The sequence below is a fragment of the Pholcus phalangioides genome, unplaced genomic scaffold (genome assembly GCF_987345545.1).
Source record: "Pholcus phalangioides strain wild (caught in Gottingen) unplaced genomic scaffold, Ppha-v1.0 ptg000032l_1, whole genome shotgun sequence".
Taxonomy (NCBI): Eukaryota; Metazoa; Arthropoda; class Arachnida; order Araneae; family Pholcidae; genus Pholcus; species Pholcus phalangioides.
This window is the reverse complement of record NW_028301622.1, coordinates 3,451,367-3,523,455: the sequence shown is the minus strand read 5'-3', so window position 1 is coordinate 3,523,455 and position 72,089 is coordinate 3,451,367. Positions and strand designations below refer to the sequence as shown.

Genomic DNA, 72,089 nt, shown 5'->3' with positions numbered 1-72,089 from the left:
CTATCGTTTTATCACTTCACAGTAAACATTTTAAATATTAAAATGTACTAGAACTACACTGCTGGCCACCGTAAATGCAACACCCTGAAGGAAGCATGCAAATAATATGAAATTTACAACATGCATTAGCGGAGGTGAGATATGCAAATGATTAGAATTTCAGCGCAGACGCACATCACGCGCGCATGTGGCGCCACTTCAAAGTGCTATTTAAGGCTTGGAGATTTCGACGATTTGAAGTACGGCAATTGTGTTTTTCTTGTGGTTTTTTCAAAAAAGCGATCATCTTTTGATCAAGTATCCGAGTTCGACAGAGGAAGGATAGTGGCCTACCGAGATTGTGGATTATCTTTCAGGGAAATCGGTAGTCGTGTTGGACGAAACCAAACAACTGTAATGCGGATATGTGATCGTTGGATGCAGGAGGGTACGACGGACCGACGTGTTCGATCGCATCCACCTAAGTGCACCACTTCACGTGATGACAGGCGTATTGTGCGTATGGCAGTGACGGATCGCTCAGCCACATCACGAACCATAGCACAGCACATTCAGTCTATACCGCATCATCCAGTGTCTGCGCGTACCATTCGACGCCGTTTACAGCAGAGTGGACTGTCCGCAAGACGTCCATTGCTTCGTCTACCCTTGACGCAGAACCACAGACGTCTCCGCCGCCAATGGTGCGATGAAAGAAGGATGTGGACGGCACAATGGAATGAAATTGTCTTTACTGACGAGTCACGATTCTGTCTGCAACACCACGATGGTCGGATTCGAGTCTGGAGACACCGTGGAGAGAGGATGCTGAACAGCTGCGTTATGCACCGCCACACTGGTCCTGCACCGGGTATTATGGTATGGGGCGGTATTGGATATCACTCTCGCACTCCTCTAGTACGCATTGCCGGTACTTTAAAAAGCCAGCCCTACATCTCCGAGGTGTTGCAGCCAGTTGTCCTTCCTTTCCTTCAGGGCTTGCCCACAGCCATATTTCAACAGGATAATGCGCGACCACACGTGGCACGCATTGTCCAAAGGTTCTTCGTCAATCGCCAGATTGAATTGCTTCCCTGGCCAGCTCGCTCTCCGGATCTTCCGCCGATAGAAAACATGTGGTTCATGATTGCTCAACGATTGACCCAGATTACATCCCCAGCTGCCACACCAGATCAACTTTGGCAACGCGTGGAAGCTGCTTGGTCTGCTGTACCCCAAGAACACATCCAAAGTCTCTTTGAATCAATGCCGAGGCGTGTGGCAGCGGTGATCTCCAACAATGGCGGCTACTCTGGCTACTGATTTTGGCAGGAACCACACTTCACAGAAGTCTATAAATTTAATCATTTGATGCTTGGTCAACATGTTATCTACAAAATAAATATTGTTGCGATATCTCTTGTCTTTCTTGGTGGTGCAATTTGGGTGGCCAGCAGTGTAATTGTGATTGAAACCAAGTATAAATTTGAAAGATCTTTGAAAGATATATGAAACGAGGTTCCATGGGTACCCATTAGCGGAAAATCCCCGTTAGCGCACAAAATTTTTGGTCCCATGAGTGTCCGTTATCGATAGGTTCTACTATATATTTGGAAGGATGACTCATTTTTCAGATCGTTTTCATAAACTTAATAAAATTATTATTGTTATACCACTACCAAACCCCCCCCCCCCCATAAACTAGGGGGTTTTCAACAAGTGGCCCGCTGCGACACTGATTAGTGAAAAATAAAATCAGCATTCCACTATCTGAACTCCAATTCGAGATAAATTATATCACAAATATTCGAGAAATACATCTAATAATTCTCATTCATTTTGGACATTCTAATCGTGCGAACAGTTGGTATATCTACAGAAAAATCAAATCTTGAGCGGAATTATTCTTAATCTGGACAGTTCAATTTCAATTTTTTTATTAATATGTTAGATGAATGATTACAATACATTAGATTAGTGAAAACTACCAAGGAGACACCAAGGTCCCATACTGGTTGTTACCATGAAGTTAATTCAATAACATTTCAATTATCATTATGTAAAATAGTCACTATGTACTGATTTTTGAGATTGAAAACAAAAAATCATGAAAAAAGCATCAAAATAGGAAGGGGGGGGGGGTTGAGGGAAATGTGATTACACAAACACATTTAATACATAAAATACAAATATATATAAATAATGAATAATGCAACGGTCACAGGGGGGTGCTTTAGTGATCATAAAAAAAACAACTATAAATCAACATATGATTATGTATGAATTGGACTGGCAGAGCAGAGTTGACAGCAAGGGTATTTTAATGAATAATTCGACAGCTGGAGGTGAAAAGACAGTAAATACACACACAACAGGGAGTGATTGAGATTCCGTGGATGAAATCAGAAATCATTTTCAATATTGAAAATTTGTAGCATGTGTTTTTTGAGGTTTTTTCTGAAAATTGAAAATGAGGGGGACTGGTTTCTGCTTTAAATCTCAATCGGAGAATAATTTATTGAAAATTTTGAATTTCATCAAAAAATATTTTCGCAAAAGTGGTCGAGAGGCAAAACCTTGGAATAAATTTGTTGAGAAATTCATTATTTAAGGTGAAAGTTTTTTTTTTTTCAGTCATTGTTTGTCATTTACTGGTCTTTGAGAGAACGTTGATATAAAAAAAATGTAACTGATCCAACTCGTCATCATGACCATTAATAGACATCACATACTAAGATTACATTACAATCTCTTACAGAAAAAATACACATAAAAAACATATTTTTTCATAAAAACTTCCCAATTTAAAAAAAAAAAAAATCATAATCGGTGAATTATTCAAAAAAGTTTTCCTTTCCTCTGGAATTAATTTCCCAGAAAATCTAGATTCGTTACATTACACGGGATTTGTTTATGTGAAGTTCCACGACACGAAACACGAGTTCCTTGCATTAAGAAAAATAATAATAATAACGTATATTATATTTATATCCATCGTTATCTTTGAAAAGCATCTCTTTTAAAAAACTGATGTTTTTAGTTTTAAAAAATTTAAACTAAAATAAACAAGTTTTGTATCCTTTTTTCTCGCTCACGGTAAATGTCGTTCTTTTTAGTTGAATAATTAACGAGCCATCAATTTATTACTGCGGTGGCACGAAGAGTGATCCTTGTGGTACAGCTGCAGCGGTGTACTGACGTCATGGGATGAGTTTCTTTTGAGGATCCGAAAAGTTAGTATTCTAAAATAGCAACGCGCGTGATTCTTCGCCCTTCAAGCTCCATGGCTCAGTCTGTCTTTCTCTTGAGTGATGGCTTTCAACTTCCTAGAAGTCTATTGATGTAAAAAAAAAAAAAAACCCGTATTTTTACCGTGTTTTGTGATGTTTATTCGAATCGCCACGTGTTTTCTTTTCCGAGGTAAAAAGAGTCTTAAAATGAGAGTGAGAACAATTTTTTGAAGGCATCTCGTGTTAGAAAAGGTCTTTGTCCAAGAATACGGATATGCAGTATGAATCAAGTTACGCGAGAAGGGATTTGTGCTAGTGAAATTAATTTAAAAATTAAGATTTTTTAAAAATAAATATTTAAATTTACCATTTGAGTAAATGAATCCGACAAAATTAGTTTCATCTGTTTTTTAATTCGATAGATAATTGTAAAATCTTAGACATATACAAAAACATATTTAGAAAACTTGGATTTTTATTTTTTTTTCAATGACAAAAAAAAACTTAGTTTCCAATGATTTTTGCAAAATTTTCAAAAAGGAAAAAAATGATCGGAAAATTTAGAAAAATCGGAGTAATTACACGAAATTTAGGAAAATCGGAGTAATTACACGAAATTTAGGAAAATCGGAGTAATTTCACGAAATTTAAGAAAATCGGAGTAATTTCACGAAATTTAGGAAAATCAGAGTAATTTCACGAAATTTAAGGAAACTGGAGTTGTATTGACAAATTTTGGAGAACTAGAGTTGTATTGACAAAATTTGGAAAACTGGAGTTGTATTGGCAAAATTTAGAAAACTGGAGTTGTATTGACAAAATTTGCAGAACTAGAGTTGTATTTACAAAATTTGGAAAACTAGAGTTGGATTGACAAAATTGAGAAAACTGGAGGTGTATTGACAAAATTTAGAAAACTGGAGTTGTATTGATAAAATTGAGAAAACTGGAGGTGTATTGAGAAAATTTGAAAAACTAGAGTTGTATTGACAAAATTTGGAAAACTGGAGTTGTATTGGCAAAATTTAGAAAACTGGAGTTGTATTGATAAAATTGAGAAAACTAGAGTTGGATTGACAAAATTTAGAAAACTGGAGTTGTATTGATAAAATTGAGAAAACTAGAGTTGGATTGACAAAATTTAGAAAACTGGAGGTGTATTGACAAAATTTGGGGTAAACGAGTATTTTCACAAAATTTGGGGGAAACGAGTATTTTCACAAAATTTGGGGGAAACGAGTATTTTCACAAAATTTAGGAAAAAACTGCCGCCTGGTAGTCGAGTGGTTAAAGAGCTAACCTCTGACTGTGCAGGTCTGGATTCGGATCCCGAATCGGGCATGGATGTATACTAACAAATTTCCTGAACAGATCATATGGATCTCTTGGGAATATTTGAGGATCACGATATTTAAAAGAAAAACGAGCATTCTACAGAATTTGATGTACACGTTCCATGGCTCGGTCTGTCTGTCTCTTTAGTGATGGTTTTCAACTTCCCAGAAATCTACTGATGCAAAACAAAAACTTATTTTTACCGTGTTTTGTGATGCTTATTAGAATTGCCACGTGTTTTCGTTACCGGGAAAAAAGCGTGATGAAATGAGTGGGAATAATTTTGTGAAGACATCTCGTGTTAGAAAAGGTTCAAGAATACAGATGTGTAGTATGAATCAAGTGACGAGAAGTGATTTCCGCTGGTTAATGAATAAAAAAATTAATTTCAAATCAAATGTTTGAATTCCATATTTGAGTAAATAAATTCGATTGAATAAATTGCTTTTAATTCGACGGATAATTGGAAAACCTTAGAAATAAATAAAAAAAATTTTTTCGAAACCTGAGTTTTAGAAACTTTTGTTTTCAAAGACAAAAACTTTTAATCTTATCTGTAAAGTTTTCAAAGAACAGAAATTCCTCGAAACATTTAGAAAAATGTCGAAGTAATTTATCAAAATTTGAAAAACCGGAGTATTTTCGAAAAAAAATTGGAAAAACAAGTGTTTTTTCACATAATTTATTTAAAAAGTATTTTTTTTTATAAAATTTCAAAACTAGTATTTTCACAAAATTTCAGAGAAACTGGAATAATTTCACGAAACTTGAAAGAAACACGTATTTTCACAACATTTGAATGAAACTAGAATATTTTATCAAAAAATTGAAAGGAACTGGAATATTTCACAGAATTTGATGCACAAGCTTCAGGACTCAGTCTGTCGTCCTGTGTTGTGAGTGTGAAAACATGTCGTGTTGAAAAAAAAGTCCAAGAATACGGATGATGTGCAGTATGAATCAGGTTACGAGAAGCGGTTTCTACTGTATATGGATAAAAAAATTAATTTGAAGAAAGATAAAGTATTCGGATAAATTATTTGAATTTATTAAATTAAATTAAATAAGAAATAAAATTATTGAGCTCGATGGAAAAATAAGAAATTTTAAAATCGCAAACGTTAGAGAAAATACAGAAGACAAAAAAATTTTAGTTTTTGATGTTCTTTGCAAAATTTCAAAAGAACGGGAACCTACCACGAAATTTAGAGAATTTTGCAAAATTCGATACTCTCGAATATTTTTACGAAATTTTTGGGAAACTAGAGTGTTTTTATAAAATTTGGGAAACAAGAATATTTTTTTTACGAAATTTGGGAAATCGAGTAATCTCACAAATTCTAGAAAGGGGTCATTCAAGTATTACGTCAGCATCGGGGGGGGGGGTTTCGGATTTGCTGACTTTTGATGACAAGAGGGGAGAGGGGTTTGAAGGTTGCTTACGTCATCAACCACCCTTTGTGAAGATATGAAATATTCTAAGCTGCTGACGAAATTTTGCTGACAAGGGGGAGGGGGTCAAAAATGGCTAAAAATCTCCTTACGTAATACTTGAATGGCCCCAAAACGAGTATTTTCTTAAAATTTGAAAGGAACCGGAATATTTTCCCAAAATTTGGAAATCCAGGGCATTTTCACTTCGAAAAAACTGGAATATATAGTCACAACATTTGAAAAAATACGAGTGTTTTCAGAAAATTTTGAAAACGATATTTTGACGGATATGCTCCATGGCTCAGTCTGTCTGTTTCGAGTAATGGCTTTAAACTTCCTAGAAGTCAATTGATGCAAAAAAAGGAAAAACTTTTTTTACGTATTTTTACCGTATTTTCTGATGTTTACTCAAACACGTGTTTTTTTTCCCCCTTTTTCCTGAGAAAAAAGTATCTTAAAATGTCCATGAATACGGATGTACAGCATGAATAAAGCTGAGAAAATTATTACCAGCATTTATGGTAATAATGGTTAATAAATAAAACAAATTGATTTGAAGAAAAAAACCTGAAAAACACAGTGAAGAATATATAGTAAAACATTAAACATTACTCGAAAATAAATTGAAAACGTTTTTCAAGGTTAAAAATTACTTGCGAAAGTGTTGAAAAAAAATTATTTGAAAGAAAAAATATTATGAAAAATTAATTTAAAGATTTAGTGCAAAATTGAAAAAAATTAGGAAGGGATTTGTCAAAAAAACTACTTGAACAACTAAAAAGGAATATTCTACTAACCCTTTCAGACCCAAGCATCCGTTTTTTTGGACATTTCAAAATGTTTTTGCATTTTTGATAGTCACAAAATGCATTAAAATTTTTTTTTTGTGAAGAAATAATTAACTTTGTTCAAATTTTTTCAGCCAAGATGATGCAGGGTATAATCTTTCACATAAATTTTTTTTCCAGAGTTTTATGTAATAAATCACACTTTTCCCGGAGGCACTTTCTCCTGGAAACCATCTCAACTCCCCTCCCTCCCACCACTGAAAGTTCAAATTTAAGTGCTATCCTTTGATGAAAGCCCCCCCCCCCCCCAAAGTTCATTTTCACCATGTTCCTAGCTCAAAACTTACACTATCATTCAAGTCACGGCTCACTGTAGAGAAAATTCTACAGGAGTAGAATATATGGAATGTGTGGAATTATAAAGTACGTGAACAACAAAATAATTACTAAATTTCAGTGATGGGGGGAAAAAAAACAACTGTTACGCGAGAATTTATTCAAAAAATTAATTGAAATTCCCAAAAATTTCATTATTTGAAAAAAAAATTACTTGTGAAAAGTAACTGGGAAAAAAACAATTTTACTCAAAATCAATAAAATTTACAAAACTTACAAAATTTACAAAATGTAACGAAATTTTTCAGAATTGTATCTTTGGAGAATATAAATTGTGAAAGTTCGTCTCAAGAACACAGAAACAAAATCAATAAAAAGACTAGATATTCATTTGAAAAATGTCTGGAAATAAATTATTCACTTCGCGCCAAACATGAAATTAATTCTGAGAAAAGGTAAATTTTTCTTTCTCAATTTGAAATAAACATTAAAACAGTGAGAAATGGTCGAGCATTTGATCATTTGGTTACACCACAGTCATTTTCTGCACACGAGGGCTAATTAGACCGGGACCTATAATATATTGCCAAAGGGCAGCTTTTTTAGTACTCACCGAGAAATTCGTGCGCTAACCCATCAGCGTTGCACAGAAAGCAACAGGCCTACAACGATTAAATTATTCAATCATTACACTTCAGTCATAGTGAGAAAAGTTTATAACAGATGACAGCACTACACATAACAAGCATTACACAGAAATAAACTTCACGGAAGGTTCACAACACTTACACACACATTGCAACATGTACCAATTCGTAAGAATTTTCGCAGAGGAATATGGATAAGGTGCATGTGGGGTTTAGTAGTAACCCATCGGTGACGGAATCCCTGCAGCAGCAAACTTTGTCTGTGACCATGTCGCTGTTTCTGTTGTACCAGGAAAGTTTTCTGACAAGGACGAACCGGTAAAAGTTTTTCGAGAGCAGACAATGATTGACGAGATTTCAGAAATTCTTATCTTATTCCCAACGTCACCCCTCCCCCCAAGGGTGGGACTGGGAGGGCACCAGCAGAGGGACTCGGGAAAATCTTATTATTCTTTTTGATACTATAAATTATCTATGGAGGTACATGCCTAAGATATAAGACTAGGAGAGCCGTCTCCAGCATGTGAAGGATATGATCAACGTTGCCATGGACATGATAAATTTGGGAAAGTATACATATGTTTAACGACTTCGACAAATTTATACTTGAGGCTTTATTCTACTATACAGGGTTGATCCTAAAGGCATACTTCGAATTAGAAAATCTATCCAAATAACGTGTAGAACTCATACAAGTTATTCATAATTGCAAAGGGATTGTATAGTTATTAAAATAAAATAATAACTATCTATACAAACACGCTGTGATCGGGAACCCAATTAGAAAGTTGTTGCCGCCTCTGGAGATGCAAAACAAACCTCAAAGGACCCTTTTGAGGACCTTGGGGGTCCTCAAAACAAACTCCACGTTTAATAGTGCAGTATTCATTCAAATATTTGAATTGAAAAATTTTGAAGGAACAGCAAAAACTAACGGACAACGCTTCTTTCCCTCATTTACACTGATCTTTCCTAACTTTCCTCCCATTTTTGAAATCATATATCTCAGGGAATATATCACATTTTTTTTAAAGCTCGGAAGTTTTGTTTTTGTCTCAGGAGAGAAGGAGCAACAACTTTCTAATTGGGTTCCTGAGCACAGGATATCCCTGTAAAAAGTTAACATTTTTATTTTGATAACTGGACAGAGCCCTTTGCAACATCAATGACGTATCTGCGTTCTACACGATTTCTGGATACTTTCTCTGATCGGAAGTATGCCTCTACGATCAACGGTTCACCAGTAAAATGCGGCAAGGGGAAGCAAGTGATCACCCTTTCTATACTACTAGCTCTAATACTCGGCGCTGCTCGGGTTTTCTCCAATTACTGAGAGGATTGTAAAAGTGACAAACTATTACAAAGACGTGAACTATCGTGCATAATACTGGCAGCATTAAAGAAATGGCAAACATTTATAAAGACATGCATGTCTGGAACGCATTGCTAGGGAACCACGGTAACCAAAGTAAACGTTCCGAAAGTGACTGTTGAGGCCCAAAAACCATTGTTGCCCGACAGCTTTTTGCCCATTTCGGGCATTTGCCCTGCTCTGACGAAATTTTAGAGGAAGCCTATCATTCAAGTCGGGCCCCATTTGGTATGTATGCAAAATTTGGCGACGATCGATTTAAAATAGTAGATTTGTATAGAGAATATTTGTACACAGACAGAAAATAAATTTTATATGTATAGATGTAATCAACGCTAGCAACAGGTTTTCTATTCAATGTGTATAAAAACTGGAGAGTAAATATTTGGTGCCAAACACTAACATCGAATATGGCTGTCGATAATGTAATAACCATGATAGAGGTCATTCCGTTCCAAGATTCGAAAGTGGGATGTGCATGGGTGGGCATTTTCTTGCCTTGGATGGGCCGCCTGGTTACCCCACGCAGACACCAACACAAGATTCAAAAATAACTGAATGTATCACTACCTACACTGCCCAAACACCCAAGCTGAACTTCTGGAATGGTAGACACATAGCCATTGATCTCATGGTCCTTATATTTCTAGTCGGGCAGTAAAAATTTATTTTGATCAAAGAGGCAGTCGGATTAATGAAGTTTCAAGGCTATTATGGTCAATAAAATATTTAATGACTTGGCGAATTCGATCTTAGAAGAGCCGACGATGACGACTTTCTTGATCTATTCTTATAAGACAGAGCACTTCAACCTTTTTATAGTCGCGAGCACTGCCTGTACCCATCATGATAAGAAAAGCACCTATACCGCAAAACTGACATTATGAATGCATAAAATCAGGATTATTTCAATAATTGAAAGGAGAATCCGTACAATGTGTTTGATTGAGTGTTCGCGAGAACGAAACCGGACACAAGCATCGAGCACTCTGGGTGCTTCGGAGAGCACCGTAGCGCTCGCGAGCAACGGGTTGAAGACGCCTGTTATAAGACGTAGTCGTTTCAATCGTGGAGTCATGCAGTCATTTTTCCCGCTTTTCATGCCAGACTGTGTGCAACCACGATGCACTGCACAGGGGTGATTATAATGAATGATTATCGAAAGTTGGTGCGTAGGTGATTGCTAAAGACATAGCCGCCCTTTAGCAATCACCTAATTTTGTCACCGGTGCGGTCACCCTTCAAATAGCATTGGAATAAACAGAAATTGATTATAATAACATATAAAGGTATTTTCTTTCAAAATTTTAATTTTTATTAATGTTTTTAGATCAGAAAAATATTTTTTTTCATCGGGGGGGAGGGGGGAGGTGCATGAGTCCCCTATGCCCCCCTACCACGTACGTTTCTGATACCACCAATATGCATTAGGAGGTAGTGGGCAGTGCTCACGAAATTTTGCTGACAAGGGAGGGGGGGTCAAAAATGGCTAAACATTTGCTGACGTAATACTTGAACGGCCCCTTATTTACATTTTAATTGTACGTTCAAAATGTTTCGTGTGGATATTTCTCAGCATTCCTGTATGATCTGAAATAATGGATGCCGGTTCCCTCCAGAGGTTCCGTCATAAAGAAAGCATTACTGGGGGGGGGGGGGGAGGACTTGAAGTTGCCTGCCGTCCCGTAATAACAGGATTCGTTTACATATGCAGGAGGTAGAAGGGATATGCTGCAGTGTTTATCCACGAGCAATGGCTGGGGGAAGGGGGCGGTAGCTCAGCCTCCTCACAAAATTTATTGGAAATTGATAGCACGACCCCCACCTAGGCAACGGTGGTTGCGTCCCTATGCACCTGAGGCTCCTGGGCGGTTACGCGTTTAGACTGACCTCGATTAAGTCTGATAAGTGTTCTAAAATCTACAGCTGGTGCTTTCGAGAGTAGTATGTTGGTCGAGGATGATTTTCTGTGGTGTCCTAAACATGATAACACTAACATATATCACATATTCGTAACAATAGCAAGTGAGATATCCGACCACAATGCGTCAGAAAGTTCATTTCAAATTTTTCAATTACTAGTGATATTCACAAGCCGTGTAACAGAGTCGTATGCCGCGAGGTTCAAATGGAACTCGTGACCCCCCCCCCCGACCCCATCCCAGAAGATGATAAAAAAAACTGAAAAAAGTTAAAATGGCATTCGTTTTATCCCATATGCGGGCCGTCTACTGGAAGCTATCACCAGCGATAACAAAGTCGCGTGTATGCGCAAGATTACTACAGCAGCCTCATGGGTGGAGATATGGGGGGGGGCCGTTGGGGGGCATTGCCCCTCCCCCCAGCGTCAAAAGTGGAGTCGACTGATCTAATGTATATATGTATATATGAATTGACATCATCATTATCGTGCCCCCCCCCCACCAATAATAACCATGCTTCCCCCAGACTTCTAAGTCTATCTCCACCTATGAGCAGCCTTCGCATAACATAACGCTTGTTATTGCTCCAAGTAGCTTCCAGTGGACGACCGGCTTTAAAGAAGCGATGTTCAACGTGCATGCCACTGCTAGGGCCTAACTCTTACGAGTGGGGATCGCTGAGCAAAACAGAAATTAGAGTCCCGCCCCCACCCAAGCGATTAAGGTGAAACGTGTTTGGTTAATCAAAAAATATATGTTGCTTAAAATTTGAGGCCTCCGGCCACTGCACTTTAGGGCTATCCGGAATCAGTCAGGTTCATCACGAGATTATTTAGCGATAAGATTATATTTAAAATGGAACGAAGAACATTACTTCCAAACGGCGTACGCGGTACTTCAAAAACAAACACTATGATAAGATCAGGGATGCCGGGAAGATGCTTGAGATTCTTATCTCATTCTCAAAGGGTGCCAAACTCAGAAAGGTTACAAATTCCTGCCACAATGAGTATTTACTCAAACATCGTATCTCTAACTATGTTATGCCCCTGCAAGGGTTGGACTGGCAACGCTCCAGCCTGGGGGTCCAGGATGAATTCTGTTATTTTATTGGTATTCATGCTCTCTTTAAATTTACTGCAGAGGTGCCTGTAAATAATTTGGCCTTTGGGTTAGGGGCGGGAGGGGGGGGTGCGACCTGGCTGCGAGATGGATTTACGGAAAATTCACCGTTAGGAATGTTCATCGACGGGAAAAATCACCGTTGTTCGCCACCAGTGACAGTGACTGAGTGATTGAGCAAGGGAATGAATGGGTGATCGAAGGAACTAACTAATAAGCTAGTGAGTGAGTGACAGATTTACTCAAAGACTGTATGAGTGACCAAGTGAGTGGGTGAGTTACTGAGTAATCATATGACTAATCGAGTGAGTAAACGGTTGAGCCGTTTGAGTTGTTGAGTCGAACGTTGACCGAGTGAGTGGGTGAATTACCCAAGTGAGTGACTGTATGGAGGTGATTTTCCCACCTATACATTCTTTCGTTCATTTGCTCACCTACGTATTTACTCGCTCATTTGCTCACTCACTCATTTACACCACTCAGTCATTTGCTCACCTACTCACTCACTCGTTTTACACCACTCAGTCATTTGCTCACCTGATCTGTCCGACCTGTTCCTGACGTACTTGATCAGTCACTCACACACCTGCTCATCCATTTACTCATTATGTCACTTTGTCAATGAATTTTCCTAGCGGTTAATTGTCAAATCGGTAAATTGCGTGAAGGTGAACTGTTGTCGGTGAATTTTTCCGGCAGTGAACTGTTGGCAATGAATTTTTCGCACTCGGCGAGACGTGGGAGCTATGAACTATTTATTGCAGTACAAGTCTTAACGGTAAATTGCGGGGCTGTGAGTTTTATTTTCGTGATTTGCGTGACCGTAAATTTGCTGTCCACGGCCGATTTTAAGGGCATCCTGGACCCCGGGCATAGTGCTTTTTCTCAGGTTCATTGGTGATACATCTCCAAAATTAAAAAAAAAACAAACAAAATGAACCAGATATAATTTTTGTAAGTACCCCCCCCCCCGCCCTTCTGCACATGAGGTTTCCGGGCCGTGCCTGGGTGAGCCCATGCGTTAAGACAGCGCCGTAGTTGTCACTGAATTTTCCGGCGGTGAACGTTAGCAATGAATTTTCCACACATAGCAAGAGGTGGAGGTTGTGTACTATGCTGTTGTGTAAGACAAATCAGCATAGCTAGACAAAGTAAATAGCAGGACAGTCCATTACAAGAAAGTTCAGAATAACACTGATCCATGACCCTTACTTAGTCAGTCGATTAGGAGAGGCTACTATGCTAACAATCAATTAATCAACCGAAAAATACGATCGACTTTTTCTTTATCTTTTTTTGTTGTCGACTTCCAATCATCGCCCGAAAGCTTCAAACCGAAGGAGATAACTCGTAGAAAACGACAACGGTGCTCCGGTCATGCAACTTCCTTGACCTACATGTACGACCATAACTAAGTATGCACGAATGCTTGTAATCTGGGTAAGGCCAGGTAGGCAACAACACAGATGTCGACAAGATGAAAAACAACAGAAATAGTTCTCTCGTGCTTCCCATCACAAGAGAAGGAAAAACAGACAAAAATATAATTTGCACATACATACCCGGAGGCTTTTAATGGCCATTTCAAGCAAAGGGGGGGGGGGAGAAACCATAAAACGCTTCAGGATCGTCTCCACAATAGCCATGGATAATGAAATTATTATTGTTTCTTGATAATTTCCCATCACATCTCTCTCTCTTTTCTTCCTGGGCAAATGAATATCTCATGCTAATGCGATTCTTAAGAAACAACTGCGGTTACATGAGAGAGGATTCATTTCTTTTCCCTTGATATAGTATTTAGGGGGAAAGGAAGTTGAAGCAAACGAACCAAATATGGACAATATTTTATGATGATCGGAGGGGGGAAAAACAGTTATCAATGGAAATTTAATTGAATAATGCTGAATACTGAAATTTCCTGTTAAAAGATGCAGACACCCTTTTGTTTACTTTAAAAGTCAGGGCCATGGAATCCTGGGAATTTACCATAGAATCCTGGGTGAAATGACACTGGGTAGATCTATAACCATTCAGTGGCTGGATGGAAGAATCCAGGCCGGCGCATCATCCACCATTAGTGAGCACTGTGACGATAGTGTTATCGGTATAACCAATAGCTATCCCCTTCTGCTTCTTTTTAACGATTAGACGCCACTTTGAACAGAAAACTGATTTTTTTCACTCTTGATGAGCCCACTAGGATTTTTCCAGGTGTTTTCCTTTGATAGAGCGAGCTCCTTTTAAGCCAGGGCCACACTTGTGTCAAAGTTGGCCCAATACGTTTCAAGGCTGGTCATAGGTGAGCCTTGGGTGGTGATACGGGAGGGGGGGGGCGTGGAGGTGCATAGCCCTTCCTCAGCTTCAAAGGTGGAGTCGACTAATGTAAATCATAAGCAGCAATTATGACTGTGCCGCCCAGCCCCAGACTTCCATATCTATCTCCGCTTATGTATTGGAAGATTGGTCGAGTACCTTCCAGTTTCCAAGGTAAGGGTTCCGCCTTCCTTCCAAATCTTCCAATCCGTCTGGCCACACATTGGTCGAAGAACGCCAACAACCACAACATAGGGAGTGAATTTCTAGAAGCAAATATTCGCCAAGGAACATTGGGCCAATCTGAGCCAGTGTGTAGCCAGCAGAAAGGCTTGACACGAGTGTAGCCCTAGCTTTAGCCATTCGCAAATATTTGCTTCCAATATTTGCGTTCTCCTAATACAAAGAAGCAGCAGCGGCATAGTGTTGCTACATTGTCATTGATGGACCAGCAACACCCCACTTTACATCCCCAAGAGGAGATTTCGAAGCCTTTCCCGGAGGATGGGGTGCATCCGGAACTCCAACAAAGATTTATTAAATTCTGAACAGGTGCAAAAGAAAAAGAGCGAGCTGACAAATTTGCTCATTAACATTAAAAAAATGCAATAACAATCGTCTGTGTGTATAAGTATAGTCTGGCTATACAGCTTGGTCCAATGTTCCTTGGCGAATATTTGCTTTCAGAACAATTTAATACGCGTGTTGTGATTGTTGACGTTCTTGGACCAATGTGTGACCAGGTGAATTGGAAGATCGGGAAGGAACACAACACCTTTCATCCTTCAACATTAGACGATTATAGCCAATGGTGGAGCGGCCACACTACTTGCCCATAACCAACCTCGGAACGTATTGTTCCAGCCTTGACACGAGTGTGGCCCTGGCTTTAACGGGGGGAAAAATGTCTTTGAAATTTTTACGTACAGTGCCGCTGCTTAACGTAATCGCACCAGAAGCCCAGGTTTTAGATCAGGGGTTCTTAACCTAGGGGGTCACCGGGACTTCTGACATGGGTCGTACGAATCTACCAACGCTTCTGTTATAAATCATTTTGTCCCGCTTCTGGTTTCAGAAACATCTCAATGATTTTGATGACCTAGGCTGGAATTAAGCTGTGGGGAATCGGTTAAAGCCGTCCGGATATTATATATATATTTTTCCTTGTGGTTGGAAGAGAAGTCAAAGCCGTCTAGAGATGACACTCGGTGTTTTGGTTGAGGTGTCACATGTTGTCGCATATGTGTATGTCCGTTCCATGCGTATGTAGTGATTTTTGTGATTTGTTTTAGTTTAATAAATAAATTGAATAGATTTTATCATCGTTAATCACTACAACTGGTGACCTATATTGTGAAGAGGACAGGCAACCAAAGGATTTAAGCAAAACAAAATGGCAGATGAAAACGCAACTGGTTCGGCAGAGATCGCCCATGTTTCCGTAAAAGCTCCACCGTTTTGGCGAGCAAATCCGGAGATCTGGTTTAGGCAGATGGAAAGTCAGTTTCTTCTGGCAGGAGTGACAGCCGAGGTGACCAAGTATCATCACATCGTATCTGCCTTGCAACCAGAGGAGCTGTCTGTTGTCGGGGACATTATCACCAGCCCACCCACCGCAACATCTTACGCTACGCTAAAACACCGTTTGTGCACGCAGTATGCGGACTCGGAGGAACAGCGGTTGCGCGACCTAATTTCTGGATTGCAACTGGGTGATCGGAAACCATCACGCCTTCTCCTGGAAATGCGAAGTAAAGCTGGGCAACGGGTGAGTGATGATATTTTGAAGTATTTTTTCCTCCAGCGGCTGCCTACAAATGTTCAGCAAATACTAGCGATATCCAATGATAGCCTGAATAAATTGGCAGAAATGGCTGATGCCATACTTGCCGCCGCGGAAAGCTCCACTGCAATTCATGCGGTTTCAGCTGAAGCTTCGCAAATGCAGACCATTCTAATGGACATTTCTTCCCGTTTGCAGCGTCTCGAAACGCGTGCTCGATCCCAATCAAGAAATCGCCGAGGATCTCGTCAGCGTTCCAGCAGTCGTGACAGAAATTACCAGCACTGCTGGTACCACTGGCGTTTCAAAGAAAAAGCAACAAAATGTGTCCAGCCTTGCAGTTTCAACCAGCAGGGAAACTAGTTGGGCCGTCACTCGATACTCAGAGTGACGGCAAACTCGAGTGCTTCCGGCTATATCTGTCTGACCAGTCATCTTCCGTGCAGTTCCTCATAGACACTGGCGCTGATGTATCTGTACTGCCACTACGCAAAGAAGATTCCCGACGTCAGCCAGACAAGCTTCAGTTGTTTGCTGCAAACGGAACTGCCATACACACCTTCGGTCAACGACTGTTAAAACTAGACCTAGGACTTCGTCGTGCATTTCATTGGTCATTCATCGTTGCTGCCGTTTCACGTCCAATCATCGGATCTGACTTTCTGCGGCATTTTGGACTGCTTATAGATGTTCGGCGCGGTCAATTAATCGATCCACTCACTCAGCTTCGTTCACATTGCAAGATTGCTGGTGCGGACGTACCATCCCCAGCAGTGAAATGCATCCGGGACAATAGTGAATTTCATCGAATTCTAACCGAGTTCCCTGAACTGACAGAGACTGTAGCAACGTTTAATGCTGTTAAACATGACGTCCAACACTGCATTGAGACCAGTTGCCCGCCAGTTGCATCAAAACCTCGCAGGCTACCACCGGACAAGCTGCGTGCAGCCAAGTGGGAATTCGATCATCTAGTTGCCCAAGGAGTTTGCCGACCATCTCAAAGTTGCTGGGCAAGCCACATGGTACCCAAGTGCAACGGCGATTGGAGACTACAGGAGACTAAATGCTGCAACTATCCCTGACAGATATCCCGTTCCGCACATCCAGGACTGTCTCCAGGTGCTAGAGGGGAAACAAATATTCTCCACCCTAGATCTCGCAAAAGCTTTTCATCAAATCCCTGTGAGACAAGAGGATATTCCGAAAACAGCCGTAACAACACCATTCGGGCTATTCGAATTTCTCTTCATGCCTTTCGGACTGTCGAATGCAGCTGCAACATTCCAGAGGTTCATACATATGGTGTTGCAGGGTCTCACCTTTTGTGTACCGTATTTCGACGATGTTCTCGTGGCATCTACAAACGCTGAAGAGCACAAGGAACATTTGCGCCAAGTATTCAAACGTTTTTCCGAATTCGGAGTTCGCCTCAATGCTGCTAAATGTGTTCTGGGGCCACCATCAGTTCGATTTTTGGGTCATTTGATCTCTGCAACTGGCGTTGCACCTCTTCCTGAGAAAGTGTCGGTCATCGCTCAATACCCAAAGCCAGACACAGCCAAAGAGCTCCGACGATTTTTGGCCCTCCTCAATTTTTATCGTCGCTTCGTTCCAAAAGCAGCAGAGACGCAGGTACTCCTGCATAAATTTCTAGCGGGTTCCAAGCGAAACGATAAGAGGAAGATCGTTTGGACCAAAGAAGCCGATGAAGCATTCCTGAAGTCTAAGCGGGATCTGGCAGATGCAACAGCTTTGGCATTTCCAGTGGCAGCAGCATCTTTGGCTATTGTGATAGATGCTTCCGATATTGCCATGGGCGCAACTTTGCAACAACGTGTGTCAGGATCTTGGCAGCCACTTGGGTTCTACTCCAAGAAGTTATCTCCTGCACAAAAGAATTACAGTGCCTATGATCGAGAGCTGTTGGCAGCTTACTCTGCTATCAAATATTTCAGGCACATGGTTGAAGGCCATTCATTCGTCCTGTACACGGATCAGAAGCCTCTCACATATGCCTTCAGACAGACTACTGACAAATGCTCACCTCGTCAGCTTCGACACTTGGATTTCATTGGCCAGTTTACCACAGACATCCGACACATCAAGGGTGCAGAAAATGTTGTGGCAGATGCATTATCTCGGATATCCATATCTTCCATAGACACACCATCTCCCACCGACTTCAAACGAATGGCAGAGGAACAACTCAAAGATGAGGGTATTCAGCAACTACTCACCAATCCTTTATCTACTTCCTTGAAAATCCACTCTCTTCCTGTTGATGAATCAAAGCTTCAGCTGTACTGTGACGTCTCTACAGGACGCATTCGACCACTGGTTCCATCCTCGATGCGTAGGGACATCTTCACTGCCTTGCATGGACTGTCACATCCTGGAGTGAAGGCCTCTGTGAAACTAGTTCAAGAGCGTTTCGTGTGGCCCGCACTGAAGGCTGACGTGACCACTTGGTCACGTACATGCATTAACTGTCAGAAGTCTAAAGTGAGTCGGCATACGAAGAGCCCACATGGGGAATTTTCACCACCTGATGCCAGGTTTGAACATGTCCACATTGATATTGTAGGCCCTTTGCCTCCATCAGAAGGCTACACATATTGCCTCACCTGTGTGGATCGCTTCTTTAAATGGCCTGAAGCCTTCCCTATGCCGGATAGCTCTGCTGACACCGTGGCCAAGGTTTTCTATTCTGGATGGGTTGGTCGGTTCGGTTCACCTAACAGAATCACCTTAGATCGAGGTGTCCAGTTTGAGTCCTTTTTGTTCAAGGCTCTAACCAAGTTCTTGGGAACCAATCGCCAGAGGACCACATCATACCATCCACAAGCAAATGGTCAAGTAGAACGCTTCCATCGAGACCTTAAGTCTGCTATCAAGGCTCACGCAACTAACCGCTGGGTCACAGTACTTCCTACGATTCTGTTGGGTTTTCGAGCCGCCTGGAAGGAGGACTTGCTAGCTACAACTGCGGAAATGGTGTATGGTGCACCTATACGGCTGCCAGGAGAGTTTTTCGTACCTAGTCGTCATCACGCAGATCCATCAAGCTTCGTTGATCAGTTGAAGACCACCATGGAAAATTTAAGCCCAAGACAGACTGTTCGCCACTGAAAACATTCTGTTTTTGTCAGCAAGGACCTGCTGTCTTGCTCATATGTTTTCCTCCGCACGGACAGAGTGAAGAAAGGCCTAGAACCTCCGTACGAGGGACCTTACCAAGTACTGTCAAGATCAGAAAAGGTGTTCCAAATACTAATAAAAGGTCGACCAGTATTTGTAAGCATAGACAGAGTCAAACCGGCTTACATCTGCGGTGATGACCTGCCCTTCAATGCCCTTCCAACGATCAACAAGAAGCAACAACTTCAAAGCATCAGCGGACAACTTCTAACGATCAGCAAGCAACAACAACTTCACAGCAAGCAACCACAAGTTCAAAGCATCAGCAAGCAACAATAACTTCAAAAGATCAACAGATTTCCAGTGACGAGGACCAAACTTTCATGACCACCCGCTCAGGTAGACGGGTCAGATTCAGGTTGCCTTGCAGGTAGTTCTCTTGCTATCGCTGGTGGGGGACTACCTGTGGGGAATCGGTTAAAGCCGTCCGGATATTATATATATTTTTCCTTGTGGTTGGAAGAGAAGTCAAAGCCGTCTAGAGATGACACTCGGTGTTTTGGTTGAGGTGTCACATGTTGTCGCGTATGTGTATGTCCGTTCCATGCGTATGTAGTGATTTTTGTGATTTGTTTTAGTTTAATAAATAAATTGAATAGATTTTATCATCGTTAATCACTACAAAGCACTTGTCCGTGGGGGGGGGGATCACCCCTCCCAAGAGCCTCGAATTACATCAGCATAAATTTGTCTGTCTCGTAAAATATGGGATGATCCTAAGCACCTATAATAAGTCACTTCTGGACCTCACGCTCGATCCGTCTGTGTTTGCTCTATAGGCGGCTGAAGATGTCTATTCGCCGCTGAAGATATTTGCCTTGACTTCATTCACAGCTGAAGATATCTGTCTCAGCTTCTTTCGAATCTGAAGATGTCTGCCTCCGCTTCATTTGCTACTGGAAATGCCTGCCTTCACTCCATTCGAATCTGAAGATGCCTGTCCCCATTCCATTCACCACTGAAGATGTCTGATTCGGCTTCATTCACAACTGAAGATGCCTGCCACGCTCCCTTCGTGGCTGATGATATACGCCTCGACTTCACTCACAGCTGAAGGTATCTGCCTCGACTCCATTCGAATCTGAAGCTGCCTTCCCCCCACACCATTTGACACTGAAGACAGCTGGTCTAGATCATAGTTTCTCAAACTATTTGTTCCATCGTCCTCTTCTTCAAAAGTTCTTCATTCTCATCGCCCCCAACTCAAGCCAACCCGTAGGATCTTATACTAAAACCAAAGCTTCTACCTCTTCCCCCCCCCCCGGATCATTCCATCTCCCACTTTAGGAAACACTACTGAAGATCACTTTTTCCATCGTTCCCATGCAGCTCACTCACTCTTTTGGTCATTCACTTGCTTGAGCACACTCTGGGTCACTCTTTTGCTCTCATGACGTGTATCCCGACCTTTTGTTCATTCACATGCTTGCAAATTCTCTAAGTCACTCGTTTGGTCACTCGCTGATCTGGTCTCTCATACACTGGGCAGAGGTGAATTCATGATTTTGCTGTTCTACCCTAATTAAACTCTGCTAATGAACTTCTCAACTAATTTTCTCGGCTACTCATTCCTCGAATGCCCTCTAAAGGTCTCCATAAATACGCCACAGGCCACCCTTTTCGGCTCTGAGTTTAGTCATACCCTTCATCGGTTTTCTGACAGAACTCTTGAGATTATTTGCATTTATTGCGCCATTTTTTTTTCTCCATGTGCGCAAAGAAAAGAAGCTTTCCATTAATGCTAGCGAGAAATCATACAGTAGTTGTAGTATTTACTCCACATTTTATTTTCTCTCTCTCTCTCTCTTCTTTCGCCCCCGTCTGCAAAATACTACTATTTGAAAACAATGGCAGTCATTCAGATTTTTCAAGAGCTATTGAAGTGCTTGATGGATTCGGAAAAAGAAAAGAAAAACGCTACCGAGTATTGAACCATCGTTCGTTGCAGAAAAATTAAATAAATAAGGCGATGTAAAAACTCTCAGTTTAATTGATAAGCACATCATTGGATTCCATGTAATATTATCGTTATAACCGAGGCTGAAATTCTCAAAACGTTTTAAGCATGAAAAATAGAATCGAATATAGTTCATGAATGTTATATTTCATTATGATTTGGATCAGGGGCGTCGGAAGTGTTTCGAACTTGTGGGTGCTCGTCTTGAGTCCCATGTAGGAAATTTCGATTTCTGAATCAATTCCGTGGGTGCTCGAGCACCCACAGCACCCCCGGCTCCGACGCCACTGATTTGGATAACCATATTTTAGCAATAACACTTAAATTAGGATCATTAATACAGGACATTGCCGATTTTCGTTGATAAAAAAAGCATCGTTATATCCGCAGTATTTATTGCGCGATATCTTCAACCCGTTTCTCGAGAGCACCACGGTGTTCCCTGAGTTGGCCAGAGCGCTCGATGCTCGTGTCCGATTTCGTGCTCGCGGGAGCATTTGATCACATTCCAATTAAACACCTTGTACAAACTGCATTCAGAGATTGAACTGAAATCATCCTGATTTCATGAATGTCAAACTTGCTGTAAGGGTGCTCTTCTTTCGATGATGGGTACAGGCAGTGCTCGCGACTGGAGAAAGGTTGAAGACCTCTGGTCTAGATATTTCTGGGGGAAAACTCCAAGAAAACGGATGAAAAAGTTTCGTTATATCCGCTGTCGTTGCGTTTTTATCGACATTATAAGCAAGGCTCATCAGTTTTATCCGAGGTGTTGACGTGAGGAGCTCTATCTAGCTCTGGGCATTCGCTAAATGCCCAGAGCTAGATAGGAGAAACGCCATTAAAGCGGATTCAAAAGCGTCGAGAAAGTGTCGTTATATACGCTGTCGTTGTGTTTTCATCGACGCTGTAAGCAAGATTCATTAACATTATTCTCTATTGTATCAGCCACGACAGTCGACTATTGACGTTATATCTGAGGTGTTACTCTCATGAGCTTTAGTTCCGGGCATTTGTGGGGAGAAAACGCGTTAGAAATAAACGGTAGTGTCGTTATATCCGTGGTCTTTACATTTTTATGTAAGTTATAAGAAAGATTAACATTTTAACATTATTGTCTATGGAATCAGCACGGATAGTCAATTATTTACTTTACAATCGAGGTATCAATGTAATCAGCTCTATTTCTGGGCATTTCTGGAGAAAACGCCATAGGAACGGAAACAAAAATGTTATATCCGCGGTCGTGGCGTTTTTATCAACGTTATAAGCAATATACATTAACAGGTCTGGGGAGTCCGGACAACCAATCTTTTATCCTCAGAAATGCCTAGAGCTAAAGCTCATCACATTGACACTTCGGAAATAACGGCAATAAATATTGACGTTACATCCAAGATGTCAATGTGATGAATTTTGGGTCTAGACATTTGCTGTGTAAAACGCAACAGCAACGGAAGCAAAAGTGTCATTATAACGTAGGACTCCCTACATTTACATCAACGTTTATATATAAGTAAGAGGGTTCCATTCTTCTCTTTAAAATCTGCCGAGACCGGCAATTATTGACGTTATATCCGATGTCTCCAGGTGATGAGCTTTAGTTCTATGCATTTCTGGAAAATGAAAACGAAAGCAAAAGCGTCGAGAAAGTGTCGTTATATTTGAACTCTTTGTATTTCCATCGATGTTATAAGCAAGGTAGCAGCAGCATTATTCTGTCTAAGGACTCAGCCAAAGCAGAAAATTATCGATGTTATATCCGGGCTATCAATGCGATCGCTAGTTCTAGGCATTTCTGAAAAAGAAACATTGTTTGAATCGTTGTGATAAATATCGACGTTATAAGCGAATTTTCATTAACAAACATTATTCTCTATGGAATCAGCCGGGACTGTCAATTATTGGTGTTATATTCCAGGTATCGATGTGATGAGGTCTAGTTCCAATCATCTCTAGAGAAAACTACATAGAAAAGAAAGCTAAAGCGTTGAAAAAGTTTCGTAATACAGTAAAACCCCTGTTTTACGGCCAAATAATAATTTCTCCGTTAATCAGGGGTTTGAAACGACGAGTCTTTCTGTCCCGTCACTGTCCGTTAAAAAGAGGTTTTACTGTATTCGCGGTCTTTGCATTGCTATCGACGTTATAAGGAAGGTTAATCAACATTATTCTCTACGGAATCAGCCAGGACGGTCAATTATTGACTTTATATCCGAGGCGTCGTTGTAATTCAGTTTGGCTATAATTTGAGTGAACGATGTGTAGAGTGTTAACTCTTCGTACACAACTGATGACATCACTGAATTTTTTTTTTGTTTTTGTTTCTTTTATGGTTCAATCCGTTCGCATCCGCAACGGAATTAATTTATCCACCGTTATACCTTCTTTTAATCCGGAAACATTTCCACAACGTCTTCAAGATGTTGCGCAAACATTTAGGTATGCACCAAGAGCAAGCAGTAAAAGCAAGTCGGTCACGCTCGGTGTGAGAGAGAACCCCAAGTACCTTCCTACGCCACTGACCGACCTTTTTGCCAAGTAGAGCGATTTAAGAAAAAAAATTTTTTTTTCTTTACTTATTTTTATAAGGAAGAAGAAAAACCAATAAAAAATGAATATATTTGTGAAAAAAAGTGGGGAAGTAAAAAAATAATTCTATGCTTTCACTGAAATCATTGGAGCGTCTATACGCGTGGAATCTACACAGTGTAAATGCTGTCGATTATTATCATGTTGACATGTCGTCACGCTCGTAATATACATTGACTGATCGATACAGACTATATTGAGATTTTCTGGTGGCAGAAAACATGAAATAGCAATATTGATGAGCTATTGTTCCTTCCGACAATGTAATATAATTATTTTATGCAATAATCAAAATTTCAAGGAAATAACTCACGGGATTGTTGTCGAGAATCATATCAGAGCAAAGAAAGAAATAATTTCCAAAAATTGAATATTTTGCTTGATATAACATGAATATTAAACAATTATAATAAAAAAAATTTAATAATATCGGTTGATTTACTTTTTGGGATTATGCCCATGCGTGATGTCCCATTACTTAGTGGTGTCCCTGAAATTAAGGAGTCCCTTTGAGAACTCCATTTTTATGAAGACGAACGCACTAATAATGATGGATTCGGTAATGAATGTAAGTAATGAAAATTAAAGAAGAGAAAAAGAAATTTAATGTATTACTGCAGCACGGCTCTCATAAAATACTTCCCAGTAGACTCTAGTGCCACAATCAGTAATCCGGCTTTATTCCTTCCCGCATAGAAGAGGAAAATAATGTTACTGTATGTCTGCTGAGCAAGATATACAGTGAAAACATACAGAAAACATATTTCAATATGTTTTTTTTTTTTCAATTAACTTCCGGTAATCCGACGATGCCGATAATCTGGCATACCGTGGTCTATTTGCCGGATTAGCGATTTACCTCTGTTTAATACGAATTGCCGATCACTGTAATTCAGTGGTTCCTAAAGTGGGAAGGGCGAGAGATTCTCCAAAATAAAATCCATATAAGAAATTCATTTTTATTTTAAAAATATGTCAAAACTAAGAAATGCCTTTATATACTCAGCTGAGCTAATGTATCATGCAATGTAAGTTTACTAAATTCTACTTGTACAATAATCAATATATGAAGTTAATACTTTTACAGAGTGCCACAGAATGATAATATATGTGAATATAATGGGAGAAAATGTATTTACGTTTTATGAAAAATTTTTGTTTAGGGGCCGTTCAAGTATTACGTAAGCAAATTTTTAGCCATTTTTGGACCCCCCCCTCTCCCCCTCCCCCTGTCAGCAAAATTTCGTCATCAGCTCTGCCCCTCTGAATCCTAACTCATATTTTCATAAAGGGTGGTTGATGACGTAAGCATTATCCAACCCCCCCCCCGTCATCAAAAGTCAGCAAATCGGAAACCCCCCCCCCTCTCCCCCATCGATGACGACGTAATACTTGAAAGGCCCCTTATGGTTGATTTCAAGTGTAGAATCTTGTTGAAATCGGACGAGATTCTCTCCCAATCACCCTGTATACGAAAATCAAGGAGCATACACCTCGCTACACTTCCATCTTGCATACGGAACACAAGTACATCAAAAAACAAAAAAATATTTATAAAATATTTTCAAAAAAAAGTGAATATCGTTAAAAGTCAAGTTAGTCATTAAAACCGAAACAAGCGTGCGAAAAATGCTTTCCCCGACAGATTAACTAGCACACATGGTCAGCCCATGTTAGAGGGGTTACCGATAAATTTTCTTGGTTGAGACGGGGGGCCCCCCACTTCAAAAAGTTTGGGAACCGGCGCTGTAATTTAGTCTCTTCAGCAATGGAGATTCCGTATTTCGATATTTACTCTGTAATAATTCTAGCTTATAATTTTCAAGTGAACTGATCTTGTGGTAGAGAATCCACACCTGATGCAGGTGCGTATCCAGTGTGTTGTGGAGGAGGTGGGGGGGGGGGGGGAGTTGAAATCCCATTTTTGCTGGATGATAGAGAAAAATGTAAAATAGAACTACAAATAGGTATAATTAGTGCCAAAACCTAATCAAACATTATATAAAAAGAGCTTTTCCTACATTGCCCGGAAGATATTAAACACTTTTTAACACTGAAAATCAACTTAATAATAAAAACATAAAACATATAATTTTTGTCTTGGTTAGAAGTCTAGATTATGAAGCCATTTTGATGAATGTATTATAAGCAGATATAAAAAGAATATTGCACAGAGTACAATAATACAGTCGAATCCTGTTATAACGAACTTCAAGGGACCGAAGAAATCATTTCGTTATAAAGGAATTTCCAATTTTTTATAGGCGCAAAAAAATCGTTGTATCAGAATTTGATTCCAGAGGAAAAAATACTTATTTACTTCTAGATAATAAAAAAGACGAAGTTGAGTTTTAAAAATAATACAAAGCAACTCAAACCAATAAAGCATTGGAGTTTTTTGCATAAGTTTCACTTAATTAACATTTTAGAGGCAAATAATCCGTAATTATTATTATTATTTTTGCACAAGTATTGTGGAAGCCAAGGATTCAAATTCCTCTAAAGTATACGCATGCTCAAACAAATGGTCTGGAAGGTTCTTTTGATCTGATAAATACCGTTTTAGAGTTTCAAACTAGCTTGATGGTTTTTGGCCAAACTTGTACGTCTTTAGGCCACAGCTGATGCAATTGAAACTTCGGAGTGCATTAACATTGCATTGGAAGGCTTCAGATGCTGTAAGTAGCAAACCATACTCTGGGGCAGCGGTTCTCAACCTTTTTTGACTCGCGGAGCTCTTTCTGGTACGTAATTTCTATGGTGGAGCCATGTAGGCCTATTTTTATTTCTCACTTTCGCTATTTCACCATCTTTCCATTCATTCACATTTTCATATCAACTGAATTTGCTTCCCCGCAAATCTGTTTTGCTACAACACTATACCATTCTTTGAAACGATTCAATCAGCCGACACTTGCTTGAAAGTTTTCGCATCCAACAGCACGTGCGAATTCCAAAACCTTTTCTCCTATGAGTGGACTGGTAACTGGCACATTTCGGGAACGAATGTCCTGAAACCAGGTAAAGACAGCTGCATCCACATCTTGTAAATTCGAAAATTAGATCTTTTTTCTTAGGGGATCCTACAACTACTGTTTGAATTTGCAATTTCGATTTTGTCCAATTTTTTCAAAAACGTTGAAAGAGTAGATGGAGATTGACTGTTGTTTTTTCGGACACTTGTTTTCGAGTTCGTTATAACGGATTTTTCATTTCGTTATACCGGAATAGCGCAATACTTGGTATGTAAATTGATTTGAAGGGTGGGAAAAGTTTTCGTTACAACGAGATTTTCGCTATAATGGTATTCGTTGTAACGGGATCCGACTGTAATATAAAAAAGAGGAAATGATGTAAAATATATTCTATTGAGCTTCATAACAAATAATTTAATACTAAAACTTTTGTTTAAAAAAACAACAAAAAACTGTAAAAACATATTTATTTGATATAATAGCCAGTTTGCTAAAAAATATTCCATAAATAATTCCTTTAGCCATGGCCCCCACAAGGGGTGGGCTGACAAGGCTCCAGCCCTGAGGCCCGGGAGGATTTTAATCATTTTTTTTGTTTTTTCACACTATAAATTCATCATAAAAGGGGCCCCCGTGAAAGTCTGGTCAGGGGGGCCCGTAAAAGATCCCAGCCTAGGGGCCCTGCTTCAGGATGTGGGGGCCATGCCTTTAGCCCTGTTGGAAAGACTTTTCAATCCCTTGAGGTTACAAAGTGTTTTTCTTGTATTTGTGAATAATATGTTGTATTTGTGCGTATTTTATGATTGAATCTGAGTATTATATGTTTGTATGCGTCCAAAAAAGAAGCGATGGAAATGCTATATTTCGATATTTACTCTGTAATAATCCCAGTGAAGTGATCTTGTGACTAAGACATCAGTGACCATCGGTTCTACCTAGCTCGAAGTACTACAGTAGCATACAAATACCCAGTTTTTTTGTTTAACTTTTTTTCGTAAAAATTGAATCAGATGGCTGCTCCTTGACTAAGACAATTACAAAAATCATTAGATGCTTTCGTAACACCTTCTGACCTCTCGATAACGTAAACTCTTACAATGAAATTTTTGTCCGTAAAGGGGGAATGATAGCTAATGAGAAGTAGAATACTGCTTATTTAGGCAGTGATTCCCAAATTTTTTTAAGCGCTACCTAGTACCGTTTTAACGTATGGGCCCCTACCGGACACGTTCAGGGGACCTCATAAAAACGAGATCTGCTTCCAAATTTTCGACGCAGTCATTGCACCTATAGTCATTGAATAGGCCTATACTGCAAAAAAAAGGTAAAGATTTGGCATACGTCGGCCTGCTTTATCCAATGGCTACAGGTGAAATGGACGACTTCAGTGACGTCAAAGCTTCGTGCGGAGGCTTTCTGCTATAGAAGGTGTTGGCTCGGTTTATATCCTACGGGACCTCTGACTGTAAAGCCATCACCGGGAAGCATATTGAAGTTTAAGTCGTAGATGTGGCGGAGTCTTAGATCACAAATACTGAAAAATTCTCAAATTCGGGGCTGGGTGTATACTATGATATGAATTGCAGGGACGTAACTAGGATTTTCGTATTATTTTTCCGCCTGCGTAAACATGACTTTCCCACACCCATCAATTCAAAATTTGATAATTTTATAATGGTATTATACTCATCCACCTAAAATTCTCCACCGGGGGCAGTTACTCCCCTTCCCCCAGTTCCGGCTCTGTTTAATTGAACCTCGCTTTGCCCGGCATGTCAGGACAAACAGACCAGACCCCCAATATTAAAAAAAACTAGTCTCAAGTTTTATGGCATGTCGATCAATGCGCGGGAATTACGCCAGAGTACCCTCGGTCAACATTTCCAATAAGTCATATTGGGATCTCAGATACAATATTTCTATTTATGGGAGCAAATATTTGACGGGGGGGGGGGGAGGAATGCACATGGGCCGGATCATACCCCCCCCCCCCACATCTTAGATCCGGGCCCCTAAGTCTGACATCTTTGACGGGGCCCTTTCGTAGTGAATTTATAATGTAAACATAACAAAAATAATGAAATTTGTTTCAGACCCTCGTGCCGGAGCCCTATCAGCCCTACCCTTGTGGGGGTCATGGACCTACAAATATGGCTTTCATATTCTGGAAGAGGACCCCACCCCCCCCCCCAGGCCAGACTTTTCACAGGGCACCTCCATAGTGAAATTTATATATACAAAACAAAAAAATCACGAGAATTGTCCTGGACCACAGTGCTGGAGCCTGGTCAACCTCAACCCTTGTAGGCAGTGCCGTCTTAAAGCATGGGCCCACCTCGGGCGCAGCCCGGAGTCCTCAAGAGAAGAGGGGCCTCACAAAAATTAGATTTGTTTGAAATTTTCTAGAATTTACCTGGTACGGCCTAAAAAAAAACCTCTTGGCCCGGTGGCTCATGATGCTCTTAAGACGGCCCTGCTTGAGGGAAAAGCCATGCCCCTATGCCGGGGGTTCTCAAATGCTTTCCACCTGCGGCACCCCTTACCCTAATCAACGCTTATCGGCAGCTTCTCTGAGCAATTTAACAAAGAATCTCTCCCAAAAACCTTTGCCGGGCCGCCCTTGAGCGGCGCCTCTGGCAAAGGATGACGGATGTTTGAGAACGCCTGACCACGGGCGGAAATACGGGGGGCGTGGGGGCAATACCCCCCCCCCTCCCCAGCGTCAAAGGTGGAGTCGACTGATCTAATGTATTTATATGAATTGACATTTTTATTTATTGATTGAATTCATCATCGTGCCTCCCCCCAGACTTCCAAGTCTGTCTCCGCTATGCCCCTGACAAGGGCCGCAACTCGATGCTTGGTCGCCCGGGCGAGCGCGCATTTTGACGCTCCCCTTGTAATGTTGAAGGAGAGGTTTCAGAATGAAATTTGCGCCCCCTCGGGTCTAGCGCCCGGGGCACGAGCAACGCCGTCTTAACGCGTGGGCCCACCCGGGCACGGCACGGGGGCCTCAACAGGAGAGGAGGGTCTCACAAAAATGAGAAGTTGTGGAAATTTTCGAGAATTTTCCAGGTAGGGCCTCAAAAACATCATTTGGCCCGGGGGCCCATGATGCTCTTAAGCCGGGCCGTGGGCACGAGACCAGCCTGCTCCCCCCCTAGTTGCGGCCCTGCCCCTGACCTATGCCTACAGTCGTTGAAGTCCATGTCCCTCCGCTCATTGTGTCAAAATATTAACAAAACAATCGAAAACAATTTCTACACTTGCGGCAAAAATAATTTCCAATTCCTCCCAGATCGGAAAAAAAAGCATGAAAATTAAATATTCGCAACCATCGGAAACAAATCCAACAACAATTTACGGTCCACAAATTTCCCACACCTTAATTTTTGGCATTTTTCACACCATATTGCCACAAAAAAAAAGCAAAAAAAAAACATACATACCACTATGAAAAAGAAACAGAAAAAAAAACTTGTTGCAGCGATCAACTTCCACCCCTTCACCTCGAATAAACTCGTCCAAACTCCACACACGCACGCGCAGTAGATCGAAAGTGAAACCGCGCGTGCGCGGTAGTGAAGGAATGTTTTTTCTGCACTCGAAATCGCAGACGAGAAAGGGCTCCCTCTCGCTTCTTTTCCCCGTGGAAAAATAACTTTTCCCTCCAGTCAGTAGTCGTCTGTTGTTTTAACTGTTCGCTATAACTTCCCTCTCCTCGATGCTGTTATAACGCGGCGACCATTGGTGTCTTATTTATTTACCCGTAACCCCCGTTTCCTCTCTCTCTCACGCTTTCATTACTCTGTGCGTGTGTTTTTTGTGTCACTTATGTAATTGTTGAGTTCTTCGCAATTGTTGAATTTGATAATAATAATTGTTATTGAATTGTTAATTGTTGAGGGGAAGCAAAAATGGGTGAGAGCCAGAACGCCAATGCCCAGAATACAGCTGATTATTTGGCCCAATTGTTGAAGGATAAGAAACAACTCGCGGCTTTTCCTAACGTTTTTCTACATCTCGAGAGGCTTTTGGACGATGGTACGTAAAAAAATTACTTCATTTTTTATTATTATTAGTTCGTGTGGGGGGGGGGCGGCCCTTTAAAAACTGGGGGTTTTTTCCTTGCTCTTAGATATGTGTGTGCGCTAAAAATACTGGAGCTGAGGGAGAGTTTTTATACAGTGGTGATGGCTTTTTGAGTGCGTTGTTGAAGGTTCACATTCCTGTGATCAATTCTCGCGTTTTGGTGCGGGTTTTCTCTTGGGCGAGCACGTGGTCTGTGTGTTTAGGTTTAGTGTTCGGTATGTTCCGTGGTGATCAGGGCCGGGACGGGTCATTTTGTGTCCCATGACAGTTGCGTAGGTCCGCGGGAAAAGTATTTTAATTCCCCTAACCAGCTGCCAGTTTTCAATGCTGAGGGCAATCATACTAAAAAATTTCACGAGGCTCGGGGTCATGCGTTAAGACCTTTTACTCTATTATAAGTGTTGCCGCAGATGTGCAGGGCCGTCTTAACAGCATCATGGGGGGCCCCCCCTCAGGCTGTGGTTTTTCCGAGGCCCTACCTGGTAAATTCTAGAAAACTTCAACTACATCACATTTTTGTGAGTTCCCGGACCGTTCTCGTGTTGGCCCTATGTGTTAAGACGGCACTGCAGATGTGTGCTGTCGATGGACCCTTTGTGCCGTAAAATTATCACAGACATCTTTAAAAACATTCCGTGTATTGATAGCAATGCAAAAACAATTGCTTTCTCATCCAAGCACGGACCCCTCGAAATCTCCGTGGACTCGTGGCCAAGGACTGGTGCTTCACTGTATGACTCTTCTGGTGCCGTTTTGACAGATCCATGGGTCCCGGGACGATAGTGATATTCCGAGACCCCTACCCATCGACCAGTCTGTACATTATAGTAAAATCAAAGTACCGGATCGCACAAAGCCTAGGGTTCTACTTGGTTGGGCACCTTGCATCAAGAGGAACCTACTCTCCCGCCACAAGGGTGGGGCCCCCCCCCTCCCAAGACTATTTTTTTTGCAAGAAGGCCTGTGAAAAATCTGACCTGGAGACCCAACTTGGGGGCATGCAAGAGAAAGGATGGGACAGACTTATTAGCTCAAAGGTTCCATGGAGAATGTAATGAAAGCCATGGGGACCCCTTTACTTATGAGTTTCCATTTAGCTAGTTGGTGGTTTACATTCTATGAAAATCATGGTATATCAGATCTTGTCACGATTCTCCACTCACTTAGGCTCAGGGCCATGACATAAGTTCGAATCCTGCATCTAGATCGTTCTTCTACAAGGGATGTGACGGCCCCTAGGCTAGTTTGTTTCTTAACCACTTTTTCTTCCAAGACCCTCTTGATCAAGAGCAAGATGCTTTCCATTTCAAAAGGTGGATTTCTTTACAAATTTCTTGTGTAAATTAGGTTGGTCTCCTGTTACCCAGTGTAGATTTCTTACCAGGAGGGTGGGTGTTAGAATCTGACCAGGGTTAGTCTTACCCAGAGAATTTCCCCTCAAAAAGTGTTTAAACAAATGGACATTGATTAACCTCTTAAGCAGGAATGATTAGATACATTGCCTCCGTAAAAGCCTGTTATTTTAGCATTGGCAAGCTCTGGTATTTCATGAAGTTGATTTCTCGATGTAAAATGTTTTCCCTATACCCCTTAGTTTGCACGAAAATGTGAAGAAAGCCAGCTCCATTCAAAAATATATGGCATTTGAAAGCGGGTTTAACAATTTATAATTGCTGCATTGTAAGCTGTTTTAGTTTGAGACAATCATTTTTACAAAGATTGAAAATGTTTAATTTATTGTCTTGGGGAAGGCAGTCCCCTGTGACCCTTGTACGAGTCTCGCCAATCAGTTTGTTTGATTTTGGAACATTTTTCTCAAAATTAGTTACATTCGAGTACATGTAACCAGTATGTGCATTGGTTGAATTTTTCAAGTTTGATAAAATAGTTTTTCTAAAACTTTTACAGTGTAATGCCGGCCTGAAGGGCAACATAAAATTTTTCTAATTTCATTATGCTATTTCTTTTTACCTTTTATGCGGTAGAAATCTCCAACCCCCTTCTAAATGCAATATATTTTTTAATGAAGTAGGCTTTCTTCTGATTTTCAGTTGATGCAAACAGTGGGTATAGGGAAAAAGTGTTCCATTGAAAAATCAACTTTTTCAATGGAACACTTTTTCCAATGTTACTATTTTGTAACATTGATAAGCAAAGCTATTTTGTATACAATGTTAAAATAATAGATCTCTATGGAGGTGAGATATCTCATCAATGCCGCTTGATGGGTTAACATAGAAAGAGTAAGAGAAAATATTTTGTAAGACTTTTTTTTAGCAAAATATCATACTTGGCTCGGTTTTTAAGTGTTTATTAAATTTCTTGTGCTTTGGTTTAGTCATCCTGCTTATGAAGTCATTTTTTACTAGTCTCCAAGGGTGATGTAATTCCGAGGTTTGCTTTTAAATATCACACAATTTGTGTAGTCAGTTTTTTCCTGCCAAAGTGTAATAGCAGCCTGAAGCAAGATGTTTTGCATTGTTCTGCAACAAGCCCTTGGTTGACGGAATGTTCTGAAGTATAAATTCCCATAATGCTTTCTATATTTTTCTTAAAATTCTTCCAGATTGTTCTGCGGCGTATGCCATTGATTTCGGCATATTCTGTTTTGGGGATCTAATAAAAAGTCAAATTAAACTAATTGCATCTATTTGTTAAGTCATGTTGCATAGGAATATTGTTTTATTCTTAAAAAGTTCTTTTTTGTGTTCTCAAGTGATACTTCTGTTTTTCTGAGGCTTAGTTCGTTTTGGACTGGAGTTTGCTGTACAGTTTGGAGGCTGTCTGCAAAAGGATATATCCCAAGGCTATATATAGACAATATTTTACATTTTTCTGCAGCAAGCTAAACTTGACTGGAAATGTTCTGCTGTAAAAATTCCCACAATGGTGTTTTCTACTGATGAGTTTTCACAAGAATGCTTGTTCTGTGACAGGGTCATTTTTTTTTATGACTTGTCACATTTTTCAGCATATTCTGCTTTGGAGGACTTGGATTGAGGGAGGAGAAGCTTCCTCATTGGTATACAGGGCTTGAGTTATGAAGATACATATAATTTGTTTTAATGTTTTAAAACTGCAGATGTTATGGTTGAAGAGTTTCAAATTTTCAATAGGGTGGATAGAATATTGACGATAATGTGGTACGGTCAATGAGTGTTTTGGTGAAGGACAATTCCAGGGGAATTTTTCTCTAACAGTGTTGTGAAAAGTAGAAAATACAGTTGTCCTTCATTTTATGTGATTGATTTGGTTTCTCAAAATAATTGTGTGAGATGGTATTAACATGGAGGGCGGTCTTTTCAATATTGGTTAAAGCAAACCCACGCATGTAGTTTATTCTTGGGCATCACAAATTCTATCAATTGACATGTCAATCAAATGCAATATTTATATTCCATATGATCATATTAATTGATCAAGCCAGGGCTTGATATCTGCCAGATTGCCATGGTGACTAAAACTTAGAAGTAGCACCTAAAGTTTTCTAGCAAAAGAAATACACTTGGTTCCAGGGTTTAAGCTGGATAAAAAAATTCCTTTCACAAAAAAGTGAAAATGGAAGGAAAAGCTTTAGCAAAATGCTACGATGCTGATGTAATGATTGATGGATGGAAGTCTACTCGTTTCATACCTCCTGTATGCATTTTTACAAAAGTGACTATTACTTTCTATGGGTTTCTTTCACATTTTGAGAAAAATTCGACCGTAGCTTAAACCCTGCTGGGTTCCTAAAATATTTGGTTTGTGCTTATATTTTTTTCTCAATCTCAAGTCCTGGATTGAACTGTTCGTACTTAGGTGTAGGCATCTATAATTTTTTTTACAGGCAATGTATTGTTATATCCTTGGTTTTTTTTCCGTGAAGTTATATTTTTGGTTGTTTATTTTTTTAGGTATATTTGACATTCATATTTTATGGGCATTTATTTTCCTCCCAGTCACCTTGCTGGGATATCCTTTATAGATTTAAAGAAATATAAAAGATATATATATGCAGACCATGATAAATCATAGGCTCATGGTAACCAGAATTTTGGTATTGGCACCTAAACTAATGTGATTATTCGATTAGAGTCTGATACAAAGTTTTTGGAATTAGCTTGTCAACTAATATGAAAAAGGGGTTGCAAACTCCCGAGAGAGTGGAGGGAAAAATTCTGGACCATTTTACTCGAAAGACAATATAATCTACTTCCTTTCAAAGAAATTTAGATCATACCTTAATTTTTCCCAATCTGCAGGCTGTGGTATATTTACGGGGGGAGGGGGGGGGGCTTACTGAGCTATAGTTCAGGGCAGCAAATTTGAGGAATGAGTGGCCAAGAAAATTAGTGGAATGGGAAAAGGGCGGCATGACTTTCAATAAATTCACCTCTGCCCAGACAGCAAGGAACAAGGTCTGAGTGAACCAAAGAGTGACAATAGCATGGGGCAAGCATCTTAATGACCAGACAGTGCTACAGACCATGTCAGTGAGTAACCTTAGTGCATGTACCAGTATGTGAGTGACCAAAACAGTATGCAAGCATGCGAGTGACTAAAAAAGGGACTTTAGAGAGTGTACTTGCAGGAGTACGCCGTCTCTAAGCTGTATGCATAAGATAGGGAGGCTAAGCAGGTTATAGCACAAAATGGCAAATTTGAGGAAAGTAGTTAAGACGTTAGACAAGAATGGGAGATGGGGCAGCAAAATTCATGCTGCCCACAGGCGACAAAACCAAAAATACCCCTCTGATTTGTTTTTTTTGAGATATCTATGCATTTATATTGGGGTTTTTAGTACATAAATAGATATGAAACCTGAACAAAAGTGGTTTTAATGTTTAAAAGAATTAATAAATTATCCATTACAGTTGTACCTCAAAACATTTTAGAACGAAAACTTCTTATTAGTCACTTTGGAATTTTGAATTACATTGGGGGAAATATCTTTTATTACACAATTTCAGTTTGTATTTGTTGATGCTCCAGACGAAAATTCTATCTTCAATGTTTTGCAAATGTCTCATCTCCTTTAACTTCCATTGTAAATAAACACAGCCTAAAACCACAGTGCTGCTGTTCTCCCACATTTCCTAGTGTAGGGGGCTCTTAACGCTTTTCTTTTTGGATTACTTGTATCCATAACATGAAGGCCATGGGCCCTGGTATCCATCCTCTTGCTTTTCTTGGACCTCCTCCCACCTGTATCTATGAAAGGAAGGCCGCAGACCTCTTGCATCTATAAAGTGAAGGCTAGACCAAAGAGTAATATTTCCTTATTAAATATATTTGGTACAGAACCTTTTTGTCATTTTCTATTTATATTCGTTTCTAAAAAATTGCTGCTGCTTTTAATTTTTTCATCAGCAGATTTTCTTAACGAGAAAATGTCCTCTTGGCTGTCCCCAGTGCATTTTTCAAATTTTAAAATTTTCTATCCTAAAACATATTTTTTTCGGTATATTTTTAGGGCCAGTATACTTTCATATTTCATCTTTTTCACAATTTTAAAATATTTTTTTATCAATAGTTTATAGCCAAATGGAAATTTTCTCAAGATTTTTTTTCATTAATGACTTTTGAAGTCGTATAATGCCAGTTGCCACTTATCAAATTTTATGTCGAGAAGGTGAAGAATGTAGCCCTCACTTGAACCTCATTTTAAATCAGAGTTGTAAATTCACAAATTTCATTTATTCAGGAAAAATAGGGAGAATGTTTTTATTGAATGTCCTACTCCTGAATATTTTCTTTTGCGGGAAATATATAATTGAAAATTATTTTTACTTTACCAACGTGTTTCAGTTCAGAGACCTATTATTTCTGAAAAGCACATGTTTTTAACATGCTTAATTTTTTATCAGTGTTGCAAAATATGTAAAAATGTCTCCTGGCATTAGGTAACCAGAATAAAGATTTGATCATAAGGGAGAAAAAGTAAGCAATATCTCCAAATTTTGTGGTTGCAACATCGCTACAATAATGCTTCACCTGAGGACTTTGTTTCGAGAATGCAACTTGTGCTCTAGCAAAACAGACAAATTGGAAATCGGTTGTCCCCCCCCCCCCCCCACACACACACAAACACATAAAATTAATGAAATAAAGAGCGAGAAACGCAAAATAAAATAAAAATGCAATTGATAAAAAAATTATTCAGAGTATCAGTGCTTGTTCAAGTTGAAAATAAAATACCAAAATATAAGGAACACACATGTTGCGAGTGTCAAGTATAAATATTAAGTGCTGAAACAGGCAAAATGCCTTGCCGGATTTGCCTATCCCTTAACATGGCTAAATTTAAATAAATTTTTTTCATAAATTTTTAACGACTGTTATTTCTGGATACTCTAATTTATTAGTGGGTAAAGAAGAGTGTCCCTAAGAATTGGTTTGAATGACTTTTTTTATTTTAAGAGCCTCTGCGTCAGTGAGACCTAATGCTGATTCTGGACATTTTCAAGTGTAAGAGAATAATATTTTGGTGATTAAAATAAAATCTTCCCCTGCCAGTTGGTGCCCTAGGTTTCCCCTCTTCTGTTGACGCCTTCTGCGGATTCAAGTTCGCAGGATTCAAGATCCGGTCCTGAAGACATCCCCAAGGGCCAGCATTTTCTGCTGCTCCTCTCCCCCCCAAGGCTCTTTAATTTGATTTTTTAGTGAATTTATGGTTTCAAAATTTTGAAAAAATCGTAGCAGCAAGGCAAAACCCCTGGATTTGTGAAATGCCATTACTGACTAGATGACAATAACTGACTAGTCAATCACTTGAATTAGCGATATGAATAATTTTATTCTTTTGAAATAAACTAATCTCAATAACAGCTTCTTGCTCACTTTGTATGCATAAATTTCCAATACGGAATTGTTTGAATTGGACGTTGTAGAACTGTCGAAAAAATTACGAAGCGTTTCAAAGGAACAAAAACCCATCTGAAGAAAAAAAATTGGTTTTGGTGTTAGGCTATTTCTTCTCCCAGTGTGTGTGACATTCATTGCGAACCGGCCAAGGTCGTTACGGACCTGTTTGCCCGCAGGGGGTTCATTCAAAGAGGGGGGGGGGGGAAGAAAGAAAAAATGTTTTGCACGATCGCGTGTATTAACGATCAACACACTGATGAGATAGGTGAAGGTACATTCCATTGTTTCGTTCATAAGTAACATTCCTTATATCCCAGTGTGAAACCCCACCCTCCATTCGTCGTTCATCGCTTCTTCCACTTCCCCGCCACCAAATGGTGAACAGAATTTATTGTGTTGGCAGCTATAAGATCCAGTCGAGTTTATGTTCTGACCGTGTTTATATAGTAGGCGTCCACCTTGGAGAGGCGTCGTTCAGGGTCGTATGTCTTTCAATCGCGAAAGGCAAACGAACAATCGCTCAGGACCGGAGTAGTGCAGTTTAATGGATGTCGGACTAACCACTTGATAGATTTTCAAAGGAATTGTGCAAGTAGGATCTACGTTGCTTGTGTAGGAATAGAAATCTCCTGTTTGTTCCAATTAAGATTGGTCGTAAAGCTTGTTACGACGTCTTCGAAATGCATCCTAATCTTTAATTCGATTCCAAGTGTAATATCCACTCATCGAGTTCACATATGCGTGTTATAATAAGGAAATAGTTTTCTGTGGAATATTGGTTGGTGCACTTGCCCTGATTGCAAGAGGACCAGGGTTCAATTCCCGACGAAGACAACGAACATTTATTTTCTGAGTAACAAGAATGTTCTTTTGTTGCTGGCTGAAAGAACATCTAATCCCTATTTTGTTTGGAAAATTCAGAATGAAAATGGACATTTAGTTGAGAGGTTTTATCTACTGAAACGCCACCGATTTTTATACACTCAAAGTAGGAAAACGAAGCGGTACTACCACAACATCATGCACTTAACCCGGGAGTTCTCAAACTGTGCGCTGCGGTGCCTTGTTGAGCCTCCAACCTTTGTTAGAGGTGCCGCGAAGCAGTGACCCTGACAAAGGTTTTTTTTGGAAATACTGTATTCTCTTTTACAACAACTCTGGAGCCGGTGGAGCTCGCGAATGAGCATTGAATAGGGGAAGGGGCGCCGCGTGTGAAAAAAAGTTGAGAACCCCTGACTTAACCTGTTAATCCTCCCTCTTCCTGTTTGCTTATAGCAGGGTATGACGGCTAACAAATCTGTGTTGGTGCCAAAACTTTTCTATGGGTGATTATCAAATTTGAGCCTGATGGCAACTTAGCTTCTAAGCGATTTGGCCAATGCCTTTTTTGGTTTGTCAAGCTCTGAATTTTCTTCGAAAATAAAAAGGGTCCAGAATGTTTCGACTTTTCGAGAACATAAACCCCCCCCCCCCAATTTATGCGGGTATAAATTTGTTAATTTTTTAGACGCTATGGTGGGCCGTGGCACCTGAATTTGTCAGGCCCCAATATCAGCTTCATAGCTCATAATTTGTTCGAACACGTGGTGATAATTTTAGGACCCAAAAATTCGCGGTAAATGTTGTATGCGTTGACGCTGTCGATGAGAACTTTCGTTAGGTTCGAATGTGGAGGAAGTATTTTTTCAAACTTAAACAGAAAGGTTTGTTGCAGAAAGGGTTTTTCTTTTTTTTGTTCCCGATACCGCTCGTGTTTGTCGATTGTCGCGTTGTTTTACGCACTTCAGTCCTCCTCATTGTATTGACATAGACTTCCGCAACCATTAATTAATTGGAAGGAAAAGGAAAAAAAAAAGACGAGTCGAGCGTTTCTCTCTCCGCTATGTGCTAATGACCCGGTGTTTTATGCTCACACGTCATACGTGAGCAAGAATAAATAAAAAATAATGATCTGTTTGGTGGTTTTATGGAATGTTTTTCAAGATGAATATTTTCTTAGTAATTTCTCAAAGAAATGTTGCTTTGAAAGATAATGGCGGAAACGCAAATCTCGTCCACATAGGAATGTTTTTTTTTAGTTTCCGTTATTCGCTTATTGATCCACATTCGTCATGAAACCGCAGGAGATTGGACGAAGTGATGAATCACAACACTTCCGTTTGATTTATTAAGTGTTCACCCGATGCATTATAAAGTACATCCAAATGTAGTTGAGCTTGATATGAACATTTCTGAAACCATTTTTGGATTACACTTCTGAAACCTCGCGTTTTTTAGGAGGGGGAAAAATTGGACGCGCGAATGAATTGTTTGGTCCAATTTGCGATATCTTAATTGAAAGAAAAGGGCTACAGACTTAGTGTTTCTCATAAGATATGCCGTGGTAGTGAAAGTGGTTCTCAACCTGGGGGCCGCAGGACCCCTTTGCGGTCCTGGGATATTCTAAGGGGCCACGAATGAAAATCAGATGGGGGGGGGGAAGACAGAGAAAAGAGCTGAAATGTGCAGCTTTCAAGTGAAATGTGGTCGGAAAAGATATGACTACTTTCAGAATCCTTCAGAGCTGTAGGGCCAAGATCATTTCTGTGCTCAGATGGCGAAATGTTATTTCACTTTTCTCAAAAAATTTAGTTGCTCGCATTTCAGTCTCGCTCTTTAAATTTTGCCACCTTCCAAAATTTTAATCTCTTTCTTTTAGTTTATGAGGAAACAACGGAGGCAAATTATAATAAGTCAAAAAGCCAGAGTATCGTGTTGACGAAATGCTATTTACAAATTCGTCATCGTGTAATTTTAAAGTGACTTGTGTCAAATCTGCTTAGATGGCAAAATAGTACATGACTCGGTGTCTCATATCCATGGGGGGGGGGGGGCGCTACGCAATCAGATAATGAGATTTGGACCAGTGCTTTTCAAATGTAAATATGTAAGCTGTTACTTCCAGTTAAGTATGGGAGCCCCAGAACATCACTTTGCCCGAGGACATATGATGTTGATACAGCCATGCATAAAACCCACAGTGAAGGAAGCTCACTGAACTCTTCAGTGTAGTTAAGAGTAGGCACCGAGCGAGCGCGATGTGTTGGTAGAGATTTATTGTGTAGATTCGTTAGATTGTCCCATATTTTATGCCTATTTTTCCTATATAATTCGGCTCTTGGAGGGATGATCACCCACCTTCTGGACAGAAAAAGGTTGATACTGCTCTAGTGTGCCATTAGACCAGTTCATGGTACCGTGGGATAAAATATCGATCAGAGGAATTGGGTTTTGATCTCCAACCAGTACGCCGATCCCTTAGAACTTTGAGGTCGCGTCCAGAGCGTATCCATCATCGAACAAGAGCACGGAGAAAGAAAGGAGCACGAAACCCCGGATATAACGAAGAAATTTATTGTGCAATATATAGGATGTACCATTATTACCGATATGGAACAAAATTTTTGGTCCCTTGAAGCTTGTTACAACGTGGTTTTCCTGTATTAATATTCCAATTCAACTCGCAAGGGTTCTGAGAATGTAAGTTTGGGAATCTCTGCTTAGAACATCTCATGAAAAAACAAGACTGCTTTTGTCTTAATAAATGTATGAGTGTGCTATAGGTTTTGTGGCTAAGCCAAGTTACGAACGGCTGTATTTGCTGAAAAAAATGCTTCAACTTGCAAGCAAATATGCGGAGGCGCCTCGTCTATCGTGCTAAATTCGTTCATGACAATTACTCTTATCTTGAAGCAAACTTCTCATCCTTTTATTCCATTTGTGTTTTTGGGTTTGCAGGATTGATCTTTGAAGGAGGAGTACAACGGGTTTGGTGGAAGAACAATTTTTTCCCAGGGAATTCTTAGTTACCAACCTTCAAAAAGCATTTTGAAAGCACAAATTTATTAAGATAGAAAAACTCTTATTTTTTCGATGGTTTAATCATTTGACAAAGTTAGTCGAATCCCGTTATAACGAAAGCCAAGAGACCGGAAGAATCACTTCGTTATAAAGGAATTTCAGGTTACCTAGTATTGTTCCTATGTAAACTTATTTCGGGGATTAGAAACTTTTGTAATCACACAGAAATCATAGCCATCAATACTAAATTTTTAGTCACCACGGTGACCTGATAATTGCCAAGCTTTACAACAGTGGTGTTCGAAGCATTCGTCGCAGCTCTTCGGGGTGCCGCCAACAATTGTCGGTGACGCCGTGGAGGAAGCTGACCTTAATAATGTGTGCCTATTCAATGCTATAAAGCGGTTCTTAAACTATTCACGAAAGCCGCGGATACATTCCCACTAGGGCAAAAGAGCCGGAAGAGAAAAGTTGGTAAACGAACTGCCCTTCAATATTAATACTCGCTTAAAAGCCAGTTATGATGTACTATGTTTTATATATACAATGTACATTTAGTTCAATCCAGAGTGAAAGTTAAGTTCACGAGACATCGACAGACGTTATTTACCATGCTAACTGTCGGCTTCCTAGCTTTTTGCGATACAATTGAGCTTCGAATATTTGGAAAGTTGCAGTATTTTTCAGGGAATACGGTATTTTGTATTTTCTCAATGCTTGTATTACTTCACTCAAGTCGAAGGAGAAGCTCCAGTGTATTTTTTTCTCAAGTTGTGAGAATTTTTTTTTTCTTCTTGAGTCCCAAGATGGAAGCAGACTTATGTTTACGGAGATGTCTGTTTTCGTAGTACGCATTTATTTTTTTCCCCTTTACATTTTTTTTTTTTGCGCAAGTGACTCACTGTTTTTTTTTATGGCCGCATACTAACTACGGCTTTTCCAATAATTTCCTTTCCCTTTTCGTTTTGACATTCGCGGGTTGTTGCGTGCCTAGACACGCATATTATCTCTGCAGCGGAATGCGGACAGTATCTCTAGCTTTCTTTTGAAATCGGCCAATAATAATACAGCCCGTCTTCCCATGTTTTTCGAAACATAAGCGTTCGCTAGTATTGCTCAAAGATGCTTTGAGCTGAATTTGGAAACAGTGAAATCAAACCATGCAAATTTTTTTACGATCGGCAGTATGGCTCTTATACCCTTGAGAACAAGACCTTTAGCGGATTCTTTTCTTATACAAACTTAACAGATCCCCGAAGCCAATGATTGCTAATACGCATCTAATTCACGCTTCAAATTTCCAAATTTCGTTGAGTGAAAATACTGCAAAGTTAATTATTTTTAATAGTTATTTCTGTTTTTCACAAAAATACCTCTTTTTGCAAAACTATTCTCTAAAAGTTTTAGATAGGAGTGAAATTACTCTTCAAAATCATTTTCGGATAACACTGCCCGAAGCTTTTAAAGGACCTCCGGTTAACCCGGAGCGGTTCTCAACCTTTTTTTTGACTCGTGGAGCCCTTTTCAGTATATAATTTCTATGGCGGAGCCCTGTTTGACTCGAGGAGCACTTTTTTGTACATAAGTTATATGGCAGAACTTTGCAGGCCTCTTATTTACTTACTATAAAATTTACTGATTCATTTTATTTTCCTAAAGTTTCCGCGGTTGAGAGCCGCTGCTATAATGGTACCTATACGTCTAAGAGACGTAGTACACACATAAGTATCACTAAGCATTTTTTTTGGTACCATTCTACGGTTTACCCTCTGGCTCACCCTCATAAAAAAAAGTATTGAAATTTTTTACAAACCTGATTTAAATTGGTGCTGTTAGTATATTTTTATTGAAACAATATATCAACACATCAATTTTACTAAGAGTAGGTTTTAAAATTAGCTAAAATGATTTTTTAATATACATACATAGTTAAGGGTAAAATATATGCAGTATGCCTCGATATTTAACGTTGCCTTCAAATAGAAAATATTGTTCAGTAAAGTTGAATTATTCTACCTTAAACCAATGAACACGTAAAATTCCAACAACTCTCGAAAAATGACACTGACAAGGAATTAACTTTCTAGATAAAAGTATTGTGTGCATTTATAGATCAAGGCTTGACAAATCGAGGAAGTCTTTTAATACTGTTTTTTTTAGTCGAAATGACTTGGCTATTTGTAAAGCCCTCACTTATATATCAGTATTTTGTACTGAAATGATACTAAAAGATGCACTTTCTAAAATACCAAAACTTCGAGGAAATTGGTATAATGGGTTTTGGCCACATGCATATTTCAAGTATACACGGGAGGGGGGGTTAAGAAACCACACATAATATGGATCAAACAAACCGTGCAGTTCTTCTTTATAGAGCATAATTCATGTTCAAAAGCTTGTGCGAGATCTACACTATCGTATTGAAATGGAAGGGGTTTACAAGGAACGTCTCGACGAAATTTAAGAGTCAACATTTTCAATGTAGTGTTTTGAAAATATATTTGATTTTATCGATGTACATAGTTTTGATTGTTTTTTATCGCCATGTGCACGCCACGAATCTTGTTATGTCAACTATGCTATGAATTGGCATCAAGTTCTTGTATCACGCAAGATTGCACAATGAAAATTAAATAACCTCCAAGTATACCATTTACAACGGTTGACATCATAACTAGGAATGTAATGCAAGACCTTGTTTTAGAAGAGGGTGAATGGCGTTATGCTGCCTTGTAATAGTAAGTTTTTCAATTAAATCCGTTGACCTTCGAAGTAACAAGTCTGATGTTTTTTTTCTTTTATACATTGTGAACAGACACGTATGTATGTGACGTTTACGAATGATAACATTTCCTTCTTTGATTCTGGAATGGATCATAGGTAAAGCTTTGCGTTTATTTATAGGTTTTATCCCATAATATTCAGTTTGAAGAATTGATTTGTTATTGTTGCAGGATTGCGTCCTTGAGTAAATTCCGGAAGAATTTTCTGAAAATATATGGTAGAGATGGTTCAGAGCTAAACCACTTTGTACCATATAATACCACTGACAATGGTTTTTAATTGCTTTCTTCTGGAACTTAGCAACAGTGTCTTCTAGTTGGCATCAAACACATTCCGATTTAGTTGATCGATTTTTTTTTTAATAGAGCAGCCTATGAAGCAGATTCCTCAAGTTAGGGGCCGTTCAAGTATTAAGATATCAGATTTTTAGCCATTTTTGACCCCCCCTCTTTGTCAGCGAAATTTCGTCAGTTCTGCCTCCCTCCTAACGCACATTGGGATCAGATATACTCGCGGGGGTGGGGGGAGGGGCAGACGACCGAAAATTTATTTCTTGATGCAAAAAAATATTTTCAAAATTCCGGAAGATACCTTTGTTATAATCCGTTTCTGTTAATTTCAATGCTATTTGAAATCTAAGAACTCAAAATTTCTTTTCAAGAAATTTATTGCGACCCAACCGTTATGAATATTTTTAAATAAATATGTATGTGTATCATTTTGGCAGATCACAAGTGACCCCCGACCATAGACATAGGAGTAACTGGTTATATTAACATCATGCAAGTCCGAAACACATTAAATGAAACCATCAGTTGCACCAGAAACAATCCTTTCAACAATGTTTTCCATTAAGTTGATGCTGAATGACCCTGTAGTTGTACATGGAGTGAATCAAGAAACTTGCACCATATATGATACTGAATTGCCACCAGGCATTCATTTTAAAGGGGGAGGGGTCCTCGTGAATAAAAGCACTCTACAAGAAAAATGTTAATCCATGAAGTTAATTCAGGCTCAACGATCTTTCATATTTCTTGCTCGTTTGTTAGTTTATCCATTAACTCTGAATTAAATTTGAGATAAGGACGGTGAAAAAATATGCGTTTTTAATGATTAACAAAATTGGTTTTTAATAAGCAATAAGTTAATTCTAATAAAGAAAATCAGATTTTTTCATATCCTGGTGCATGTGTGTGTAAGGTGGTGCCTACGATCTACCTTCGGAAGTGAAAAACTAGCTGATTTCGTGAATATTCCACGCATAAATTTAATTCTTGATGCGAAAAAAGACTGATATAATAGAATGTTCGTATAAATTTAGTCCAGAGATTTCTCAATTTTAATTTTAAAAAAAATCTGATTTTCCTACTTCGAGGTATGAATGGTTTTTCTCCAATTTTAAAAGTTTATCCACAGAAAGTAGACAGAAATTTAGGCATATGCAACTTTCATTTCTACTATGAAAGACAGATGGTAGTATTTCTTGAAGACTAAACATGTACCAATGCGTTTGGGAAATTTCTAAGAAATGTTTGCGAGGTGCATGTACTGTATATAGTAGTAGCAGCAGCAGCACACCCTCGGGAATCAAAAGGATCCAGATCTTTTTATAAAACTGATGTGCTATATCGATCGCGTGGAAAATATCGGCTATTCATTTGAACTTGAACATACTCTGGTGCATTATTGCACTCCTAGGTTATCAAGTACTTGAGGTCGTGAGATTTATAATCTCGGAGAAATAGCACCAGCCCATTTTAATCTTCATGAATCGTTGAGGGAAGCGCCGAGTTTGCCCTTGACCAGTACCGAATTACGATTCGTATCACGCCCGAAACATTTTATGCGATGTAATCTGGAAGGTGCGGCTCTATTAGGGCCATCTATATATGTATCGCATTTTTATTAATTTTATATTTAATTTTGCACCTGTTGTGTGTTGCTAATTTTTGAGACAATTACTCCTCCGTGACTCGGTCACGTTTTTAACTCTTCTTGCATAGGGTGTGTAGCTCTGGCCATTGTTGCCAATTTAGGTTATCTTGGTGTTGAGATCGAACGGGGGAGAGGAAACTGATTATAATTGGAAGTGACGTCGATAATCAAATTATTTGGTTCCCTTTGCAATTTCTGAATATTAATCTTTTAGGTACTAAAAATATTGCTTTTTTATTGGAAGAATCATTTGTAGAGGAGGAAAAATGAATCATCCCCATAACCTTGACAAAAGGAAAAAGATGCATCATTAAGATATTCCGGTAATTACCGCGTAAAAGTGTATCGCCGTGGAATGAATTTTTTTATTCATACCATTCCGAAATGTTGAGTATTTGACGCTGTGCAGCGTCAGGGATTTTAACTAATTGTAATAATTAAAATTACTGACTATTCACGTGTACTACTGCACCCGCTATTGCGAACTCGGCACGGATGTAACAAACGGAATTTGAAGTCCTATACCATGAGATACCCTTTCACTTAGATCATATATATATATATATATATATATATATATATATATATATATATATATATATATATATATATATATATTAGCAACCCTCCGGATTTAGCGGAAAAGAACTTTGGTCGTTTGAAGTGCGTTATTAAGAGCTGTGACGTGACTATTATAGATTTTACAGCAGGATTTTCGAAAACTTGCGTTCATGGCAGCTTGGTTCTTATTTGACATTTCGCGATACCGCTTGCCGATCTCTAGGCTTTTCGGCGGCACCATAAAAATTCGCCTCCCACTTTTTGTGATAATTACAGCCCCGATATTACATTCAGCTAGATAAATCTCCCTGAAATCTCGTGGCACATCCTTTGGGAATCGCAATTTTGAAGGAATTGTTACACTTGCAAAGGTCCTAAAAAAAAAATTGTCGCTGTGCCGCAGGCGTATATGGGGGGGGGGCCGCAAGCCAAATGTGATAATTCATGAAATTTTCGGAACTTCTATATAATATTGCATTCGATCAATCCGTTGAAATTACCTGTATCAACTTTTTTTGATTTAAATAAAAAATTCACTTTCATTCCTCTCTCCCGCCCCCGCCCATTTATTTCCCATTTGCATGATTGGCGTTTCACTCACAAAAAGAAATCAACCGGGCCATCGGCTTCCGAAGGTTCAAAACAATCTTATGCGTTGGCAGTGCTATGTAGGCTACCTGTCAACAGCTTTGGCGCGACATCTGCATTTATATGCTGTGGGAAGCTTGGGGTCTATGGCAGGGGATCTTAACTTTGTTGTGCGGATTCTTTCTATTTTGTCTTTGCTCATTGTGGCATCTTAGTCACTTGTCATGGCTTCCTGTCAATTTGATTTTCAGCTGTGCTCCCCCACCCAGAACATCCCAGGATCCAAGGGAACTGTATGGCCTAGGTTGAAACACTGCACTGACCAGGCTGACATATCCGCCATCTTTGATCGGTGTGTAATGTCAGTATTATCGCTATAGCAAATCGCAGTTACCTATACTGCTTTTTTTAAACAAATAGATGTTTCGTTGAACAAAAAGTTTTGCTGCTGCAAGATACACACAGACAATGAGGTTGCTAGGTTTTTGAGTGCATTTGACTAATCTACGACAGCGCACTTGAGTGTTCAATGTTCCTACCAGATTTTCTGCTCATGAAGTCCTCATCCATGTTCCAATTAAACCACATTCAAGAAATTTGTTCTATGAATAGATAGTATATGGTACTCACATATGATAGTCTTAAAATAAGACTACCATATGTGATAGTTGGCCTATTGGTGTTCATTTCCTAATTCTGGGTACAAATGGTGAGCTTGACTCATAAAAAGTTGAAAACTTCTGTTCTAGACAATGCTGTCATCCCCACACTGCAGCAGTGCATAACATACTATAGACTACAGTGTCATAGAATACAGTTGTTATGCAAATGTATAAAAATTGGGTGGAAAATGATTGAGATCTGCCCAGAGCCTTGATCTCAACCTAGTAAAACATTTATGGAGTTTTCACTATTGATGAAGGAAAAATATTTACAGACAAATACGAAATGTCCCAATCAAAAATTATCTACGTGTTGTAATCCACAAATTACATGTTAAGCTTGTCTTAATTTTTTCCCCCCTAGTAGTGGGAATAGAGATGGGTTGAATTCTAAACGCACAGACAATGTTTGTTTTCAAAGATATGGTATATACAGATGGTATAGGTACAGATGAGTGCTACACAGTACTATCCAGTTGCTCAACTGGGGTGGCACTCACGTTAACTTTTTTTGGCAAATGGGCCACTTGTAATATACAATTTGTCATTTGACTTACTGATCCACGTGGCTCAAACAAAATTAGAATATGAAAGAAATGGATGGTGAACAGAAAACATGACTTAGAAAGGTGGTTGTATGTGAAAAGCATCACATGCAGAAGTAAGTCAATGAGTGAGAGCTGCCTAGGACAAAGTAGCTCGAAAAACAATGAAAAATACTTTCTTAAAGGCCAAAATTATAGATGAACAATTTAGTAATTGTATATCTCAAGTTAGAGAGTCTTTCTTACACCTGTTTTTTTTATACCTTGTTTTGTCTCATTTCAAATTGAAAGGTTAGTACAGGTTGATCTTGTGCATACCCTCAGTTATATGCTAATTAATCTCAATTATAAGACAATTTTCTGTACTCATCAAATATAGAGGTAAATAATTCTATTTGCTTATAGCTTATACACCTCTAACTTACACATCTTTTTTCCTTGTTTCCTTGCACTGATGCAGCGTAGGGGAGAAATCACTGTTCAGAATCACTTATTTTCATGTACGATGTTCATGAATTGAGCCATTCTCTTTGCAATATTTTATTCATGAATTATATGCTGTTGCAGATTAAAGATCTTTCTTTATTAAAATCAACAAAATTTCCGCCTGCGGATAAAACATTCTACTGCATATTATACAGAAATATTTATTTTTAGAGCATCAAAATCATCACGCGTGAACTATACGAATGAAATTACAGTACTGCTTATAAGTAGGTGTGCTGTGGTAGGTGGTGTACATCAGAGCTTGATGAATTCTAAGCACCAGTTTGCTATAGCAACTAGAAAAATTGCATTGCAGACCAAAATTTTCACTTACAAACTTTCCTTGAGAAGAATGGATGAATATTTTTTTTCGATTTCACAACAGTGTATCTTCCAGTACGGGAAGTGGTCATAAGTCTCAGTACAGGTGAAAAAAAAAAGTTATTTAGGACCATTTTTTCCTTGAGAAAAATCCATTCTTGGCTCACAAGTAGTTTGATTGATGCTCAAGTTTGATTTGTCAACACCTGGTGTGCAATGTGGCCCCCACAAAGGGGGGGGGAAACTAACAGGGCTCCACCTCGAGGCCTTGGATGATTCTCATTTTTTTGTTTCTCCACGCCATTAATTCAAGGTGCTTATGAAAAGTTGGTCTGGGGGCCCTGCTCCAGGATGTGGGGTGCCATGGTGTGCATGTCACTTAGGTTTGCTTTCGTAGAACTCCATCTAATCAAATTTCAGTGTTCTAAATTAAGGAATTACTATTTTATATATATTTTTTCTGCATTATTGTTTGTGAATTTTAATCAAAATAGATCAATTGATGTACAATCGCAATGGCCTAAATGGAAATTACAAATATATGGTGTGTGTGTATATAACACTTGAAATTTTTTTCTTGATTCTAACATGTTCTTCCATTTCTCTGTTAATAGAAATCAACAAAGTTCGCAACTCCTTGTTTCAAATAAATGGCATTAAAAAGGAGCCTTTATTATTACCGGATCCAGATGGACCAGTCATTTCTCGCTCAGAGAAAGTTTATGTTCCTGTTAAAGACCACCCAGATGTAAGTTTTGTTTTGTATTAGTACAGAGCTTTTGACAAATCCCCGGTTGCCAGGACAATTAAAAATTTGCATTGGTATTAATTTTTTTTATGTATAACAGAATTGAAGTTTGAGGACAGCACAGTGGGGAAAGGGAAAGCCAGGAATGTCCCCAAATTAATCTCAAAGAACCTCTCATGTATAGGGGACATGCTGGAGTTGTGGGATATACAGTGGAACCTGTATGAAAAGAATGGCAAGACCTGAAATGATAATCTGATTTATATAGATTTCCTTTTTATAAAGCTGCACATCAAGTCCTAATCATCAGACTAGCTTTTGATTCTGTTCAAGACAGTTGTCCATATTAGACAGGTTTCCGTCTTAAGTTTCACTGTACTTTTACGTTTTGCAATTTAAAAAAAAAAAAATTAATGGACAATTTCTTAGCTGATCCTAAAATATAAAAAGCGCACCAGAGATGCTATCAAGTACCTCACCTGAAGGTATTTTCCATTTAGGGCTGCCATTATTGGCTAAAGGTGATCACATGGGGGACGAAGGGGTTCATTTCAGAATTTTATTGGGCATCAGAGAAACACTTGAGTTGTACTTGATCTCACTCAGGAAAACAGTTTGATACAAAAAACTTCTTATCTTTGACAAAAGTCGTTTTAACACAGGCCATGGATCAGGAAAAGAGCAAAACAGAAAAGTACTTATAATTATGTAGGCCTATAGTCCATTAAAGGTTAGATATAAGTGGAATCGACTCTGTATGTATGTTTTCCCGCTTAGTATGACAAATTTTTTATGAATTTAACTTTTTTTACTATATTGATAATGTTGGCATTTCCTGGATACAACATTTGAATTTTTTGTTACTCCTGCTTACAAAATTCAGTGTATTCAGAGTCTTTCAGTGTATTCTTCCTTGAAATCAGTGTTTTTTTTTGCCTGTTTTACTAGTAAACAGGCTTTAAGCTACAGTCACATTTTGCAAAAAATGTGAAAGAAAATCGTAGAATGAGAAAAGTAGTAGCCACTTTTGCAAAAATGTATACAGGAGATACGAAACGAGTAGACATCCAACCATCAATCATTATATTAGCATTGTAGCATTTTGCTAAAGCTTTCCCTCATTTTCACTTTTTTGCGAAAGGAATTTTTTATCCAGCTTAAACCCTGCTGGTAAAAAAATGAAAATGGCGATTATGTGTTTGCTAGTGACTAACATTTGCCTGAAAATGATAGGCAGGCTTTTCTTTTATGTCTATTTGGAATATATTTTTCTGCTTATAGAACTTGACGTGTTTTTTTCTTGAAGGAATACACAATAATTTGAACATTTTTTTTTTTCCTTGTTCTCTCACTTTGTCTAAACAATAGTGTGCAGAGCATAAACTGTCTTTACCACTGTTCAATTACATCGCCAGTGAGTTCTGGCTAATATAATCACTCTATCACAGAAAGCGCTAAAGAAGCTATTGCTGTCGTATGTAAGACAATGTGCAATGCAGTAAACAACTTTACCGGGCAATGTATCTAACTGAATTTTATTAATCATCTAATTGAGTGATCTTTCTGAAAACGACTAGTAAAATGTCTGCAACAATCTGACGGACCACTTGTGTACCGTATTACGGGGCATTGTAATTTTCGTATACATTTGTCCTATGTTTTTTAACGATACTTATTTGAATTTATAATATTTACTAAAGTCGTGATTGCATGCATACAGTGTTTTCGAAACATAAATTATATGATGATTATATGTAACAATTATACATTTTGATCTTGTATATATATATTTGCCAGATTTAACATTTTGTCTTCAATTTTTAAAAATGTTAATCTTTTTTTGCCCACAGACGTAATATTGTGTCCAAGGCCCAGTGGAATAAATTCAAACAAGTTTTTTTCCTCTTTTCACCATCACAAAGATTTATAGTAACCCTATTTTACCCTCATTTAATTATCAACTGAAATTTTTTTCTTTTCTAGGCTCCTAAATTTTTACTATACATGGAAGGTGAAGGTGAAAGGAGGACTGTAAAAAAAACTATATTCGGTTTCCTTTTATATACATATTTTTCTTTGTTGCTTTTTCTAACATGTGGCTAGGTTAGGATTACCAGATTTATCACTGATTCTGGAAATATGGATGATCCAAAAAGGTTGCCAAAAGCTTGTATGTGAAGTAGTTAAAAGCAATTGGTGGTTGTGCCTACTTCTGACAAGGTTTTTAAGCACAATTGGCGATGTCCCTTAATTTATGGATTATTTAAAATCCCAGTTCGTCAAACTTTATTTTTCTTAATGAAATATGGCCATCAGATCATTTGAATATTTTTTCGTTAAATACATTTTTGCTTACTGCAATTTATGGTAGCCATTTATTTCCCACACCCTTCAGCAACTTCAGTAATTAGCAAATTACATTTAAAGAAATGAATTGTAATTTTTTAATCAAAATTTGGATATCCTGTATTTAAGATCACAATTTTCTGCATTCTCTTCAATGACATGCCGAACCTAAGTATGGAGGTATAATTTTATTTGAACCAAATATAGATATTACTATAAACCCAATTGCAACGGGTGAGTAATTGTATCGTCTGTCTGCGGACCACCTATGTTATCACTAATTACCTCTTGCCTGCAGATCACAGGTTGAGAAATGAGCTAATCAATTATAATTTTTTTGCACTGGATAAATACTCAACTTGTTTTCTGGCGGCACCAACTATGCTGATTAAGAAAAGATATTGTGCTATCAACATTTGTTTTCATTGACAATATTGCTTTTTGATACAATAATTCCTCTGCAATATTTTTTCTTGGTCCACAGAATATTGTTGCATACACAGTTTACTGTATATATAAGCTAGTTGAATTAAAATCAGACATGTCGAACACTCTGTATGAACTTGATATTTTCCACATGATTTGAAAGTCTGCAGCAGTTGATTCAATAATGTGAAATGCTTGTAATATTAAACACTTGGTAAAAAATATAGCGTTGCGTGAATGTCTGTAGAGTAGCTAAAGGTGCTCGCATTGAACTTTATTAAATTGCGAATGGGAAAAGAAGCAGAGATCTCGCTTTCTCTCTCCCCTCCAGGGATATGGCCAGAAACTCAACATGAAGTTATTTAAAAACTGAATTAGAATTTGGATCACAGCAGAAAATTGACTCGCCATGAGATCAAGTGTTTAGTATAATTAAGAAAATTTACGAAGTTGTAAATGCTGGCTGTATTTATTATTTCACTTACTTTGGTGATCACCAGGCGATGGTAGTTCCTTCTCGGGATAGAATGCAGGGCAAAGTCCTACGTAGTAAAGTGGAGTTTTGTCTTCACACACAGGACATACGAATCTGTGTAGCCACAGTTGTATAGATGTTTTGCTAGGTTAGCATGAGTGGATGACCTTGGTCATATTACTTAATATTGGCTGTAGTTGCTAATGATTTCTGTGCGTGTATCATTTCTAGTAAAACAATTCTTTATAGGCCTTCCTTACAGTACACCTTGTGCTTCACATCATGCAGCTGTGTCTGTGCTGGCTGCCACGTTATATTTTAAAGAGTGGACTCTAGAATTTTTTTTCAATATGAGCTAATTTATATTAAATCTATATTGATCAGTGATCAAAATTTTTAAAATCTATTTGCAGTACAACTTTGTTGGAAGGATATTGGGACCACGTGGCATGACGGCAAAGCAGCTCGAGCAAGAGACTGGGTGTAAAATTATGGTCAGAGGAAAAGGGTCTATGCGAGACAAGAAAAAGGTATTTTAATTTTTTTAATGAGGTTTTAATAGTGTGTGCTGATTTAAAAATGCACTTAGAGAGGATAACTTTTCTCTTTCTGTAATAAAAATGCATATCCAATGATAGAATTGTTTGTCAAATTTTTATTTTCAATTTTTATGTATTTAATCTGCTTACAGGACCACGAGCACAGTAAGTAGCGTTTGTTTTCTTTATAATCTTTTGCTTCAATATGAATAAATGTCCGACCTTGTTTTCCAATTTTTTTTAAATACGTTAAACGGTTCCTGACTGGTTATAGTGAGTGACACTATAGGATGTAAGATAAGTCAGGGTGTCACAGTATGTTTTACTGGTGATCTATCCAATCAAAAAGGGTTTGAATAATCTGAATTAAAAAAAATTAGAAAGTAGCTATGATTTTTTTCCTAGAAAAACAATCTGAAATCTATCGTTTGAGAAGTTGAAAACCGGTACATAGAACCCCCTTTCCATGTTGGTGGACATGCTGACTTAAACTATGAAAATTTTGTGTTGTCTTCAGACTTCCAATTCAGTAATAATAATCATGCATAAAATTATTCAGGCTCGTAATCACTATTACTACTTGGCCTTACATGCACCTCGTATACATTCCTCTGCAGAAGCGAATCAATACATGCTGGAATGAGTGTTCTGAGTATGCGTGACCTCGAATGCATTTATGTTAAAGTTGTGCTTGTTCCATGCTGGTGCTGCCATCTGCATTTCAGTGGAAGTCCTCTTCTCTGACAGACTTTAAACTTTGATACGAATTAAATGAAAATTAAGTTGTTTGACACGCATAAATATTCTATATTCACATGGGTTTCAATGAAAGAACACCCACATGGGCAACTATAAATTAGTGGTGGGATTGATTTACACTGGCCAACAAATTTTTAAAACGTGAGTGGAAGTTTTCTTAGACAAATTTTTTGGGTGCTGAATTCAAATGCAATTATTAAAAAAAAAATCTTGCTTAGTTTTTCTGTATCAATAATTATTGGCCAACCCCCCTTTCTGCATGTGGCCTGCAAGGTGATTTTGTGTGGCCGACTAAATAAAAATATTGTGTATTAGATTGATTTTCTGATCATTATTATTGATTTTAACAGCAGACCTCCTGATTATCAGGCTATGTACATTAATTATTTCTAGTAACAATAGTAATTAGCTATGTGCTTATTACTGTTTTTTGTATACTTATGCCACTTAGTTAGATGTGGGCACTCCCCTACCCCCATTTCTGTCTGTCAACCCCTTCGGTGAGTTGCCTGTTGGTGTCCTCTGTATTTGTAGCGGAATGCATATTTGGTGTTAACCGTGACATAACTTTTTTGAAGTAGATGCAAACTTACAATGACACCTCAAAACTTCAACTGAATTGATTACACAGACCCTAATAATTCCAGAGCAAAAATGACTCATTTTCTTCCGAAGAAATTTCTTGTTAACAAAAAACCATTCAAATTAGAATCTATATAAATAGCTCGTATTGCATTCCCTCTCCCAGCATGCACTAACACCTATGATCAGCCCCAATTTAACGTTAAGTGATGAACTTAAATAGCGAACCTATTTGGAACATTGATGCATCTGTGACTCCTGAAGCAAAATGTTTTACATTGTTCACACAGAGCAACAAGCTCTCAGAAGACAATGTTGTGCGGTAAAAATTCTGTAATCTTGTTTTCTACGCAGAAGAGTTCTTAGTTTTCACAGGGATTGTTCTGCACTGCAACAGCAATGATTGTTCTGTGACATATGTCAGTTTTCAGCACTTCTGCTTTGGGGTATGCGTATGGATTTCTTTTTTTTTTTTTTTGGTTAAGTAATAGTAAAAAATCATTTAAAGTTGTCACTTGAAATTTTTTCTAAAAAGTTAGATGCAGCACTACACATAACAAGCATTAAACAAACTTCTGATTCGCTACACGAACATTCTAATGTTTACAAATTCATTAAAAGTTCAGCAGAGGAATTGTGGACGAGATGTACGTGTGATTTAGTGGCAAAAATCACCATATTATATTCTACATGGTATTGAAAATGGTTCCGTATATAAACGACAGCAGCAATCAACTAATAACTCGTGAATGTCACAGGCCACCAGATGGCAACATATATAGAGCAAGATGTCCTCTCCACTTGTTAATACAAGATTTTCAAAAAACTGTAATACCATATAATAAAAAAACTAGACATAGCGACTATTTTTTAAGATTGGGTATGGAATCGACAGTTATTTAAGAACAGCTAAATGTTTCCATGTTATAAAAATCTTAAATTATTAAATGTTACAAAATTATTCATTCCTTATTTGATTCTCACAGGAAGAGCTTAACAGAGGCAAACAAAACTGGGAGCATTTGAATGATGAGCTCCACGTCCTCATCACAGTGGAAGATACTGCTAATCGAGCAGCTGTCAAATTACAACGGGCAGTTGAAGAGATAAGGAAGCTTCTTATACCCGTTGTGAGTGGGCTTATGCATAGTTTCTTTCATCTATACTCTTTTCATCATTGTGTGTCTTGAAATGCAAATAAAAATTGAGTTGCATAGCTGCATTATAATTTAGATAGTCCTTTTGAATGAGCATGTGCTTCTCGATTGCATTGATACATGTCATGATGAACAGGGTATAGTGAGGTTGTCGCCGTACTTAAAATTTTATTTCCAATGGATTTGCAAATCGCTTCCAGAATTCCAGCTCCATTTTTCGTAATTTTGATGTGTAATCATTGTTTTTCCTATTACAGACGGAAGGAGAAGATGAACTAAAGAAACGACAACTCATGGAACTTGCTATAATTAATGGCACATATAGGGATAGCAGTGGCAAGAACAACAGTAAAGACTTTTTTTTACAATATTCAATCATACAAAATATTTTCAATATTCAAAATCACTTTACAACAATGTTTCAAAACCTATTTTCCATCAGATTTTTTACGAAATGAAAACTATTTGATTCTATGCTAAAAATTTCAGTAATATTCACATGGGTTCAAATAAAAAAGATTAGACATTACACCTACATTCTATAAATTAGTGGTCCTTTGAACTGCTTCAAATATTTTACTGTTTTTGTGGGCTCAAAACGGTTGATAAATACTGACCATGAATCAAATAGAAATTCTTTGGAAGTGTTCAAAGTAAAATCATTCCAGCCATACACCAAAGTTGAGCTGTATTAGCAATACTGCTTCAACCATGTTTTCTTGTTTTATCCTTGCTGTCTTCGTCTTTTGTTATTGCTATGAGAATGTTGGGTTTTAATTGGAAGTTTCATAGGAGTAGGAAGTGATTACTATAGCAAATGTTACATGGGTTCCATCATATATTTTTTTATTGTGAATATCTGGACGCTCATATTTACAAAGAAATTGCTTTCATTTATGGGAACTGAGTTAATGAAATGTAACAAAGTAGTGCCACAAAACCTCTGAATGCAGGAATGATAGTCATGCATCCAAATAACTGCAATAACACCCTAGTAACACTGAGCCAAGAAATTCACCATTTTTTTTAGTTGTATTGAAAAAACTTCTTCATGGCTCCACAGTGATGCTGCTGCACATTGCCAAATCCCTGTAACCACTTTTACGGGTTATTCGTGTTTACATCTGGTTGTCAGTCATAGTTATGGCTGTTTTATGACTGTTTTGGCTTGTGCGGCATCAATGCCCAATTAACCCTAATTCAAATACCCTACATGCAAACACTGCACTCGGAATTTACCCAATCAACTATTATGACGTGACATTCACATTCTTTTGTAACTGGGCCTTCAATTCCATTGACGTGTGTGCCACCGCCATGTATAAAGTGTTATATCTTAAGTCAAACTTCCAAGATAGCTAACAGAAAGCACTTGCGTTAAATTCCATTAGTTTTTGTATGGATTTCATTTTCATGCAGTGACAGCCCTAGTTGGCATTTAACACAAGTGCTCTGTTGTATATCTTCATTTAACTTCCAAGATAACTTTTATGCACAGCACATGGCATTCACGTCAATGAATGGCCCGGTTACGAAAGGACGTGAATCCCTCTTTATACGAGGTGATTGGATTAAATTGGGATGTCTTTAATCATCAGTGACACAAGTTTGGACTTGCAGCTTAGCAATTACTTTGGTTCTGTCTCTGAAGCAATAACATTTTGTTGGATAACACTTCCAGATTTACATTGACAAAATCAAAAATGAAGTTGAAATAAACTTCTGGCGTCAAGTTAGTAGAACAGAATTGTATGACTAGGACGGAGAAGCAGGTATAGGACATAGTATACGAGTGTTCTGGATATTGGCGAGAATCATATGGAAAAATAACATAACCAAAAATTGTAGTGGGTGTTTTTCTAAAGTTTTGAGTGGATTATACATGGGCCATTCAAATATGTCAGGTTTTTGATCATTTTTGATCCCCCTCCCCTTGTCAGTAAAATTTTGTCATCTGCCCCCCAACCTAACACACATTGGAGATCAGAAATGTGGGAGTGGGGGGAGCCATGATCCTCCTGTGCCCTTGAATCAAAGATTTATTTTTGATGGAGAAAAATTATTTTAAATGAAAGTATCAGAAGAATACCTTTATATGTGTTAATAGTTAATTTAAATGCTGTTTTGAAAGCTAAGAGCTGAAAATTTTGCTTTACATAATTCATTGCAACACACCCACTAAGCCTTTTGTGCCCTCTCCAAAGGTCGATTCTGTGTATATCTCAGATTAGATTGCCTTTGAAAAATATACATGAGTCTGAGCACCATATCAGTAAGAGAATGTTAGTTCCGATGTCCACAAACTAAAAAAAGGGGTTTCTTGTTTTTGGCGTTCCCGGTAAGGATGCCATTGAAAGAATATTTCATATTTTCATAAAGGTTTGGTTGATGACTTAAGCATTCAACCCCCCATCAAAAGTCAGGAAATCTGAAACCCTCTCCCCCATTGATGCTGCTGTAATACTTGAATGGCCCCCATACATGTACATTTGCTGATGTATCTTTACTTTTTGGGCGATCCTTGTACCAGTTGATTTTTCTTTGTACATCCTTTAATTAAGGCAACGTTATTGGTTATGATTTAGAAGTTCTTTATGTCGCGAAACCATTATTTAAATCTTTGAAATTCTGCTGCAATCATACATTATTGAATAGGGGATGTTTTTACCTACAATGTTGTACCAAAGTGTTGATTTTGAGGTTCATGTCTTAACTAATTCAAATGTTTTTCACTTTACAGACCTTGATTATTGTCCAGGATTTGGTTTTAATGTGTTTTTTATTCAAATTTACAGACATCTACATGTTTCTTACAGAACCTGAGGCAACTAGACTGCTAGCACCGCCTATGGCAATCTCTAATCCGTTGCGTACTGCTGGCACACCATTGGGAGCCCCTCTTATACTATCATCCCGTATCCCAGTCCCAACGACTGCGGCGCTTCTAAATGGCAATGCCCCTCCCCCTCTGATATCTCCAGCTGATGCAGGGCTGCTGTATGCCACCTATAATGATTACCAACACTATGCAGCCCTACATTCCCCGTTGCTCGCTGAATATCCTCACGCGACAGCTGACCACACAGCACCTGGTGGGTTGTTCGGACGTTAAGTTGTCTCAATTTTTTTGTTTTTGCATGTTAATTGTTTGTTTTTGTTATGTTGTTGGTTGTTTGTGTTTCTCTTTTGCCAATTATGGGAGCCTGTGCAGCAGCACTTAGTCACGTAGTTATAGTCCCTAAATGTATATTAAATATATATATAGATGTATAGTACTATCTATGGGATCATCGTTTAGCCAGCGGCATCGAATCTACTCAAAATTGCATTTTATTTCCCAATTCTGTGATATTGCTAATCATTTTTGCTCATTTTTTTTTCAGTTTTCGATATTTATATTTATTTGAGTGTTTTGAAGTGGTGCCTATTTGAGTAGGCCTTGATGGCCTAAATATAGTTCCATTTACAAGAGAAATATTATATATAGCTGTTTTATATACATTATGTACTCGTGAAATTTATATGGGGCTATTTTTTATCCTTGAAACATAAGACTCAGGGATATGTATATATACTTTATTACGGAATGAAACCAATATATTTTTATATCTTATTTTAAACATTTGTGAATCTGTGCTTACGACTTGAAAAGACGGGCATTTCTCCCCCCCCCCCCCTCCTTTGTAAATTAAATATTCACTTGTCATGTTTTTTGCTTTTGTTGTACCTGTTGTGTACTTTATTATATATTTATATGAAATACTTTTTTGGGGTGATGTGGCCGAGCTATTCTGCTGGATATTTTTTTTATTAGCTGTACATATTGTTTCGCAGGTTTCGCAATATTTTATAGTTTGAGAACTTTTTATATCTATTAAAAAAATTGATACGAACAATTTAATGAACTTTGCTTCCTTTTGTTTAACTTCGGTTCTGTGTCGTTGAAACTTTTACAATTTTTTTGTTTGTATTTGTGTTATTTATTCATTTTTCCTTTACTAATGATGTGTTGGATTTGTTTGCTTCATTTCTATGTGTTCCTTATGCAGGTGCAGTGATTAAGCAAAGAAGAAATGTAGCTTTGCGAGAACATCCGTATCAGCGGGCTGGCTCGCTTACTTAATCTATAAACCGAGGTTAGTTTTTGCAAAAGCCTTTATGACGGTATTCTTAATACACGTTAAACATTCAAAAAGAATGGGAACAGTATATCTTGAGAGTAGGGTGAAAATTTAATTCCAAATACTATGGTAACTTTTTAGAACATAGAGACGGTGACCTACTTTTCTAAAGTCTCAAATGTGGATCAACAGCAATATTCTACAAGGATATGCTGAACCCACCCACATTTTTCCTTGTTTGGGGCCATTTTTTTTTTTCAAAGAAATATAAATTTTGCTTAAGTATTTGCTGTTGCATTTCGTATGTATTAGATTTGCAATTAACCAGGTATAGCAACATTTTTCCTACAATTATTTATGCAAAAGACCAGTTGCAAACTATTTATAGGCAATGTATTAATGTCTGTTTCTAACTGCTTTTGGTGTTACATATGCCTGCTGGGTTAGGCAGATAGGATGTTATCTTCATGTTATATTTATTGTACCTTAAAATGGCACGAACCACTGATATCTATCTAGCTTTCTGATGCTCGGCTTAACATAACAGATGTTATCTTCTAGTTACAATGTCGTTGAAAATTAACGTGAATCACAAACCATAATATGAAGAATGCAAGTATGTGATTGAAATTAAAATTCCTTATATGTTCAAAAATTCATTGTGGATTTGCAATGAGTTTAAAGTTCAGGAAGTTTTTAACACCATCCTAACTTTGAATAATCTTCAAATGAAAGTTTGGTGGCAATTTTCTAGTGAGCTTTTAGTTTACAATGCCAAGAGAAGATAACATCTGCACTCTATGTGAAGCCTCATACTTCCATAAAACATAAGAAGAGCAGAAGTTACAAAGATAACACCCAGCAGAGTTTGGTGATGAGCCATTGGTATATAGTGATATGTATATCATCAAAAGCTGGGGAATAAAAGTTTGGCAGTTACAGTAGTTTAAGTTAGCTAGTTTACTGAATAACATTAGTGAGTGTGTAATATAATGTCCATCTGCCTCCTGGATACACATCAAAAACTGGTAGATAAAATTAGATAGCCAAATGAGAACAAATTGGGTTTTCATTTTGTTTTTCCATTATAATATGGGTGAGTGTAACATAACATCCCTCCCAATATCTGTTTAGTCTGACATATATACAACAAAAGCTGCTATAGTTGAAGGGGACAACATCTGTAAGAGTTTTCCATTATTAGTATATGGTGTTGCAGCATGAAAATAACATCCCACACCCCTCTAGCTTGGCACATCCAGAGCTGCTAGATAGCTGAATGAAAGATAACTGAGGGTTTTTTGTTGGTGTATTGTGAGGAGCGATAATACATTCATCTGTGTAGCCTGACACATGTAAAACATCAAAAGCTGCTAGATATCTGAATGAAATAAGTTTTTGTTAGTTGATGTGTATGTTTGTATATGGGTGAGAGTGGCATACCATCCCCAACATCTATCTAGTGCGAGATGCCAGAAGCTACTAGATAGAATGAGATGACACCAGTGTTTTTCATTGTTAACAAGTGTAACATCTGCCTAGTCTGACATGTATTAAAAGCTGAATGAGATGGTACAAGTGGTTTCATTGTCAGTGTATTGGGAGTGAACATGGAACAACATCTTCAGTCTAGCCTGGTGCATGTATGATGCCAAAGGCCACTAGATAGCTGTGAGAAAGAGGGTGGTTATTGTTATAAGTGTCTGGTGAGTGCAACATGAAGATAAGTCATCTGTCTAGCCTGACATCGAAAGTTGCAAGATGGAAACATAAGATACGATTAACATAACATCCACCTATAAAAGTAAGCACATGTGGTCTGTCCAGTTAATAACATAGGATAAAAGTTGCTATAGCTGGTTAATTGTGAAATTATATTAAGTTTCTGCATCAGCACATCGATGTTCATAATTTGGTATTATTCAGAGCTTATTTAATGTCTACAGGAAGCAATTTGTGTATTTGGAAACTTAAAAAAAAAAAAAGATGCTTTGTGTCACACGAGCGTTAGTCTCTTGCGCGATGATAACAATCTTCCCACCTATCCTATGCACTATGCGCTACCATCGTCACTCTGAATTAGATTATCTATATAGTATTTCCATGGCAATTCTTATAACTGGTGAATGTATTGTAGTGACATTTCTTTTGTCCGTAACACTAATTCCATAGTTTTTTTTCTCACACTTTTTTTGTGTGTGACTGTTGAACACTGCTTCTCACATAACTAGCATAATATATTATCCACTGACATTGACTAACAAATTTTTCTTCGCATTTTTTTTTCTTAACCCCAGCCTGTGGCACACCTGATGGCTGAGCAACCACTAACCCACCACCCACCTGTGAAACCTACTGATTGATGATCTGCAAGTGAAAATCTTTTTTTTCTGTAAAGAAAGTTCGACATATACAAAAAAAACCACCAAATACCATGAATACTTGTTAAAAAATATCGCAACCTCTTTGTTCTGTTCAGTTTATTGTTACCCTGTATCTCGAAGATAATCAACTAACCGTGGTGTGTGTTGCTGCTGTAAGACATGACAAGACTTGCTGAACTATCAAGCAATGATGCGGTAAAAGTTTAGTTTCTTTTGACTTTCTATACCTGACTCTGTATGTTGCTCACCTTATTATATTAATTAATCGTGAGGTTTCAAGTTGGAAACCAGTTTTATTTTTTTGTTTGTTAGGGGAAAGTTATCCCTATTCATTTAGATTTCACTGAAAAGTTTTGCCTTCTATCCGAGAATTTTTTTTCCTTTAAATTCTGATCTAACTAATTTGTTGCTCTTATGATCATATACTTGTGATAGCTGCCATAGAGGATATATAGCAGCTGCCAAGAATTTAGCGCCTATGTATCCCCTTCATATTCCGAAGAAGTCCTTCTGTTACCAGTTTATAAAATCTTTTTTACAGGAAAAAAATCCTCCAAAAAGGCTTGTGACATCAGTTGCCATAATGAAAAATAAATTGTCATAATGCTTCATTTTGGCAAGTGAAGGTGAAATCTTTTCTTAAATGTAATCTCAATAGTCAAATCAAATGATGTTTCATAGCCATTTATCCAGTTTTTGGGTCCAAAAACAATGTTCTGTTGTGATTTTGATTCGAGTAGTTATAATGGCAGGTAATTTTATCTACTGTTGGGTGGTAATTGTTGGCATTATGTTCAGTTTTAATCAGCCAGTATAATTTTTTTTTTGGTTAATTGCTAGCTATTTTGGCAAATTAAGAATCTTTTTCTCCTATTTTGATTTTGCGATAATTTTTTGCATCTGCTTTTTCAGTGGTTTTCTTGCAGTTTTAGAATTACCATCTGAATTTGTAGTTATTTAACTTGATGGATGGGGAAAAAAAAATCCCTCAGATTTTCCTTTCATTTATGTAGTTTCTAAAATCTGTCTGTATGGTTTTAATACAGGGATCAGATTAATGCAAAAATATCCTTAATTTTTATCCATCAAGGTTAGCAGCTATGACTTATTGATATGATTTTAGAATGTGATTCATATAAATTATGAGAATCCTTAGTATTGATTTCATTTCTCGTACTGATAATTTTACTATTGAATGCCATTGAAGAACAGATTAAAAAGTCACTCTTATTGATTTATATTTTTACAGATGCTATATATAGTTTTTGACCGGGCTAAAGGCAAAACTTTTCAGCTGTCGATAACGTGTTTAATACTAATTTAATTTTGGTATTTGTTTAGTAACTAGGCTTTTTTTGCTAGAAAATTTTTTCTTTTGGAACATTCCATCTTTCTAAAACAAGTTGAGCTATAGCTTCTTGTTGATCTGCCTTCCGAATAATCAAACTGGTGTGTTTTGGTGTCTAGACTAATTTTCTGTCACGTTTTGCTGAAGTTTAAAAATTATTCATATGAAATTTGAATATTCAGGTTTAATCAAAAGTGTTCCCCCCCCCCCCCATTGTGAGCTTTTGTTTGTTGGAATTTTCAACATGAAGTGATAATACAGGGTGGACAGAAAATCTGTGAAAACTTGAAAAATTCTTATCAAGTGGAGAAATTATATCTAGGTTAGCCAAAGTTGGTATTGCTAACATGTAGGCTACTTGAGAAATTTTTTTTTTTGAAAAACTGTTGGAAATCAGGTTTATGAAAAAAATGTTTACCAGCGACTAAGTGTCAAAATTTTCGTTCATGTGACATGTATGAATCGCACATTTTCTAGAAGGGGAAAAAATCCCAGAAATTTGCCATAAAAGACAGTTGTTGGGTTTGAAGGTATTAGGACTTAACATGTACAATGGACAGTCAACGTCGTTTTTGCTATGGGGCTCTGTTTATAGAGTCGGCTATGCTGCTGCCACCTTGTGGCAATTTTGTGGTGGCTATTTCCCCCTCCTGAAGTACCCAAGTAGATGAACAACAATAAACATAATTTTTATTTTCGGCTATATTTTATGCTAATGCTCCCGAGTAGTTTTTTGTAACTTTTTCTCTGAAAAGGATATGCACTCTTCCTTCCCTGCTAGAAGCTGTACATCATGGTTGTCAAGTCTACCAGATTTCTACTCTATCTCCTGGACTTTTGAAATTTCGGAGATGAGAATTTTTAATGTAATTGTTAATCTCTATTTTTGGGGAGAAGAAAAAAATTGTTCCCAAACAATCCACCTGGAGAAAGACTTGCATATGTTCTCCTCCCTAAAAATGACGTCACAAGCTTAATGGGAATTTTTACCGTTTAAGAAGTTTTCATTTTGTGGAGGCGATAAGACAATTTGCCAAACAATAGCCAGTAAGATAATGGGACATAGGGCCATATCGGATACTCGAAACATCCCATTTTGGAGCCCGATTATTTTTTTACATGCATTTGATTTGCCTGTGGTAATCACAGGTATAGTGTAATTTAACTTTGTTTGGCGATGATTGGTGACTTTGGCTAGTTGTCTATTTGCTAGCATATGTTTTTCCAATAGTAAAAATCCTTACAAATTTACATTCATTAATGAAAAATCCCCATTTTTCAAAAATAATTTTGAAAAGTTTTTCAAGTTTCCACATAGAATCATTCGGATCCATCCAAAAATATTCCCAAAGTTTGCAGCTATATGACGATTTCTCTATAGTTTTTAAAATGAATTTTTAGTTTTTAGACTTCTTTCCCTCCTAGTATTTTTATGAAATTAACAGAAAGAGTCCATAACGTGACAAGATGTGTTCTTAGAGGCAATAAATGCCTGCAATAGATTTCAAATTCTTTAGATTATAAATTATGGCGAATCTCAATCAGCATTTATATTTTTAAATTGATAGGTGGGTCGGTTGGGTAGTTGCTGTGGGTGAATTTGGATTTTTTTTTTTTCACTTTTGGTACTTAAACTTTCGTATATCTACTTAATTTGGTTCTGCATCTAGAATTCTTGATGCAAATCTTTAGCGTTTTGTTTCTCGCGCAAAAAAATGCTCTTCGAACTTCACGATCAAATTTTTCATTTATATATATGTATGTTTACATGTTTCATGAAAACTTGTTCCCGTTAACATATGAAATACCTCCCTCTTGTATGCTATGATTATTGTACAGGTAGCTTTTTTTCTTCATTCAAAGCAGCTAAAATATGAGGATACGCTTATGTTTTCAGCTACTTTGTATTTACTGTGAGGTGTAGTTTTCTTTTGTTTTTATTTTATGTTTATATCTGGAAAAGGTCCTGTTTAATGTTTTTTTTGAAATGTTTATTGATATTTTGGTCGAACACTGATGTGCCTTAACCATTGTACATAGACGAAATGTTGTATTGACTTGTGTGTGTTAATCTGGAAGTTTTTAAATCTCCATGGGATGAGAATGGTAGCCTGACTTTCGTATCTCTATGTGAGGGTCAAGCGCTAACAGTGAAATGATCTTTAACTTGAATGTGCACTAGGTGAATATATGTTGTGCATCTAATGCAAGTATATCGCTTGCGCCAATAAATACAGGAAGGGAATTCAGGGCCTGTTCATCACAAGTTTAGGCCCTTCCTCAGTCTAACAAAAATTTTGGACCAGTTTTCTGAAGAATGGACAGCTTGTCTCATTTGTCCTTACGTGTACAATGGCACTGAACGAATTCAATAGCCTATCATAGCTGCCAATTTTTCCGGACTACAAAGTTTTTTTTTCTCCCGAATTTCAGCTGTGATTTGTATTGAATCCCCACTTGGAGAGAGAAATTATCTTCCCAAAGAAATTTTACCTGCTTGAAAAGTCTTGCCTGTGCTTTTCCCCTTCTAGAATGTGTAATTTAGTGGCATTGTGCCAAATAACAGGTTTTGGTTTGGTGAGGGAAATTGCCAAACAGCAATCACCAGCTCAGCTTTTCCACAGTTCCATGAGTGTCGGAAGTGTTTGACTTTTGTGTTTTGTTTTATGCAAGAAAAATGTTCTTAAAACACCCCAGAACAGACTGATCAAACTTGTTTCATAAGAAACTGTGTGGTCGAGTACACAAACCCGGCTGTGACGCCAATGGTCAGCCAGATCCTGGAAGACGTATGGTCACACATATTCCAGACAGTTCCTCTCATTCAGTCTATCCCGCTTTTAGCCTGATGGCTTTTTTTTTTTTGGCATGATTTTTGAGTTATAACGACAAGTAATTTACTTTGTTTCATAATTGGCCATGCTACACTAATCGGCAATAGTATGTTTTTCAAAGAGAAACATTCATAAAACTTTGTTAATGAAAAATCCCTACTTTAGTTTTAGTAAATCCCTTTAATATATGTGAGAGTAAAAAAGTGGGCACTAAAATCTTCCGGATTCTCATTTTAGAAAATTGGCAGCTACGGTTTATCAAACTTTTACATTTTAGAAGCTATTTGAGAGATATTAGAGCAATATATCCAGATACACACGCATGACCATCGTCGATCCTGTTCAGCTCAGATCGAATGCTCAGGGTAACCTGCGAAATCATAGGTATATATTGATCTTATGTAGTCTTCCAGTTTTATATAAGCTTCTGTTAATTGATTGATTCACATACTTCATTGATGGGATCTGCAGATCTGCATTTAGATTTGGAATCTACAATATGCGAAAACATTTAGAATTGGAAAATATTTTAAGCCCGGCAAAACTTTTGATACGTGCCTTAAATCTTTGTGCCTACATCAATTTTTTTTATCAAAACAAAACATCCAATGTGCCTTTTTAACGATTCTATTAAAAATAAATCTATCCAGATTCGTGCAATGTATAGTTTACAATCAACATCATGTGCCTTAATGCAAAAGTTTTATATTACATTATATGTATGAATGTCGCAAAATATATACTTTATACGAATCTCGAATCAAATTTGCGGTTTATATCCGTGTTTACTATGTACTTAATGAATGTGAAATTTGGTTGTGGAAAAAAAAAATTAGCAATATATATATATTTTGTTGTATTTTAGTGAGTGCCAAACAGTACGTCTATATTGAAAGTGTTCTTTGCATTTTTATCGTCTGTCGTATTTGGAATTTTGAGAATATTTTTGTTCGAAGATGTTTTTTTTCTTGTTAAATTAAAAGCAGCTATTTTTTTTTTGCTGATTTTTTTTTTTTTCTGTTTTTTAATTTCTGTAAAAGAATTTTTTTTTGTTGGAATCTCTCGTTAGCATTTTGTTTGGTGCTAATTATATGTATGGAGAAGTGTTCGTTTATATGAAGAAACTCGGATGAGAACTTTTCCCCCTCCCGTCGATTCTCTAATGTGATTGTTTTATTCAGTAAAAGTCAAATTTAAGAACATTTGTTTCACATTGTGCCTAAACGCAGATGTGTTTTTAAAGTGAGCCATAGACTTGTTATATATGTGAGTGTACTTAGTTTTCTTTCAAATAAAGACACAAAAACATGTTCAGAAGTTTATTGACTAATTAAATTTGACTTTCACCGTTATGTCTAAAGCGTATTATAAAGATGCTTTGGTCAAAAATAAACGCAAAATTATTAATACGCTTTGGTTATGACTAACATGATTGCTCCCCTCTTTTCAATGAAGCTGGCTTAAATTTTCGCCATGTTGGGCAATTTTTTTTTAATGCATTTAAAGTGTTCAGGGTTTGAACCACTTTACAGAATTTATTTTTTTTTGAAAGTGAGATAGTGGTGCCATCTTGGAACATTTAAGGACAAATTCGCAACTTAGTGGGGGGTGTGTGTCGGACGAGGAGGCGCAGATTTCACCCTTTAAACCTCTACAACAGCGGTTCTCAACCGGTGCTCCGCGGAGCCCTTTTATAAACTTGAAAAATTCAAACAAGCTTATCGATAATCAATACTTAAAATTGGTTGATTTTTTTAAAGTTTTATAAAACTTTTATAGTGTAATCCGGGCTTTTTAGCATAGGAAAGATAAATTGATCAAAGAAAGGGAGAAATATGATTTTTGTGATAGATCCTCGTTTTCTTTTACCTCAACTTCTTTTGCGAACTCATTTTGTGGAGCGATTAACTCTCTCCTGATTGCACCGAAATTTTCAGGAATTCTCAATCGTGCTCCGCAGAGCCCTGGGGTTCCGCGGCCACTCGAGGAAAATTTAAAGTAAAATTTAAAAAAAAATTTCCTAATAGTAAAAATAAATCTAACTTTGATAAATAATTAAAATTGGCCTACAGGGCTCCGCTATAGAATTTTTTTACTTAAAAGGGCTCCGCGAGTCAAAAAAGGTCGAGAACCGCTGCTCTACAACATAGGGGCGATGGACAAAAAGGTTGGGAAACTTTCTTCAGGAATTTTTCTCCCAACTCGCATGTAATCCATAGGATCCCATGTTCTACCGCTCCCCGGAACATTTAATCGCCCACGTTGGGAATCTGCTCCACAACATTACAAGGGGGGTGCAAAAGGCATGCTGGCTAAATATCTATTTGCTGCCCTTTTGAAGTGCTATTTCCCCACTGCTTCATTTTTGGGATAAAACTACTTTAAAGCCTCTTAAAAAAAAGTTTCCGTATATCGAGGAAAAACTACTTCGCTCCACGTACTCAGGTTCGTTCTTAAATCTTATTTTGGTTGCGTAGTAGTTTTACCCCTGGGGACTCCATTTCCTGCTAATTTTCAAAAATTTCGGCCTAATTACTAGGGATGAGACCAAAGCTGCATTGAGAGTTACTTTCAAGCGGCTTTGGATGGGACGAATAGCGATTTGGTTGAATATCAATTTTAAAATTCACAATTATGAATGAGACTTTTTAATTAAAAATAAAATGGTAATTTTTTTAAATGATTGAATTTTTTAATTATGCAATTTATATATAAATTTAAATAAACATTTAAAAAATGACAGTTGAAGGACTTTCATTGTCATGATACTACTTCACCGAACACCAACTCTGGCTATATTGCAATTTACTGTGTAGTGACCGATCATAAACGATGCTCTGTGACGTCACGATGTCACGTTTTCTCGTTGTAGCGCTTTTCGCCTGGTGATGGATGGTAACCTAGCAACGGATGGCCAGAGAGTTTTTTGGAACGTTTTAATGAGTTGATTGTATTTCGTCATAGAGTATGGATGTCGCGTATAACTTGTCCGTGTGTGTGTAAATAAAATGTTCATGTCTTTAAGAATGAAATTTACATCTTCTCATTGCCGTCGCCTTTACTGGTGACCCGGACGTGATCCCGAACCTGCCAAGAACTTATCGCCATGGCTGAACAGCAAGAGAGCGATCTTCGAATTCAAGCTGTCCACGCGAAACTGCCGACATTCTCTAAGGACAGGATCAAACTTTTTTTCGTCCAGCTTGACGCTGCCTTCAAGATCAACCATGTTACTGCCGAAGGAACCAAGTATAACTACCTAGTCAACTGCCTAGATGTGGAGATCTTGTCAACGGTAAGTGACATTGTTTACGATCCTCCCGCATCGGATCCGTTCTCGAAACTCAAGGAGAGACTTCTCGCTGTGTATAAACATTCAGCCGCGAAAGAGGTCAAGATATTGTTAGAAGACCTATCCCTAGGTGATCAGAAGCCTAGTACGTTGCTACGTAAAATGCGCGAGCTTTCGACAGGGCGAATTAGCGATGAGACTTTCCTCAAAAATTTGTGGCTTCAACGGCTACCAAAGAGTATACAAACGGTGTTAGCAGCTAGCAGTGAAGAACTGGACAAGCTAGCCGAGTTAGCTGATCGAGTAGCTGAGCTCACCGAACCCAATTACGGTCATGTAGCAGAAGCTTCGTCTTGCTCGGAAATAAGAGACCTTAAACTGCAAATCTCGGAGCTGACTAAAAGAGTTGAGCAGTTGGGCAAATACCCGAGGAATAGCCGGAACCGCTATCGAAACTCCAGTCGAGACCGACGTTATTCTGGTTCTAGGAATCGCTCGCGATATCGAGACTCCGATGAAAACCCTAAAGTGTGTTATTATCATAGCAGGTTCGGAGATAAAGCTTCCAGATACAAGTCCCCCTGCGCTTACAACGCTCAAAATATTCAGGGAAACGGTCCAAGCCCCCCGCAGTAACGGCATGCGGTGGCGGCGATAGCAGTCTTCACCATAGCCGTTTGTTCATTATGGAAAGGAAAAGCGGCATGAAGTTTTTAATTGACTCTGGAGCTGATATATCAATTTTACCTTACAAAGGCAACGGCAAACCGACAACTTTTGAGCTTTTCGCTGCAAATAGTTCCCGTATATCTACCTACGGTTTGAAACTCCTGGAATTGGACTTGAACTTACGGCGGAATTACAAATGGCATTTCACCCTCGCTGACGTTGAGAGACCAATTATCGGATCGGATTTCCTTGCTCACTACGGACTCATCGTCGATATCAAAAACAAGCGACTTATAGATCCACTCACTTCTCTCACGTGTAAAGGTTTTACTTACAATGGACCTTCGACAACGATTAAAACAATCACAGGAAACAGTGCTATAAATGAAATTTTGAAGGAATTTCCCGAATTAACGAGACCTCGTCCGTTTTCGAAGAAAGCCTCCCATAATACCTTGCACTACATAGAAACTAAAGGTCCTCCTGTTTTCGCAAAGCCACGCAGATTGCACCCAGCTCAACTCAAGATTGCCAAGACCGAATTCCAGATGATGTTGGACCAAGGTACATGTCGTCCATCGAAATCAAACTGGGCTTCCCCGTTGCACATGGTTTCAAAAGGACCGAATGAGTGGAGACCAACTGGTGATTATCGAAGTCTGAATCGAATTACTGTGCCGGATAACTACCCAGTGCCACATATACAGGACTTTGCGCAGAATCTGCATGGATGTAAAATTTTCTCTAAAATAGATCT

General features: G+C 38.2%; 4 protein-coding genes across 7 annotated transcripts; all 4 read left to right on the top strand.

Annotated features, from left to right (window-relative positions):
- The first annotated feature begins 15,874 nt into the window (after window positions 1-15,874).
- Window positions 15,875-16,439, top strand: LOC149066695 (uncharacterized). Its single transcript, XM_089253098.1, has 2 exons — window positions 15,875-16,249; window positions 16,350-16,439. Exons 1-2 carry the CDS (start codon window positions 15,875-15,877, stop codon window positions 16,437-16,439), a joined length of 465 nt encoding a protein of 154 aa, XP_089109224.1.
- A 148-nt stretch (window positions 16,440-16,587) lies between these two features.
- Window positions 16,588-17,349, top strand: LOC149066694 (uncharacterized). The gene has a single exon (XM_089253097.1). The coding sequence runs from the start codon at window positions 16,588-16,590 to the stop codon at window positions 17,347-17,349; it is 762 nt and encodes a 253-aa protein (XP_089109223.1).
- A 13,254-nt stretch (window positions 17,350-30,603) lies between these two features.
- Window positions 30,604-68,681, top strand: how (protein held out wings). 4 transcript variants are annotated; one of them, XM_089253212.1, is made up of 8 exons: window positions 30,604-31,033; window positions 50,267-50,400; window positions 54,061-54,177; window positions 56,514-56,657; window positions 56,942-57,032; window positions 59,501-59,776; window positions 60,734-60,820; window positions 63,103-68,681. In XM_089253212.1, exons 1-7 carry the CDS (start codon window positions 30,907-30,909, stop codon window positions 60,805-60,807), a joined length of 963 nt encoding a protein of 320 aa, XP_089109338.1. In that variant the 5' UTR covers window positions 30,604-30,906; the 3' UTR covers window positions 60,808-60,820; window positions 63,103-68,681. The 4 variants fall into 4 exon arrangements, with proteins under 4 accessions (XP_089109338.1, XP_089109339.1, XP_089109336.1 ...); XM_089253213.1 differs by having other exon boundaries at window positions 30,638-31,033; window positions 56,514-56,654; XM_089253210.1 differs by having other exon boundaries at window positions 30,660-31,033; window positions 59,480-59,776.
- Window positions 68,682-70,477: 1,796 nt separating this feature from the next.
- On the top strand, window positions 70,478-71,299 carry LOC149066692 (uncharacterized). The gene has a single exon (XM_089253096.1). The coding sequence runs from the start codon at window positions 70,478-70,480 to the stop codon at window positions 71,297-71,299; it is 822 nt and encodes a 273-aa protein (XP_089109222.1).
- The last annotated feature ends 790 nt before the right edge of the window (window positions 71,300-72,089 follow it).

Bases quoted from the DNA above. Each gene is read 5' to 3' on its own strand.
- how (XM_089253210.1), top strand. From the start codon at position 30,907: ATGGGTGAGAGCCAGAACGCCAATGCCCAGAATACAGCTGATTATTTG. The intron at 54,178-56,513 runs GTATTTTAATTT...TGATTCTCACAG, and splicing joins CTATGCGAGACAAGAAAAAG to GAAGAGCTTAACAGAGGCAA. The intron at 56,658-56,941 runs GTGAGTGGGCTT...TTCCTATTACAG, and splicing joins GGAAGCTTCTTATACCCGTT to ACGGAAGGAGAAGATGAACT.
- LOC149066694 (XM_089253097.1), top strand. From the start codon at position 16,588: ATGTGTCCAGCCTTGCAGTTTCAACCAGCAGGGAAACTAGTTGGGCCG.
- LOC149066692 (XM_089253096.1), top strand. From the start codon at position 70,478: ATGGCTGAACAGCAAGAGAGCGATCTTCGAATTCAAGCTGTCCACGCG.
- LOC149066695 (XM_089253098.1), top strand. From the start codon at position 15,875: ATGGCAGATGAAAACGCAACTGGTTCGGCAGAGATCGCCCATGTTTCC. The intron at 16,250-16,349 runs GTGAGTGATGAT...ATAAATTGGCAG, and splicing joins GAAGTAAAGCTGGGCAACGG to AAATGGCTGATGCCATACTT.